Genomic DNA, 71,421 nt, shown 5'->3' on the forward strand with positions numbered 1-71,421 from the left:
GGCAACAAGACAGCAAGAAACAAACAGGAAACAGGGAGTTCAGGAGAGAAAGGTTTCACCTGATGTTCTTGTCACAGAATTCTCTGTCATGGGAGAGGTCATCGCAGATCCTACAGAAATAAACGACTCATTAATATCAGACAAAGAATTCGAATAAAATGGAGACCAGATAGGTGAAAGCGTTCAGTCTGTCATAAGAAGTGAAATAGTCAAGCAATGTTGTTACAGGAGAGTAAAAGCAAAATACTGCGGATGCTGGAAATCTGAAACAAAAACAAGAAAACAAGAACCCTAGTTCCGAAGAAGGGTCACTGACCCGAAACGTTAACTCTGCTTCTCTTTCCACAGATGCTGTCAGAACTGCTGAGTGATTCCAGCATTTCTTGTTTTTGTTACAGGAGAGGCCCGGCCTCCATCTGACTCCACTCAGATGGATGGATGAATGGATGGATGGATGGATATTATTAGAAATAAAGATATACATTTGTCTCGGTTGGAGATGGAATCATTTTTGGTCGTTCAAATACCTTCAGTCTTGTTACTAGCTGTCAACAGCTGTGTACAATTTCTAATTGCTCTGGTTTGATGTGGGTAATATTTATGTTTGAAAGGATTGTCTTATAACAATCCCCCGAGATGAAGTGGGATTGAGGGACTGGATTAAAGGTCAGTAATAGTGTAATGCACTTTACACGACTGAATAACAAACTCTGCTGTGTTAGTGTTTAATAAATCATACTAGTGTTGCACTGTCACAATAGTTAGCAGTTTTTTTTTAACAATAGGGATTGTTTTCCTCGCAGGGCTTTCGATAGTATTTTCCTTCATTGGCTGATGTATGGAATCTAAGAGCAGGAGGTTATGCTGGAACTGTATAAAACGCTAGTTAGACAACAGCTGGAGTACTGTGTACAGTTCTGGTCAGCACATTAAAGGACGGATGTGATTGCAGGAGAGAGGATAGAGAGGAGATTTATAGAGGATGTTGTCAGGAATGGAGAATTTTAGGTATGAGGAAAGATTGGACAGGCTAGAGTTATTTTTTTGTAACAGAGGAGGCTGAGGGGAGATTTAATGGAGGTGCATAAAATTATAAGGGGCGTAGAGAGATTGCATAGGAAAGACCAAAGAAGAATAACCCAAGCTCTCCAATCTATCCATATATCTGAAAGAACTGAAATAAAGACAGAGAGAGAGAGAGAAAGAGTGACAGAGAGAGAGTGAGAAAGATAGGGAGGGGGAGATGAGAGAGCGAGTGGCAGGGAGAGAGGGAGGACAAGTGATAGAGTGGGAGGGAGGGAGAGAGAGATGGGTTGAGGGAGAGATAGAGAGAATGGCTGAGGGGCAGAGAGAAAGACAGGTTGATGTAGAGGGTGAGAATTAAATGTCCCAAACTGGTGGAAGAAGTTTGATGGGGCCTAACGGCCTCCTCCGATCTTCCGAAGGGCTTTACTAATATTAAATCCTGAAATATACAGGGTCGCAATGCTAATTTTGAATAAATAAATAAACAAACTAATTGATAATAGTTTCTCCTTTAAGATTACTGATCGTATCGCCTCCGAATGTGTTAAAGTACTCGATGATTCTATTGTCCTTCTCGAGAGAGAGAGAGGGAGAGAGAGAACGAGAGAGCGAGAAGGAGAGAGAGAGAGAGAGAGTTTATTATTATCACTGAATGAATAAATATTGGAGGATTCAATATCACGTTGTTCCCATCCTTGATCAAACTCCTCCAGACTCACTCGAAGGTTTAAACCTAAGGAGCAGTTCTGGTGGTACGGGGTCCCTGCCAGAGGTTGGGACTGACCCTCTCCCTTTCGCCCCTCCCCTCCCCCCCCACACCTCGGTATCACAGTGCTGGGTGAGGGGATTGACCCATGATCCCCTGACCCCAAATACAAGAAAAGGAGAGCAAAAATTATCTTGATCCATGTGAAATCATATTGACAATAAATTGAAACCCCGAGAGTGAAATATAAAAGGAGAAAAGAGAGATTTTAATGTTTCTAAAAACATTCTTTCCACAGAGGGAAGAGGTTGTGTTTAGCTGCCTAAGTTGGTCAATGTGAATATATGTGCCTCTGTGGGGGTTTTTCTCTCTCTCTCTCTCTCGGTCAGTGGGAATGGATGTGTCTGGCTGTTGATTTCTATGTGTGTGTGTGTGTTTATCTGGACATGTCATTCTGCCTGTGTTTATTTGACTGTCATTGTGTCTGTGTGTGGCTTTGTCTCTCTGTGTTTGTGTTTCCAATGCTGGATGTGAGGGTGGGAGAGAACACCGAAGGACACTCTCTCATCCAGTGGACACCTTATGAGTGGAACTGAAGAACAGAAAAGTATAGAAAACTAGAAGAACTTTTGTGTATAGACCCCCTGGCAGCAGTTCTGAGGTGTTAGATTGTATAAATGTACAAATTAGACAAGTGTGGAACAAAGGCAGAGTAGTATTAATGGGGGATTTTAAATTACACATAGATTGGGAGAGGCAGACTAGCACCTGTCAGAAAGGTCGTGATTTTCTGGAATGTGTCCGGGATAGTTTCCGACAGCAATATGTCCTAGATGTAACGAGGGGACAGGTAATATTTGATTTAGTTATGAGTACTGTGCTAAATTTAATTAGCAGCCTAACTATGCGTGAACATTTATCAAACAGTGATCACAACATGATCGAGTTCAAGGTAACGTTTGAAAGTGAAAAGCACGAATCAGCTACGAGAATTTTAGACTTGGGTAAGGCTGACTTTACCGGGATGAGGCAGAGACTGTCCACGGTAAACTGGGGAGATCTGTTAATGGGTCAAACGACTGAAGAACAATGGAGAATATTTAAAGAAACATTTAACACAATGCAGAGCGAGTATATACCCCTGAGAGGAAAAAGCTCCACTTCACGGAAAAAAAACAGCCATGGACTACCAAAGAGATTAGGGACAGCATCAAAGTGAAAGCAAGGGATTACAAAAATGCAAAACACAGCACAGATCCGGCCGAATGGCATCGCTACAAAGACCAGCAAATGGTCACAAAGCAGCTTAAAAGAGCTACTAAAAGGGATTATGAAAAGAAACTTGCAAGGAACATCAAAATCAATAAGAAGAAATGTTATAATTATATAAAGGGAAAGCGGGTGGTCAAGAGCAATGTCGGCCCACTGAAAGCTGAAAATTGAGATATTGTCATTGATAATGGGGAAATGGCAGACATGTTGAACAATTACTTTGCCTCAGTATTTACAGTTGAAAAGGAGGATAACTTACCGGAAGTCCCGAAAAATTAATAGCCGATAGGGGACAGGGACTTAATACAATTAACGTTAAGTAAAACATCAGAAATTAATGCAATTAAATTGTGAGAAATCCCCTGGAGCTGACGGTTTCCATCCGAGCGTGTTAAAGGAAGTAGGAGACCACATTGTGGATGCCCTAACTATAGTCTTTCAGAGTTCCCTAGATTCAGGAGTGGTCCTTCTGGACTGGAAAGTTGCACATGTCACTCCATTTTTAAAGAAGGGTGAAAGGGGGAACCAAGGAAATTACAGACGAGTTAGCCTGGCATCTGTGGTGAGCAAGTTGCTGGAGTCTATAAACAAGGACACAGTGACTAAACACCTCGAAAATTTCAGTTAATCAGGGACAGCCAGCATGGATTCATGATGGGAGGTCACGCCGGACAAATCTCATTGAATTTTTTTGAAGAGGTCAATAAGATACTGGACAGGTGAATGTCGATGGATGTTATTTATATCAACTTCCAGAAGGCATTTGATAAAGCCCCACATCAGAGACTGTTAACTAAGGTAGAATCCCAGGGAGTTGAGGACAAATTATTGACATGCTTAGGAAGTTGGTTGAGTGGGAGGTGACAGAGAGACGGGATATTGGGTAAGTACTCTTATTGGCAGGATGTAACTAGTGGCGTACCACAGGAAACTGTGTTGGGGCTTTAATTATTCACACTATTTATTAACGACTTGGATGATGGCATAGTAAGTCATATATCCAAATTTGCTGATGATGCAAAGTTAGGCGGCATTGTCGACCGTCTAGATGATAGCATAAAGTTACACGGAGATATAGACAGACTAGGTGAATGGACAAAACTGTGGCAGATGGATTTCAATGTGGGCAAGTGTGAGGTTGTCCATTTTGGACCAATAAAGTATAGAGAAGGGTACTTCCTAAATGGGAAGAGGTTAAGCACAGTGGATGTCCAAAGAGACTTGGGGGTTCAGGTGCATAGATCTTTAAAATACCACAAGCAAGTGCAGAAAATGATAAAACAGGCTAATGGAATGCCAGCATTTATATCTAGAGGAATGAAGTATAAAGACACAGAGGTTATGCTGCAGCTGTACAAATCCCTGTTTAGACCCCACTTGGAGTACTGTGAGCAGTACTGCGCACCACACCTTAGGAAGGCTATATTGGCCTTGGATGGAGTGCAACGTAGGTTTACAAGAATGACACCTGGACTACAGGGGTGAAGTTACGAGGCGAGATTGCACAAATTAGACCTGTTATCGCTAGAATTTAGAAGGTTCAGGGGTGATCTGATCGAAGTCTTCAAGATGTTCCAGTGAAAGACAGGCTAGATAAAGATAAATTAATTCCACTGTTCGAAGATTCTAAACCTCGGGTACATAGTCTACAAATTAGGGCCAGACCATTCAGGGGAGATGTTCGGAAACACTTCTTCACGCAAAGAGTGGTATAGGATTGGAACTCTCTCCCACAAACAGCGGTTGAAGCTAGAACAGTTGTTAGCTTTAAATCTGAGATAGACTTTTGATAATAAGAGATATGGGCCAAAGGCAGGTATATGAAGTTAGGCTGCGGATCAGTCATGATCGAATTGAATGGTGAGACAGGCTAGAGGGGCTGAATGGCCTATTCCTGTTGCTATCTTCCTATGTTCCTATAATCTCTTATTAAGGATCTTTCATCTTAACAACTCCGATGAATATACCGAAATATCCTGCACAAAATATCAACCAGTTGTATCATAATACTTGTCAGAACAGAAGCGCCTCTCTCAAATTCTGCATATGTTGGGTTCATATGGGCTGATGATGCAAGTTTAGGTGGGACAGTAAGCTGTGAGGAGGGCACAAAGAGACTTCAAAGAGATTGACAGGTTAAGTGAGTGGGCAAGAAATTGGCAGCTGGAATATCATGTGGAAAAATGTGAGGTTCTTCACTTCGGCAGGAAAAATAGAAACGCAGAACATTTTTCAAATGGTGAGAAACTGTCAAATGTTGGTGTTCAGGAAGGATATACTTTTCTTCGAGGCGAGGAGAGAGAGAGAGAGAGAGAGAGAGAGATAGAGATGGTGTGAGGGAGAAGGCGAGTATTAAATGTCCCAAAGATACTACACAGGGTGCATTATAAAACAAAAAATCTGACATCAAACACACATAAGGAGAGATTAAGGCTGATGCCCAAAAGCTAGGTCAAAACGATTAGTTTTAAGGAATGTCTTTAAGCAGGTATGAGAGGTAGAGAGGCAGAGAAGTTGAGAAAAGGAATTCCCCAGTGTTAACAGCATTAATTCCTGATTATTGGTAGAGATTTGTTAGGAAAGGGTATCAACATTTACGGTGCCGAGACAGTTGATTTGGATAAGAAGCAAATCAGCTATAATCTGAGTGAATGGGTGGGACATGCTCGAGGGGCCGAATGGCCTCCTTCTGTCTTCCTCAGGGTTTTATTAATATCACTGCCAATGCAATGTTGGTTTTCTGTTTGAAAAGAGCTGAAAAGGTCGGGGTTCTCTCTGGTCTCCCTGAACCCTCCCGCCAGCCTTGGAACGACTCATTGATTCATGTCGAACGGAACCAGTCAAGGGTCCTGGTCTATATTTGCTGAGCCTTCCAGTCTCACTCAGTTTCTCTTCTATATTCGACTGTACATCACCCTTAGTGTGCATCCACTCTGTATCCCATCCACCTGCCAAATTAGTTTAACCACCCTCCAACCCCAGACAGCACCAGCAAACCTCCCAGCAAGGCTGTTGGTCCCATTGCAGTTCAGGTGCAACCCGTCTAACTTGTACAGGTCCCACCTTTGCCAGAAACAAACCAGTGATCCAGGAAACTAACGCCCTCCCGCTTGCCATGCATGCATATGCTCGATCCTCTTATTCCTATACTCACTAGCACGTGGCACTGGGAGTAATTCAGAGATTAGAACGTTTGAGGTCCTGCTTTTTAATTTGCTACCTAGCACCCTAAATACTTGTTGCATCAGCTCATCCCTCTTTCTGCTTATGTCGCTGGTACCAATGTGTACCACAACCTCTGACTGTTCACCCTCCCCCTGCAGAATGTCTTGCAGCCGTTCCGTGAGATCCTTGGCCCGAGCGCCAGGCAAGCAACATACCATCCTGGAGTCACTTATGTGGACAAATGAACGCGTGTCTGTACCCCTTACGATAGAATCCCAGATCACAATAGTTCCCCACTCTTTTTCCTACTCTGATGTGCAGCTGAGCCACCGGTGGTGCCACTGACCTGGCTTTTGCCGCGTTCCCCTGCGAAGCTCTCTTCCCCCGACAGTATCCAAAGTGGGACATCTGTTAGAATTGGAAATGGACCAAGGGGACACCTGCACTATCTGCCTAGTTCTTCTACTCTGCATGTGGGGGTCACCCAATTCCCTTTCTACATGAGCAGTCTTTACCTGCAGTGTGACCACCTCGCTTTACGTGCTATCCACGATGATATCAACCTCGCAGATGTTCCACAGTGTCCCCAACCGCCGCTCAAGATCCGAAACGCGGATTTCGAGTCGCTGCATCTGGAGACACCTCCTGCACACGTGTTCGCCCTGGACACTGGAAGTGTCCCTGACTTCCCAGATCTCTCAAGAGGAGCATTCCAGGTTTCCGAGCTGCCCTGCCATAACTTACCTTTAATTTATACCCTTAAATTACCCAACAATTAGATTATTGACACAAAGGACCTTGGGTCCCGAAAAGAAACGACCTACTATATTAAAAAAAAAACTGTAGACCTTTCCCTTTCCCTTTACTTTCCAAACCAGCTACTTGGAGTTGTTCTCTAACAACTGTTATGCACCAACTGTTGAGCTTTGAAGAAATTTTATTATCCAATACAATATTTAAAATGCTTATTTTTTCTTTCAAGAATCAACATTCCATTTTATTCCAGGCTTCACCATGTTTTGTTTGTCTATTCATTTGATTCCTCCAAAAATCATTCCTTTGTCTTTGTCTCAGCTGTTGTTGCACTTCTAAATCCCAGTGGTCATACTCAAATATTTTCTCTCTTATTTGCATGATGTAAGTTTGGTTAAAACAGAAACTGGATTATCTTATAACTCAAATGACTTATTGCAAGTTGCAACAAAATAGTTGCCTATTTAAAGATAAATGCAGCTCAACTGATTTTACCCCACATTAACACATTTATATTGTTGATGGATGTTTCATTGTGAATCCAAGGAAAAGTTACAAACCAGTTACTAATCATGTTATCATACACAAAGTATGAAATTGACTAATTCCTTTCTTAATGAGTTCACTGATTAATTATTATGAGGATTAATTAACGTTTGTCATTTCAAAACACCATTCCAAGAACCTCCAATTCCCCACAGGACAAAATCTGCCTCCTCCTTAATCTGATTATTGTTGTTGACCACTCTTTCTGTTCTCTAGCTCATGAGTGCTGTGATCTGCACAAATTTTGCATGTTCTTACCTTCTAAAATATCACAACCCGAAGTGACTACTCACGATGAAGAATGTTATTATCTGTTAAAACTTCATTGACACCCCTCAGATTGAAGACTGTCACCCCACCTGCTGATCACCTCACTCGATGACAGTCAGTATTCTTTCACAGTTGTGCTGTTAATTCCTAAACTATTATCATGTAAGTACATACAATTAAAACAATAGATTATGCACGCTGGCTTATTATTTACCTCAGATACCCCTTTCCTGTTGATAGGAAATGTACCGAATCATACTGATTATTTTTTCATCTAAGTTTCCCAAATTCAAATAATGCTGTCATCAATTGATAATATCTTTCATTTAATTATCTGAAAAGGAGGTTTTCCTTAATATTCAGCAACAACCTCGACAGTATTCACATTAACTTTTTTGAAAATTACGGATGTTTATATCCCTTTAAACTAAGGTACATTTCCTTTTGAGTACTTGGAATAGCAACTCACATTAATTTATTTATTATTGATTTAAATGTCTTAAACAATCATTTCCATGTTTCGTGGTTTCAGATGAATTTGTCAGAGACACTACTGTCCACAGTTGTTATGCGAGCTATCTGCAAATAATTACAAAGACTTTCTCCAGAAAGATAACAAATGGAAACAAATGTATGAATGAATTAATGCCAATTCCTGACTTTTTATAAAAATAAGGCCAAACCTTCAGATCAAAATATTACCATGCTGTCATAAATGTTGCAGAAGTCTTAAACTGCTGGTGTTGATTGATCTCTGTGACCATATGGTCCAATAATTTAGAGAAACAAAGAACACAAGGTCCATTTGGCTTGGAGCCAGATAAGTTCCTTCTGTCCAGATACACGTGGTAATTCAGGAATGGTAATTATCACAAAATCCGAGGTGGGTTCAAAATTGGCTTTGTGGCAGGAAACAAAGGGTAATTGTTGATTTGTGTCTTAATGACAGGAGGACTATTTCCAGTGGTATTCCGGGGAGCTCAATACTGCTCCACTGCTTTTTGTGGTATATCTTAACGATTTGGATGTAAATGTAGACCTCATGATCAAGAAGTTTGCAGACCAGACGAAGATTGGCTGTTTTGTGGATAGCAAGGAGGATAGCTGTAGACTGCAGGAAGATATTGATGGTCTGGTCAGATGGGCACAAAAGTTACAAATGGAAGTCCAGCCGGAGAAATACGAGGTGATGCATTTTGGGAGGTCAACCAAGACAAAGGAGTACACTTTAAATGATAAATCACTGAGAAGTGTAGAGGGAGTGAGGGGCCTTGGCGTCAATGTCCACAGATCCCTGAAAGTAGCAGGACAGGTCGATAAGGTGTTTCAGAAGGCATATGGAATCTTTTCCTTTATTCGCTGTGGTGTAGAATATAAGAGCAGGGAGGTTATGCTGGAACTGTATAACTCATTGGTTAGTCCACAACTTGAGTACTGTGTGCAGTTCTGGTCACCTCATTACAGAAAGGATGTAATTGCACTTGAGAGGGTACAGAAGAGATTTACGAGGATGTTGCCAGGACTGGAAAAATGCAAGTAGGAGGAAATATTGGATAGGCTGGGGTTATTCTCCTTTGAACAGAGAAGGGTGAGGGGAGATCTGATTGAAATGTACAACATCTTGAGAAGCCTAGATCGAGTGGAGGTGAAGAATCTATTCGCCATATCAGAGAGCTCAGTGACGAGGGGGCACAGTTTCAAACTGATTGCTGGAAAAATAGAGGGGAGATGACGAAAAACGTTTTTCACCCAGAGGGTGGTAGTGATCTGGACCTCACTGCCTGAAAGAGTAGTTGAGGCAGAGACTCTCGACTCATTGAAAAGGAGTCTTGATATGCACCTCAGATGCCATAATCTGCAGGGCTAAGAACTAAATGTTGGAAGTTGGGATTGGAATAGGTGGATCCTTTTTTCGGCTGGCACAGAAACGATGCGTCAAAGTGGCCTCTTTCTGTGCCTTAAACATTTTATTTTTCTGTGATTCCATGGTTCTTGGAAGGTTAAAATAGTAAGTTATTCATCTTTTCTACTGATATTCGTTCCATGTTTTTGGCCAATCTTTTACCTCGTAATTCATCTTATTCTCCGGTCTTGCGGATCTATGTCTGGTTGTTCCCCTAATGGATTCCCTTCCTTGAATGAAAAAAGTTGGTCAGACTAATCAGAGCAAGATTCCACTCAACTTCACAGCCAATCATTTCGGTTTAGCCTTTTTCAACGTCTGGCCCCAGGTTACACCATTGTATGTTTTGGGGTTTTGAGGCTTAAACACTTTTATTTAAAAATTCTCGGTTCTGAATTTTCAATTTATTACAATGGTGTCCTCAGTTGTGCCTGACCTAACAAGTTACAAATAACGGCTACTTATGAATCCAGTATAATTTATTAAGCAAGATGTTATAAATACTTAACAAAAGAGCACTGAAGACAACATGCAAGTTTCTTATCCTTCAAGGCCAGGATTCATTGAATGTTGCCAGCACAGGCGATCCCTTTGTTCTCCAGTCTCTGAATTGACATTACGTGGAACTGTGTTTCAGAATAATTAATCCACAGCCACCATTGTAAACTGTACCAGCAAAGACTCCGAGTTTCCATCTTTTGGGCTTCCGATTCATCATTATGATATCCTTTGAATTAACGCTTCCATTAGTTTAACATGAGGTTCATCTGCTGACACCGCACCTCTGTAATTAGACTGAAGATGCGAAATGCATGTCCATCTCTTATTTCCTCGGCTCCAAGAGTTAATATTTCATTGTTTGAACAAACAACACATCCTTGAGGATACAAAGCAATTGTACATCAATCTTTCCTCTTCTTATCAACAATGCCAACTGCCGTAAACAATTGGCCTCAACCTTCCCAGGGTGCCAGCGTTGTGTCTAACGCAATATCAGGAAAAAACAACGTTGTTTTTCATTATAAATGTTTTCCACTGCAGATATATTTAATTGATCAAGTCAGTTAGCAATCTTATTAAACTGCATGGTTCTTGTTTAATGATCGGTGTCATATCCAGTTTAAGCTTCTTTCACATCAGTTCCTTAATGGATTGCAATCACTCTCCTCCTGACCGCTTTACGATGGTCATCTCTTTCCCTTTGCTCTATGCTCATTATCTTTTTTTGACTTCTGCTAATTTACGACCGATCCTCTTGCTCTGGACCCCCGCTACCCGCCACTAACAGCTCTAGTTTTTGTCTTTACTCCTGCAGGCCATTTTCTTCTTGATCTCCAGCGGTCACCTCTTGTCCATTAACCACTTGATCTTTAAGCTGGTCTCAGTTGCTTTGTTTATGAATTAATTTAATAATTGATGTAACTGTATATTTCACCGAGCTCTTTAACTGCTCTCTGAACTCGGACTGAGTGGCCACATATATAAATATGTTTGTACAGCAACTTAAATTCCGCAGCATATATGCGAAATCTTCAAAGGTATAGTAAGAATCATCATCTAAGAAATAACCAGCATCAGATATATATAAAATATAGACCAGCCACAGAAATATGAAACTGCCAGATATGGTGAAGAGTAAAATCATAGACTTCCTTCTTCTCTCCATTTCAGAGTCACTGTGATTATCTTTCTTTCTCTGACGTCTCAGTCTCTGACGAACACGATTGGTCACTAAAATGTGTCTGAACGTCAGAGCGTTCAGCAACAGAATTAAAATGAATGGCAATAACGGTGTTAAAACTTTTTCAAACATTGCAAATCCAATCCATCGAGGGTCAGTAAAATAGCTTGGCTTGTTAGAGCAGCCCCATTGTACATCGTCGATGACCCCTCTAGGGTTAAATCTAAAGTAGAGGGGAATATTTTTTGGACAGAGGAGAATGCCGGTAGTTGTTAGAACCACAGTCGCAGTTTTCCTGGCACAATATTTTGATTTCAGCTTCTGGCAACAAATGGCGACAAATCGATCAAATGTGAAAGTGATGGTGAACCAGACGGAACAGTCGATGGCTGCACGGATCAGGACAGAGAGAGTGCGACAAACAGAGGTGAGGTCCAAGAAATGTAATGGGAAATAAAGGTTAGTGATTCTCCGGAGTGTGATCTCAGTGATAATGACCAGTAGATCCGCCGTTGACATGGCGACCAGGTAGCGGGTGGTGCAGGTGGAGAGTCAACAATTTCCCTTGGACAGGATTACAATTGACACTAAATTAACTGTAATGGAGAGAAAGGAGAAGTGGTTGCGAACTACTGAAAAAACTGAAAAACATTCTCCACTTCTCAACACAAGCTGGAAGGATTTTCGCACAAAAAACCGTGTGGGTTGGGATCAGGTCAGATCGGGTCCATGACACCAACCTGCACTTCCAGATTTAACAAATCCAGGAAGGGACGAACAACTGCTCACTGGACGCTGGTCATCCAGTTCATTATAGTGACGAAGAGACAAAAAACGGGTAGATTGGTGAACATTACCCAGTCTTCAACAACTCCCACTGTCGGAACCCATCCCGGGCTCGAATCACTCCCTGGCATTGAAGTAATTTCAGCCTGATTCGAATCACTCCCTCGGATAGGAGGCACTCATACGTCTTTGCCCATTCCTTCTGATGTATAAATGATTGAAATTGAACAGGGATTTGCATGAGATAGTGCAAATATGATCAACGCACAGGCTTTCATTTCTACAGGAATATCATTAACATGTTAGAAAGGCGGTGATTGAACACATAAATAATAATGTACTCTTCTGGGCTACACATGATAAAAGTATCCAGGGTAACCAACAGGTGCACACATTCTTTACGAAAAATACAATAACTGAGAGATTATAATGATTGGGATATGTTGTGGCTCGATTCTTTTCATAAGAGAAGTATGTGTGTCCAACTAATAGAGGCCTTTGAAATTATATAGGGATTAGAGAAGGAAAACGTGGAACTGATATGTCCACCTTTGCTGGTGACCAGTTCAGTATTTCCTCAAAATAAGATGATCATCAATAAATGCACGATGGAATTCAAGAGAGACCTATTTACTTGGAGTGCTGAGAACGTGGAAGTTGCAATGGAAAAAAAAAGAAGAAGCGAGGTGAGAAAATGAGGGAGACAGGATTGGAAGGATATACAGATGGAATTAGATGAGCGGGAATGAAGAGAGCATCGTGCAGAGAGGGAATACAGTCGTGATCTAGTTGTGCCAAATGTCCTGTTTCTGTGCTGTAAAATCGGTAACTTGTCGATTAACAAGTCATAGTCATCAGTATTATTCATAATATTGAAGAGGATTATTTTTTTTTTAGAATTAGAATTAGAATATTACAGCGCAGGATTATTTATTATTGCAGTGCACTCATGACCAAACGCTTCTCAGGACCGTGTTCGGGAAGTCAATTAATCAGCATCTAATGTCAACAACACTACTTCGAGTAAGAGTAAGATGGGGACCAGCAATGAATACAATGACAGATACTCCAGAAAATACACGGTACCTAGTGTTACTTTGTCCACACCAGTTAGTCAGACACAAGCAGTGTAATTCTCGAGTGACAGAGACTCCCAGTTAGACATGATCACTGAGGTCAGGGGCTCCACACCAGTTAGTGCACACACACTGTATAATTCTACATTAACAGATAATTGCAGTAATCCTTACCCTCTGATATTCTCCTGCTTTGAGCTGTGATTCGACAGAACACAACATTCCACATAATTCAATAACTTTACAATGCAGTGTGCCTTGAGCTAGGAACAGTTGAGACAACAGATTCAAACTGCACAGATAATTCAGGAAATTAATGCAATTATATTATTGAATATGTGTCTGTCTAACTGTAACCATTCGATCTCATGTAGTATTATTATTCCCATGGTAATGGAAGAAACCAGCTCATACACAGATTTGCAAAACTTCATTGGTTAGAGGTACTTACCAGGAACGCCAATGATAGCAAGGATCAGACAGAATATTTTCCCCACCCATTGAATTGGTCGGTGCATTTTCTGCTAGGAATGATCGGTCTGTTCGTGCTGCAGGTTATACCTCTGAAATACATTCTGAGGTGACACATTCCCAGTGCATTAACTTTATACCCTCCCGGATCTCCATGGGGATACTGATGTTGCAAAATTGTTCAAACAGTTTTTCTTAATCTTTGAACAAACAGATTAGGACAGTTGTGTTAATTCCCTGTAGATGGAATATATTTTTCACTGAAATTGAATTGGACCAATCCCCATCCCCACCCCCCAAGACTGGGCAAATCTGATCACAACAAGCAACTAATCATAAGTGGAAGCTGCGTTAAAGAGAAATCAAGGAAGTCCTGGAAAAATCATGAGTCCCATCTGTAGATTTCATGTTGTTTCAGTGAAGACCTTCACTCTGCATGACAATTCAAAAATTTAATTCCTAACGTCAGAGTAGCCCCTCAGGGATGTTCGTCTACACTTTGGGTGCCCTCATTAGCTGTACAATTCTGTTCAACAATTCATAAATTCAAATAAAAGAGGAACATAGAATGGTTGCAACACTGCATTTGGCCATTTGGTCTGTCTTCTCCGTGTCTGTTCTCTGCACGGGCACCTCAGCTAATCTGACTTCCACATCTCCTCCTCACTGACCTGCATTGCTTTTCTCTTCAGTTGATTATTCAGTTTGCTTCTGATTCAATCGGTATTCACCACACTATTTGGCAGTTCATTTCATATCCTCAACACGTGCTGTGGAAACATACGTTTTCCCTTATGTCGCCATTGATTCTATGTATGTGTCCTTTGGTTTTCGCTACGTCTGCCAATGAGAGCAGTTTCTCTGTGCCCATTCTGTTTAATCCGTCCGTGCTTTTTAACCACTCGATCAACCTTTCTCTCAATTTGATTCTCTAATCTGTCGGCATAAAACAACTGTCACACTTGGAAATTTTCTCTTGATCATTTTCTACACCCACTCTAAAGCCGACACATTGTTCCGCAAGTTTTGTGCCTGGAACTGGGCACAATGTCAGGATTTTCAATATTGTTCCATCCCTCACACGCTCTTAGCTAGTGTGGTTCTCTTTTCCACCTCTTTATCCAATACATTGATGATTGGATTTGTGTCAAAACCTTCTTTCACATTGAGCTCGAAAATTTAATCACAATTGCATTGAAATATCTGTCCCTCCCTCGCCTGAAAACGGTCCATCTGTGACCCTTCACTTCTCTTTCACGAACTCCCTCTCTCCATTTAAATGGACAGGCTCTGCATCAACAGTTACTGTGATCCACCAACTCCCACAGATATATTCTCCAACTCTGCTTTGTGTAAATAATAACTTCCATTCTTTCAGTATCCTCATCGCCTTCTGTTTGTCCCAACGCTGCCATCTTCCATGGCAGAGCTTTTGCAGTCTCTTCATTTCACGTTAACCGTGCATTCCTCACATTAGTTTTGCAGAGGCCTCAGCGGTATCTGTTCCATCACCCGAGTGACTGTTCTCACCTCCTTCCCTACCTTACAGAACCAGGATATTAATTCACTTAATCTCAATTTCCAGTCCAATGCCTCCACCTTCAATACATCATCCTCCTCCATTTCCACCATGACAAACTAAAATCGCGAACAAAATATCTTTGTTCATTCTTAAATCACACCCAAGATCTAATCTCCTTGCCTGCGGCTTCTTTCTATTCAAGTGCAAGAGATGCACCTATGATGATAAGGTCTTTAGAAATAAAAGCGGGAGTAGGCCATTCAGCCCATAGATCATGTTCTGCCATTCAATACCACAATGGCTGATCTGAACATGGCTGTAATTTCAATTTCCTGCCAGACAACAATAAGTCTTCACTCCCTCGCAAATGAAAAGTTAGTCTCAACCAACCTTGAATATATTCAATGACGCAGACTCCACTGCCTTCTGGGTAAGAGAATTCTAAATGTGATGGAACTTTTAAGAGAAGAAATTCCTCCTCATTACCATTTTAATTGGGAGACCACTTATTCATAAACGGTGGAGAATGTGCACAGAGATCTATGGCTGTGGTTGATCACTGAGCTGGCCGGGAAGTGGACCACGAAATTAATGTTAGGAATTGACAAAGTTCTTCAAATTGTTTCACTGGAACCACTGCAAAAATGTGGAATTTGGCAAGAAGGCAGAGTTCAAGGGTATGCGTCCTTGACCAGATTAGGACCTGAGCTGTGGCATTCGGTATGCCTGTAGGTTGCGGTGGAGGGAAATGGGTTACTTGGTAAGGGGAGCAGTATGGAGATTGAGAGTCGAGGTGAGGAAGGCTGGATTACGGTTGTGGAAGCAAAGTGTGAGAGCAGCCAATATTTCAGAGGTGATCAATAGCAGGTTTCTGATGGCTTGGATACAAGGGGAGGATGCTGATTTCCGGGCTGGCTGGGGCACCAATGTGGGCTTAGCCTGAGGTCGCAAGTTGAAGGCGCTTCTTTCTTGTAACTTGGACGAGGGCATTTCTGGCGAGGCTGGGATTTGTGATCCATCTTTTGTTTGCCTTGAGAACATGATGGAGAGCCACCTTCTTGAAACCCTAGGCTCCATCTGCTTTTGGCACACCGGCAGTGCAATTAGAAAGAAAGTTCTCGTATTTTTACCCAGCAATAGTGAAGAAATGGTGACGTCGTTCCAACTCAGGATGTGTATGGCTTGAGGGAACTTGCAGGTGTCCATGTTTCCATGCGTACGCCCCCTTATCCTTTAAGGTGTTAGAGGTCGCGTGCTAGAAAGGAGCTGTCGAAGTAAAATTAGTCACTTCCTGCGTTGTGAAATTGAGTATTCTGCACACCCACACTTTTTGGGATTTTCTTCTCCCTGCTGCTTTCACATGCGTTAAAGTCCTCTGAAGAAGGAATTTTCCTCCACACAAGATCAGGGGGCAGGTTGTTCAACCTTGCCAGTCCAAGAGCGAAGTCCAAAGTCTGGAAAGTCCTCATCAGGGAAGTCCTCTTTGCTGCCGATGCTGCTTTAACATCTCACACTGAAGAGTGCCTGCAGAGTCTCATCGACAGGTTTGCGGCTGCCTGCAATGAATTTGGCATAACCATCAGCCTCAAGAAAACGAACATCATGGGGCAGGACGTCAGAAATGCTCCATCCATCAATATTGGCGACCACACTCTGGAAGTGGTTCAAGAGTTCAACTACCTGGGCTCAACTATCACCAGTAACCTGTCTCTCGATGCAGAAATCAACAAGCGCATGGGAAAGGCTTCCGCTGCTATGTCTAAACTGGCCAAGAGAGTGTGGGAAAATGGCGCACTGACACGGAACACAAAAGTACGAGTGTATCAAGCCTGCGTCCTTAGTACCTTGCTCAATAGCAGCGAGGCCTGGACAACGTATGTCAGCCAAGAGCGACGTCTCAATTCATTCCTTGTTCGCTGCCTCCGGAGAATACTTGGCATCAGGTGGCAGGACCGTATCTCCAACACAAAAGTCCTCGAGGCGGCCAACATCCCCAGCTTATACACACTACAGAGTCAGCGACGCTTGAGATGGCTTGGCCATGTGAGCCGCATGGAAGATGGCAGGATCCCCAAAGACACATTGTACAGCGAGTTCGCCACTGGTATCAGACCCACCGGCCGTCCAGGTCTCTGTTTTAAATTTCGTCTGCAAACGCGACATGAAATCCTGTGACATTGATCACAAGTCGTCAGAGTCAGTTGCCAGCGTTCGCCAGAGCTGGCAGGCAGCCATAAAGGCGGGGCTAAAGTGTGGCGAGTCGAAGAGACTTAGTAGTTGGCAGGAAAAACGACAGAGGCGCAAGGGGAGAGCCAACTGTGTAACAGCCCCGACAAATACATTTTTCTGCAAGACCTGTGCAAGAGCCTGTCACTCTAGAATTGGTCTTTATAGCCACTCCAGGCGCTGCTCCATACACCACTGACCACGTCCAGGCGGTTACACATTGTCTCTCGAGATAAGGAGGCCAAAGACAACACACAGCAGCCACTGTGTGCAGTGGTGGAAGGAGTTCAGTGTTAACGTGGTGCATCAGGTGCACATCAAGTGCGTTCACTTACCTGGATCTTACTGAGGCGCTTGAGTTTTGTTGGAGGCGGCACAGATCCAGGAAAATGGAGAGCATTCCATTATTTCTGACTTATGCCTCGGTAGATTGCGAACCTAAGAGGCAGTGGATGAGTTATTTGTTGCATAAATTCCAGCGCCTGATCTTTTCTAGGAGCAACAATATTTATCTGGCTGGCCCAGTTAAATTTCTGATCAAAGGGAATGCCTAGGATGCTGATAATGTGGGAACTGGAAATTGACCACGATGATGAATATCAAGGGGAGGTCGTTAGTTTCTCACTTGCTGCACTTGGCAATTTCCTGGCAAATGTGTGATGTGATTTTCAATGTCCTTTTATGAGCACAAGCCTGATGCAAACAATGCATAATCTATGGTGTGTTTAGTTGGCAGTGAATGAAGACAGGTTCAGCTTGTTTGTCATTCATCCAAATTTCGTCAATACTGGCTTCAATGTTTGACCGAATAATTGAAAGTGGAAAATTACAGGGTAGACGAAGGAAGTACAAACTGTCGTTGATCCATTTGTTGAAACAAGCCACGAGCTTCATGGTTGGCTGTGATAATTTCGAATAGATACATTGCAATGAACAGGAAAACAAGGACAATACGCAGGGTTGTATCATATATGGACAAGAGGAGGGGTCATTGGATCTGATACAGGCTCGTTCATTCCCCTTCAAAACTTAGTTACATGTTGTAAAGGGAAGGACACAATAGGGAGAGTTCTGCTGCTGTCCGTAGAACCATGGGGCTTGCAAAGCTTCCTCTGGGGAGTTCAATGAACCATCTCTTCCCACTATTTGGCAGAACGTCATAGTATCGGGGGAATTGCGGTGGTGCATGTCGGGGCAATGGGAGGGGATCATTACCTTCTTCTTGATGGATCTGTCGTTTGAGGGTCCAGTTGGTAGGTGATTGAGAAAGCTGTTAACAGCTCAGCTCTGGCACAGAGTTCTGGAAGTGACTGACAACAGATTGGAGGAGTTCAACGGAAAGTAAGTAATACAATTCCCGCCCCAGTAATTCATTGCATTTTCTGGGTTACTTAAAAACAGCAACAAGAAACCTCGAACCCCGACTATGCCAGTTGGCTGTAAAGACAAAGCTGCCACAGATTTCACATTCATGTCAGTGTATGCCTTCATGACTTTGTGTCAGTGTATGTCTTTGTTACTTGGTGTCAGTGTTTCTCTTTGTGACTGGGTGTCAGTGTGTATCTGTATTCCTGGGTGTCAGTGTGCGTCTCTGACACTAGGTGTCACTATTTAGTTTAGTTCAGAGATACAGCACTGAAACAGGCCCTTCGGCCCACCGATTGTGTGCCGACCATCAACCAACCATTTATACTAATCCGACACCAATCCCATAATCCTATCACATCCCCACGTGTCCCTATATTTTTCCCGACCACCTACCTATACTAGGGGCAATTTATCATGGCCAATTAACCTATCAACCTGCAAGTCTTTGGCATGTGGGAGGAAACCGGATCACCCGGAGGAAACCCAAGCAGACACAGGCAAAACTTGCAAACTCCGCACAGGCAGTACCCAGAATCGAACCCGGGTCCCTGGAGCTGTGAGGCTGCGGTGCCAACCAATGCGCCAATGTGAAGCCCAGTGTTTGTCTGTGTTACTGGGTATCAGTGTCTGTCTTTGTTACTTGGTGTCAGTGCTTGTCTGCATTACTGGTTATCAGTGTATGTCTTTGTTACTTGATGTCAGTGTATGTCTTTGTGACTTGGTGTCAGTGTATGTCTTTGTTACTGGGTGTCAGTGCGGGTCTGTGTTACTGGGTGTCAGTGTATGTCATTGTTACTGGGTGTCAGTGCGTGTCTGTGTTACTGGGTATCAATGTCTGTCTTTGTTAAAGGGTATCAAAGTATGCCTTGTTACTTGGTGCAAGTGGATGTCTTTGTGACTTGGTGTCAGTGTATGTCTTTGTTACTGGGTGTCAGTGTGTGTCTGTGTTACTGGGTATCAGTGTATGTCTTTGTTACTTGGTGTAAGTGTGTGTCTGTGTTACTGGGTATCAGTGTATTTCTTTGTTACTTGGTGTCAGTGTATTTCTTTGATACTTGGTGTAAGTGTATGTCTTTGTTACTTTGTGTCAGGGTATGTCTTTATTACTTAGTGTAAGTGTGTGTCTGTGTTAATGGGTATCAGTGTCTGTCTTTGTTACTTGGTGTCAGAGTATGTCTTTGTGACTTGGTGTCAGGGTATGTCTTTGTTAAGGGGTGTCAGTGCGTGTCTGTGTTACTGGGTATCAGTGTATGTCTTTGTTACTGGGTGTCAGTGCGTGTCTGTGTTACTGGATATCAATGTATGTCTTTGTTACTGGGTATCAATGCATGTCTTTGTTACTTGGTGTAAGTGGATGTCTTTGTTACTTGGTGTCAGCGTATGTCTGTGTTACTTGGTATAAGTGTATGTCTTGGTTACTGGGTATCTTTGGATGTCTTTGTTACTTGGTGTAAGTGTGTGTCTGTGTTACTGGGTATCAGTGTATGCCTTTGTTACTTGGTGTCAGTGTATGTCTTTGTTACTTGGTGTAAGTGTATGTCTTTGTTACTTGGTGTCAGTGTTTCTCTTTGTTACTTGGTGTAAGTTTGTGTCTGTGTTACTGGGTATCAGTGTATGTCTTTGATACTTGGTGTCTGTGTGTGTCTGTGTTACTTGGTGTAAGTGTGTGTCAGTGTAACTGGGTATCTGTGTATGTCTTTGTTACTTGGTGTAAGTGTGTGTCTGTGTTGCTGGGTATCAGTGTATGTCTTTGTTACTTGGTTTCAGTGTATGTCTTTTTTACTTGGTGTAAGTGTATTTCTTTGTTACTTGGTGTCAGTGTATGTCTTTGTTACTTGGTGTCAGTGTATGTCTTTTTTACTTGGTGTAAGTGTATGTCTTTGTTACTTGGTGTCAGTGTATGACTTTGTTACTTGATGTAAGTGTGTGTCTGTGTTACTGGTTATCAGTGTATGTCTTTGTTACTTGGTGTCAGTGTGTGTCTGTGTTACTGGGTGTCAGTGCTTGTCTGTGTTACTGGGTAACAGTGTATGTCTTTGTTGCTGGTTGTCAGAGTATGTCTTTGTGACTTGGTTTAAGGGTGTGTCTGTGTTACTAGGTATCAGTGTCTGTCTTTGTTACTTGGTGTAAGTGTGTGTCTGTGTTACTGGGTGTCAGTGTATGTCTGTGTTACCTGGTGTCAGTGTATGTCTTTGTGACTTGGTGTCAGTGTATGTCTTTGTTACTGGGTGTCAGTGTGTTTCTGTGTTACTGGGTATCAGTGTCTGTCTTTGTTACTTGGTGTAAGTGTGTGTCTGTGTTACTGGGTATCAGTGTATGTCTGTGTTACCTGGTGTCAGTGTATGTCTTTGTGACTTGGTGTCAGTGTATGTCTTTGTTACTTGGTGTCAGTGTGTGCCTGTGTTACTGGGTATCAGTGTATGTCTTTGTTAGTTGGTGTCAGTGTATGTCTGTGTTACTTGGTGTAAGTGTGAGTCTGTGTTACTGGGTATCAGTGTATGTCTTTGTTACTTGGTGTGAATGTGTGTATGTGTTACTGGGAATCAGTGTATGTCTTTGTTACTTGGTGTCAGTGTATGTCTGTGTTACATGGTGTAAGTGTGTGTCTTTGTTACTTGGTGTAATCGTATGCCTTTGATACTTGGTGTCAGTGTATGTCTTTGTTACTTGGTGTCAGTGTGTGTCGTTGTTACTGGGTATCAGTGTATGTCTTTGCGACTTGGTATCAGTGCATGTCTTTGTGACTTGGTGTCATTGTATGTCTTTATTACTGGGTGTCAGTGTGTCTCTGTGTACTTCATGTCAGTGAATGTCTTTGTTACTGTGTATCAGTGGTTCTCTGTGTTACTGGGTGTCAGTGTGTGTTTGTTTGTGTTACTGGGTGTCAGTGTGTGTCTGTGTTACTGGGTATCAGTGTATGACTTTGTTGCTGGGTGTCAGTGCGTGTCTGTGTTACTGGGTATCAGTGTATGTCTTTGTTACTTGGTGTAAGTGTATTTATTTGTTACTTGGTGTCAGTGTATGTCTTTGTACTTGATGTAAGTGGATGTCTTTGTTACTTGGTGTCAGTGTATGTCTGTGTTACTTGGTGTAAGTGTATGTCTTTGTTACTGGGTATCATTGTATGTCTGTGTTACGTGGTGTAAGTGTATGTCTTTGTTACTTGGTGTAAGTGTGTGTCTGTGTTGCTGGGTATCAGTGTATGTCTTTGTTACTTGGTGTCAGTGTATGTCTTTTTTACTTGGTGTAAGTGTATTTCTTTGTTACTTGGTGTCAGTGTATGTCTTTGTTACTTGGTGTCAGTGTATGTCTTTTTTACTTGGTGTAAGTGTATGTCTTTGTTACTTGGTGTCAGTGTATGACTTTGTTACTTGATGTAAGTGTGTGTCTGTGTTACTTGTTATCAGTGTATGTCTTTGTTACTTGGTGTCAGTGTGTGTCTGTGCTACTGGGTATCAGTGTATGTCTTTTGACTTGGTGTCAGTGTATGTCTTTGTTACTGTGTGTCAGTGTGTGTCTGTGTTACTGGGTATCAGTGTAGGTCTTTGTTAATTGGTGTCACTGTATGTCTTTGTTACTTGATGTAAGTGTGTGTCTGTGTTACTAGTTATCAGTGTATGTCTTTGTTACTTGGTGTCAGTGTGTGTCTGTGTTACTGGGTGTCAGTGCTTGTCTGTGTTACTGGGTAACAGTGTATGTCTTTGTTGCTGGTTGTCAGAGTATGTCTTTGTGACTTGGTTTAAGGGTGTGTCTGTGTTACTAGGTATCAGTGTCTGTCTTTGTTACTTGGTGTAAGTGTGTGTCTGTGTTACTGGGTATCAGTGTATGTCTGTGTTACCTGGTGTCAGTGTATGTCTTTGTGACTTGGTGTCAGTGTATGTCTTTGTTACTGGGTGTCAGTGTGTTTCTGTGTTACTGGGTATCAGTGTCTGTCTTTGTTACTTGGTGTAAGTGTGTGTCTGTGTTACTGGGTATCAGTGTATGTCTGTGTTACCTGGTGTCAGTGTATGTCTTTGTGACTTGGTGTCAGTGTATGTCTTTGTTACTTGGTGTCAGTGTGTGCCTGTGTTACTGGGTATCAGTGTATGTCTTTGTTAGTTGGTGTCAGTGTATGTCTGTGTTACTTGGTGTAAGTGTGAGTCTGTGTTACTGGGTATCAGTGTATGTCTTTGTTACTTGGTGTGAATGTGTGTATGTGTTACTGAGAATCAGTGCATGTCTTTGTTACTTGGTGTCAGTGTATGTCTGTGTTACATGGTGTAAGTGTGTGTCTTTGTTACTTGGTGTAATCGTATGCCTTTGATACTTGGTGTCAGTGTATGTCTTTGTTACTTGGTGTCAGTGTGTGTCGTTGTTACTGGGTATCAGTGTATGTCTTTGCGACTTGGTATCAGTGCATGTCTTTGTGACTTGGTGTCATTGTATGTCTTTATTACTGGGTGTCAGTGTGTCTCTGTGTACTTCATGTCAGTGAATGTCTTTGTTACTGTGTATCAGTGGTTCTCTGTGTTACTGGGTGTCAGTGTGTGTTTGTTTGTGTTACTGGGTGTCAGTGTGTGTCTGTGTTACTGGGTATCAGTGTATGACTTTGTTGCTGGGTGTCAGTGCGTGTCTGTGTTACTGGGTATCAGTGTATGTCTTTGTTACTTGGTGTAAGTGTATTTATTTGTTACTTGGTGTCAGTGTATGTCTTTGTACTTGATGTAAGTGGATGTCTTTGTTACTTGGTGTCAGTGTATGTCTGTGTTACTTGGTGTAAGTGTATGTCTTTGTTACTGGGTATCATTGTATGTCTGTGTTACGTGGTGGAAGTGTATGTCTTTGTTACTTGGTGTAAGTGTGTGTCTGTGTTGCTGGGTATCAGTGTATGTCTTTGTTACTTGGTGTCAGTGTATGTCTTTTTTACTTGGTGTAAGTGTATTTCTTTGTTACTTGGTGTCAGTGTATGTCTTTTTTACTTGGTGTAAGTGTATGTCTTTGTTACTTGGTGTCAGTGTATGACTTTGTTACTTGATGTAAGTGTGTGTCTGTGTTACTGGTTATCAGTGTATGTCTTTGTTACTTGGTCTCAGTGTGTGTCTGTGCTACTGGGTATCAGTGTATGTCTTTTGACTTGGTGTCAGTGTATGTCTTTGTTACTGTGTGTCAGTGTGTGTCTGTGTTACTGGGTATCAGTGTCGGTCTTTGTTAATTGGTGTCACTGTATGTCTTTGTTACTTGATGTAAGTGTGTGTCTGTGTTACTAGTTATCAGTGTATGTCTTTGTTACTTGGTGTCAGTGTGTGTCTGTGTTACTGGGTGTCAGTGCTTGTCTGTGTTACTGGGTAACAGTGTATGTCTTTGTTGCTGGTTGTCAGAGTATGTCTTTGTGACTTGGTTTAAGGGTGTGTCTGTGTTACTAGGTATCAGTGTCTGTCTTTGTTACTTGGTGTAAGTGTGTGTCTGTGTTACTGGGTATCAGTGTATGTCGGTGTTACCTGGTGTCAGTGTATGCCTTTGTGACTTGGTGTCAGTGTGTGTCTTTGTTACTGGGTGTCAGTGTGTTTCTGTGTTACTGGGTATCAGTGTCTGTCTTTGTTACTTGGTGTAATTGTGTGTCTGTGTTACTGGGTATCAGTGTATGTCTGTGTTACCTGGTGTCAGTGTATGTCTTTGTGACTTGGTGTCAGTGTATGTCTTTGTTACTTGGTGTCAGTGTGTGCCTGTGTTACTGGGTATCAGTGTATGTCTTTGTTAGTTGGTGTCAGTGTATGTCTGTGTTACTTGGTGTAAGTGTGAGTCTGTGTTACTGGGTATCAGTGTATGTCTTTGTTACTTGGTGTGAATGTGTGTATGTGTTACTGGGAATCAGTGTATGTCTTTGTTACTTGGTGTCAGTGTATGTCTGTGTTACATGGTGTAAGTGTGTGTCTTTGTTACTTGGTGTAATCGTATGCCTTTGATACTTGGTGTCAGTGTATGTCTTTGTTACTTGGTGTCAGTGTGTGTCGTTGTTACTGGGTATCAGTGTATGTCTTTGCGACTTGTTATCAGTGCATTTCTTTGTGACTTGGTGTCATTGTATGTCTTTATTACTGGGTGTCAGTGTGTCTCTGTGTACTTCATGTCAGTGAATGTCTTTGTTACTGTGTATCAGTGGTTCTCTGTGTTACTGGGTGTCAGTGTGTATTTGTTTGTGTTACTGGGTGTCAGTGTGTGTCTGTGTTACTGGGTATCAGTGTATGACTTTGTTGCTGGGTGTCAGTGCGTGTCTGTGTTACTGGGTATCAGTGTATGTCTTTGTTACTTGGTGTAAGTGTATTTATTTGTTACTTGGTGTCAGTGTGTGTCTTTGTACTTGATGTAAGTGGATGTCTTTGTTACTTGGTGTCAGTGTATGTCTGTGATACTTGGTGTAAGTGTATGTCTTTGTTACTGGGTATCATTGTATGTCTGTGTTACGTGGTGTAAGTGTATGTCTTTGTTACTTGGTGTAAGTGTGTGTCTGTGTTACTGGGTATCAGTGTATGTCTTTGTTACTTGGTGTCAGTGTATGTCTTTGTTACTTGGCTTAAGTGTGTGTCTATGTTATTGGTATCAGTGTATGTCTTTATGACTTGGTGTCAGTGTATGTCTGAGCTACCTGCTGTAAGTGTGTGTCTGTGTTATTGGTATCTGTGCATGTCTTTGTTACTTGGTGTAAGTGTTTGTCTGTGTTACTGGGTATCAGTGTATGTCTTTGTTACTTGGTGTCAGTGTATGTCTTTGTTACTTGGTTTAAGTGTGCGTCTGTGTTACTGGGAATCAGTGTCTGACTTCGTTACTTGGTGTCAGTGTATGTCTTTGTTACTTGGTGTAAGTGTATGTCTTTGTTACTTGGTGTCAGTGTATGTCTGTGTTACTTGGTATCAGTATCTGTCTTTGTTCATTGGTCTAAGTATGTGTCTGTGTTACTGGGTATCAGTGTATGTCTTTGCTACTTGGTGTCAGTGTATGTCATTGTTACTTTGTGTAAGTGGATGTTTTGTTACTTGGTGTCAGTGTATCTCTGTGTTACTTGGTGTCAGTGTACGTCTTTGTGACTTGGTGTCAGTGTATGTCTTTGTTACTGGGTATCAGTGTGTGTCTGTGTTACTGGGTATCAGTGTATGTCTTTGTTAATTGTTGTAAGTGTGTGTCTGTGTTACTGGGTATCAGTGTATGTCTTTGTTACTTGGTGTCAGTGTATGTCTTTGTTACTTGGTGACAGTGTCTGTCTTTTTTACTGGGTGTCATTGTATGTCTTTGTTACTGGGTGTCAGTGGATGTCTTTGTGACTTTGTGTAAGTGTGTGTCTGTGTTACTGGGTATCAGTGTCTGTCTTTGTTAGTTGGTGTAAGTGTGTGTCTGTGTTCCTGGGTATCAGTGTATGTCTTTGTTACTTTGTGTAAGTGTGTGTCTGTGTCACTGGGTATCAGTGTATGTCTTTGTTACTTGGTGTAAGTGTGTGTCTGTGTTACTGGGTATCAGTGTATGTCTTTGTTACTTGGTGTAAGTGCATGTCTTTGTTACTTTGTGTCAGTGTATGTCTTTGTTTCTTGGTGTAAGTGTGAGTCTGTGTTACAGGCTATCACTGTATGTCTTTGTTACTTGGTGTAAGTGTGTGTCTGTGTTACTGTGTATCAGTGTCTGTCTTTGTTACTTGGTGTCAGTGTATGTCTTTGTGACTTGGTGTCAGTGTATGTCTTTGTTACTGGGTGTCAGTGCGTGTCTGTGTTCCTGGGTATCAGTGTATGTCTTTGTTATTTGGTGTAAGTGTGTGTCTGTGTTACTGGGTATCAGTGTATGTCTTTGTTACTTGGTGTCAGTGTATCTCTTTGTTACTTGGTGTAAGTGTATGTCTTTGTTACTTTGTGTCAGTGTATGTCTTTCTTACTTAGTGTAAGTTTGTGTCTGTGTTACTGGGTATCAGTGTATGTCTTTGTTACTTGGTGTAAGTGTATGCCTTTGTGACTAGTTGTCAGTGTATGTCTTTGTTACTGGGTGTCAGTGCGTCTCTGTGTTACTGGTTATCAGTGTATGTCATTGTTACTGGGTGTCAGTGCGTGTCTGTGTTCCAGGGTACTAATGTATGTCTTTGTTAGTGGGTATCAATGTGTGTCTTTGTTACTTGGTGTAAGTGGATGTCTTTGTTACTTGGAGTCAGTGTATGTCTTTGTGACTTGGTGTCAGTGTATGTCTTTGTTACTGGTTGTCAGTGTGTGTCTGTGTTACTGGGTATCAGTGTCTGTCTTTGTTAGTTGGTGTAAGTGTGTGTCTGTGTTCCTGGGTATCAGTGTATGTCTTTCTTACTTTGTGTAAGTGTGTGTCTGTGTCACTGGGTATCAGTGTATGTCTTTGTTACTTGGTGTAAGTGTGTGTCTGTGTTACTGGGTATCAGTGTATGTCTTTGTTACTTGGTGTAAGTGCATGTCTTTGTTACTTTGTGTCAGTGTATGTCTTTGTTTCTTGGTGTAAGTGTGAGTCTGTGTTACAGGCTATCACTGTATGTCTTTGTTACTTGGTGTAAGTGTGTGTCTGTGTTACTGGGTATCAGTGTCTGTCTTTGTTACTTGGTGTCAGTGTATGTCTTTGTGACTTGGTGTCAGTGTATGTCTTTGTTACTGGGTGTCAGTGCGTGTTTGTGTTCCTGGGTATCAGTGTATGTCTTTGTTATTTGGTGTAAGTGTGTGTCTGTGTTACTGGGTATCAGTGTATGTCTTTGTTACTTGGTGTCAGTGTATCTCTTTGTTACTTGGTGTAAGTGTATGTCTTTGTTACTTTGTGTCAGTGTATGTCTTTCTTACTTAGTGTAAGTTTGTGTCTGTGTTACTGGGTATCAGTGTATGTCTTTGTTACTTGGTGTAAGTGTAAGCCTTTGTGACTAGTTGTCAGTGTATGTCTTTGCTACTGGGTGTCAGTGCGTCTCTGTGTTACTGCTTATCAGTGTATGTCATTGTTACTGGGTGTCAGTGCGTGTCTGTGTTCCTGGGTACTAATGTATGTCTTTGTTAGTGGGTATCAATGTGTGTCTTTGTTACTTGGTGTAAGTGGATGTCTTTGTTACTTGGAGTCAGTGTATGTCTTTGTTACTGGTTGTCAGTGTTTGTCTGTGTTACTGGGTATCAGTGTATGTCTTTGTTACTTGGTGTAAGTGTATGTCTTTGTTACTTTGTGTCAGTGTATGTCTTTCTTACTCAGTGTAAGTGTGTGTCTGTGTTACTGGGTATCAGTGTATGTCTCTGTTACTTGGTGTAAGTGTGTGTCTGTGTTACTGGGTATCAGTGTCTGTCTTTGCTACTTGGTGTCAGTGTTTGCCTTCATGACTTTGTGTCAGTGTATGTCTTTGTTACTTGGTGTCAGTGTGGATCTGTTTTCCTGGGTGTCAGTGTGCGTCACTGACACTAGGTGTCACTATTTAGTTTAGTTCAGAGATACAGCACTGAAACAGGCCCTTCGGCCCACCGATTGTGTGCCGACCATCAACCAACCATTTATACTAATCCGACACCAATCCCATAATCCTATCACATCCCCACGTGTCCCTATATTTTTCCCTACCACCTACCTATACTAGGGGCAATTTATCATGGCCAATTAACCTATCAACCTGCAAGTCTTTGGCATGTGGGAGGAAACAGGATCACCAGGAGGTAACCCACGCAGACACAGGCAAAACTTGCAAACTCCGCACAGGCAGTACCCAGAATCGAACCCGGGTCCCTGGAGCTGTGAGGCTGCGGTGCCAACCAATGCGCCAATGTGTAGCCCAGTGTGTGTCTGTGTTACTGGGTATCAGTGTCTGTCTTTGTAACTTGGTGTCAGTGCATGTCTGTATTACTGGTTATCAGTGTATGTCTTTGTTACTTGATGTCAGTGTATGTCTTTGTGACTTGGTGTCAGTGTATGTCTTTGTTACTGGGTGTCAGTGCGGTTCTGTGTTACTTGGTGTCAGTGTATGTCATTGTTACTGGGTGTCAGTGCGTGTCTGAGTTACTGGGTATCAATGTATGTCTTTGTTAATGGGTATCAAAGTATGTCTTTGTTACTTGGTGTAAGTGGACGTCTTTGTTACTTGGTGTCAGTGTATGTCTGTGTTACTTGGTGTCAGTGTATGTCTTTGTGACTTGGTGTCAGTGTATGTCTTTGCTACTGGGTGTCAGTGTGTTTCTGTGTTACTGGGTATCAGTGTATGTCTTTGTTACTTGGTGTAAGTGTGTGTCTGTGTTACTGGGTATCAGTGTATTTCTTTGTTACTTGGTGTCAGTGTATTTCTTTGATACTTGGTGTCAGTGTATGTCTTTGTTACTTTGTGTCAGGATATGTCTTTATTACTTAGTGTAAGTGTGTGTCTGTGTTAATGGGTATCAGTGTATGTCTTTGTTACTTGGTGTAAGTGTGCGTCTGTGTTACTGGGTATCAGTGTATGTCTTTGTTACTTGGTGTCAGTGCATTTCTTTGTGACTTGGTGTCAGTGTAAGTCTTTGTTACTGGGTGTCAGGGCTTGTCTGTGTTACTGGGTATCATTGTATGTCTTTGTTAATGGGTGTCAGTGTATGTCTTTGTGACTAGGTGTAAGGGTGTGTCTGTGTTGCTGGGTATCAGTGTCTGTCTTTGTTACTTGGTGTAAGTGTGTGTCTTTGTTCCTGGGTATCAGTGTATGTCCGTGTTACTTGGTGTCAGTGTATGTCTTTGTGACTTGCTGGCAATGTATGTCTTTGTTACTGGGTATCAATGTATGTCTTTTTTTACTTGGTGTAAGTGGATGTCTTTGTTACTTGGTGTCAGCGTATGTCTGTGTCACTTGCTGTAAGTGTCTGTCTTGGTTACTGGGAATCTTTGTATGTCTTTGTTACTTGGTGTAAGTGCATGTCTGTGTTACTGGGTATCAGTGTATGCCTTTGTTACTTGGTGTCAGTGTATGTCTTTGTTACTTGGTGTAAGTGTATGTCTTTGTTACTTGGTGTCAGTGTATGTCTTTGTTACTTGGTGTAAGTGTGTGTCTGTGTTACTGGGTATCAGTGTATGTCTTTGTCACTTGATGTCTGTGTGTGTCTTTGTTACTTGGTGTAAGTGTGTGTCAGTGTAACTGGGTATCAGTGTATGTCTTTGTTACTTGGTGTAAGTGTGTGTCTGTGTTCCTCGGTATCAGTGTATGTCTTTGTTACTTGGTGTAAGTGTCTGTCTGTGTTGCTGGGTATCAGTGTATGTCTTTGTTACTTGGTGTCAGTGTGTGTCTTTGTTACTGGTTGTCAGTGCATGTCTTTGTGACTTGGTGTCAGTGTATGTCTTTGTTACTTGGTGACAGTGTGTGTCTGTGTTACTGGGTATCAGTGTTTGTCTTTGTTACTTGGTGTCAGTGTATGTCTTTTTACTTGGTGTAAGGGTATGTCTTTGTTACTTGGTGTCAGTGTATCTCTTTGTTACTTGGTGTATGCGTGTGTCTGTGCTACTGGGTATCAGTGTATGTCTTTTTTAATTGGTGTCAGTGTGTGTCTGTGTTACTGGGTATCAGTGTTTGTCTTTGTTACTTGGTGTCAGTGTATGTCTTTTTACTTGGTGTAAGGGTATGTCTTTGTTACTTGGTGTCAGTGTATGTCTTTGTTACTTGGTGTATGCGTGTGTCTGTGTTACTGGGTATCAGTGTATGTCTTTTTTAATTGGTGTCAGTGCATGTCTTTGTTACTTGGTGTAAGTGTGTGTCTGTGTTACTGGGTATCAGTGTATGTCTTTGTTACTTGGTGGAAGTGTGTGTCTGTGTTACTGGGTATCAGTGTCTGTCATTGTTACTTGGTGTAAGTGTATGTCTTTGTTACTTTGTGTCAGTGTATGTCTTTGTTACTTGGTGTAAGTGTGACTCTGTGTTACTGGCTATCAGTGTATGTCTTTGTTACTTGGTGTAAGTGTGTGTCTGTGTTACTGGGTATCAGTGTCTGTCTTTGTTACTTGGTGTCAGTGTATGTCTTTGTGACTTGGTGTCAGTGTGTGTCTTTGTTACTGGGTGTCAGTGCGTGTCTGTGTTACTGGGTATCAGTGTATGTCTTTATTATTTGGTGTAAGTGTGTGTCTGTGTTACTGGGTATCAGTGTATGTCTTTGTTACTTGGTGTCAGTGTATGTCTTTGTTACTTTGTGTCAGTGTATGTCTTTATTACTTAGTGTAAGTTTGCGTCTGTGTTACTGGGTATCAGTGTATGCCTTTGTTACTTGGTGTAAGTGTATGTCTTTGTGACTTGGTGTCAGTGTATGTCATTGTTACTGGGTGTCAGTGCGTGTCTGTGTTACTGTGTACTAATGTATGTCTTTATTATTTGGTGTAAGTGTGTGTCTGTGTTACTGGGTATCAGTGTATGTCTTTGTTACTTGGTGTCAGTGTATGTCTTTGTTACTGTGTACTAATGTATGTCTTTATTATTTGGTGTAAGTGTGTGTCTGTGTTACTGGGTATCAGTGTCTGTCTTTGTTACTTGGTGTCAGTGTATGTCTTTGTGACTTGGTGTCAGTGTGTGTCTTTGTTACTGGGTGTCAGTGCGTGTCTGTGTTACTGGGTATCAGTGTATGTCTTTATTATTTGGTGTAAGTGTGTGTCTGTGTTACTGGGTATCAGTGTATGTCTTTGTTACTTGGTGTCAGTGTATGTCTTTGTTACTTTGTGTCAGTGTATGTCTTTATTACTTAGTGTAAGTTTGCGTCTGTGTTACTGGGTATCAGTGTATGCCTTTGTTACTTGGTGTAAGTGTATGTCTTTGTGACTTGGTGTCAGTGTGTGTCTTTGTTACTGGGTGTCAGTGCGTGTCTGTGTTACTGGGTATCAGTGTATGTCTTTATTATTTGGTGTAAGTGTGTGTCTGTGTTACTGGGTATCAGTGTATGTCTTTGTTACTTGGTGTCAGTGTATGTCTTTGTTACTTTGTGTCAGTGTATGTCTTTATTACTTAGTGTAAGTTTGCGTCTGTGTTACTGGGTATCAGTGTATGCCTTTGTTACTTGGTGTAAGTGTATGTCTTTGTGACTTGGTGTAAGTGTATGTCTTTGTGACTTGGTGTCAATGTATGTCATTGTTACTTGGTGTAAGTGGATGTCTTTGTTACTTGGAGTCAGCGTATGTCTTTGTTACTGGGTGTCAGTGCGGTTCTGTGTTACTTGGTGTCAGTGTATGTCATTGTTACTGGGTGTCAGTGCGTGTCTGAGTTACTGGGTATCAATGTATGTCTTTGTTAATGGGTATCAAAGTATGTCTTTGTTACTTGGTGTAAGTGGACGTCTTTGTTACTTGGTGTCAGTGTATGTCTGTGTTACTTGGTGTCAGTGTATGTCTTTGTGACTTGGTGTCAGTGTATGTCTTTGTTACTGGGTGTCAGTGTGTGTCTGTGTTACTGGGTATCAGTGTATGTCTTTGTTACTTGGTGTAAGTGTGTGTCTGTGTTACTGGGTATCATTGTATTTCTTTGTTACTTGGTGTCAGTGTATTTCTTTGATACTTGGTGTAAGTGTATGTCTTTGTTACTTTGTGTCAGGATATGTCTTTATTACTTAGTGTAAGTGTGTGTCTGTGTTAATGGGTATCAGTGCATGTCTTTGTTACTTGGTGTAAGTGTGCGTCTGTGTTACTGGGTATCAGTGTATGTCTTTGTTACTTGGTGTCAGTGCATTTCTTTGTGACTTGGTGTCAGTGTAAGTCTTTGTTACTTGGTGTCTGTGTGTGTCTGTGTTAATTGGTGTAAGTGTGTGTCAGCGTAACTGGGTATCAGTGTATGTCTTTGTTACTTAGAGTAAGTGTGTGTCTGAGTTACTGGGTATCAGTGTATGTCTTTGTTACTTGGTTTCAGTGTTTGTATTTTTTCTTGGTGCAAGTGTATGTCTTTGTTACTTGGTGTCAGTGGATGACTTTGTTACTTGGTGTAAGTGTGTGTCTGTGTTACTGGGCATCAGTGTATGTCTTTGTTAATTGGTGTCAGTGTATGTCTTTGTTACTTGGTGTAAGTGTGTGTCTGTGTTACTGGTTATCAGTGTATGTCTTTGTTACTTGGTATCAGTGTATGTCTTTGTGACTTGGTGTCAGTGTATGTCTGTGTTACTGGGTGTCTGTGTATGTCATTGTTACTTGGTATCAGTGTATGTCTTTGTTACTTGGTGTCAGTGTATGTCTTTGTGACTTGGTGTCAGTGTATGTCTGTGTTACTGGGTGTCTGTGTATGTCATTGTTACTTGGTGTAAGTGTGTGTCTGTGTTGCTGGGTATCAGTGTATGTCTTTGTTACTTGGTGTAAGCGTATGTCTTTGTTACTTGGTGACAGTGTCTGTCTTTTTTACTGGGTGTCATTGTATGTCTTTGTTACTGGGTGTCAGTGGATGTCTTTGTGACTTTGTGTAAGTCTGTGTCTGTGTTACTGGGTATCAGTGTCTGTCTTTGTTAGTTGGTGTAAGTGTGTGTCTGTGTTCCTGGGTGTCAGTGCATGTCTTTGTGACTTGGTGTAAGTTTGTGTCTGTGTTACTCGGTATCAGTGCCTGTCTTTGTTACTTGGTGTAAGTGTTTCTCTGTGTTACTGGGTGTCAGTGTGTATCTGTGTTCCTGGGTATCAGTGTATGTCTTTGTTACTTTGTGTAAGTGTATGTCTTTGTGACTTGGTGTCAGTGCATGTCTTTGTTACTGGGCGTCAGTGCGTTTCTGTGTTACTGGGTATCAATGTATGTCTTTGTTACTGGGTGTCAGTGCGTGTCTGTGTTACTGGGTATGAATGTATGCCTTTGTTAACGGGTATCAATGTATGTCTTTGTTCCTTGGTGTAAGTGGATGTCTTTGTTACTTGGTGTCAGCGTATGTCTGTGTTACTTGCTGTAAGTGTGTGTCTGTGTTACTGGGTATCAGTGTATGCCTTTGTTACTTGGTGTCAGTGTATGTCTTTGTTACTTGGTGTAATTGTGTGTCTGTGTTACTGGGTATCAGTGTATGTCTTTGTTACTTGGTGTCTGTGTGTGTCTGTGTTAATTGGTGTAAGTGTGTGTCAGCGTAACTGGGTATCAGTGTATGTCTTTGTTACTTAGAGTAAGTGTGTGTCTGAGTTACTGGGTATCAGTGTATGTCTTTGTTACTTGGTTTCAGTGTTTGTATTTTTTCTTGGTGCAAGTGTATGTCTTTGTTACTTGGTGTCAGTGGATGACTTTGTTACTTGGTGTAAGTGTGTGTCTGTGTTACTGGGCATCAGTGTATGTCTTTGTTAATTGGTGTCAGTGTATGTCTTTGTTACTGGGTGTAAGTGTGTGTCTGTGTTACTGGTTATCAGTGTATGTCTTTGTTACTTGGTATCAGTGTATGTCTTTGTGACTTGGTGTCAGTGTATGTCTGTGTTACTGGGTGTCTGTGTATGTCATTGTTACTTGGTATCAGTGTATGTCTTTGTTACTTGGTGTCAGTGTATGTCTTTGTGACTTGGTGTCAGTGTATGTCTGTGTTACTGGGTGTCTGTGTATGTCATTGTTACTTGGTGTAAGTGTGTGTCTGTGTTGCTGGGTATCAGTGTATGTCTTTGTTACTTGGTGTAAGTGTATGTCTTTGTTACTTAGTGTAAGTTTGTGTCTGTGTTACTGGGTATCAGTGTATGTCTTTGTTACGGGTGCAAGTGTGTGTCTGTGTTACTGGGTATCAGTGTATGTCTTTGTTACTTGGTGTCATTGTATTTCTTTGTTATTTGGTCTCAGTGTATGTCTTTGTTACTTAGAGTAAGTGTGTGTCTGAGTTACTGGGTATCAGTGTATGTCTTTGTTACTTGGTTTCAGTGTTTGTATTTTTTCTTGGTGCAAGTGTATGTCTTTGTTACTTGGTGTCAGTGGATGACTTTGTTACTTGGTGTAAGTGTGTGTCTGTGTTACTGGGCATCAGTGTATGTCTTTGTTAATTGGTGTCAGTGTATGTCTTTGTTACTTGGTGTAAGTGTGTGTCTGTGTTACTGGTTATCAGTGTATGTCTTTGTTACTTGGTATCAGTGTATGTCTTTGTGACTTGGTGTCAGTGTATGTCTGTGTTACTGGGTGTCTGTGTATGTCATTGTTACTTGGTATCAGTGTATGTCTTTGTTACTTGGTGTCAGTGTATGTCTTTGTGACTTGGTGTCAGTGTATGTCTGTGTTACTGGGTGTCTGTGTATGTCATTGTTACTTGGTGTAAGTGTGTGTCTGTGTTGCTGGGTATCAGTGTATGTCTTTGTTACTTGGTGTAAGTGTATGTCTTTGTTACTTGGTGACAGTGTCTGTCTTTTTTACTGGGTGTCATTGTTTGTCTTTGTTACTGGGTGTCAGTGGATGTCTTTGTGACTTTGTGTAAGTCTGTGTCTGTGTTACTGGGTATCAGTGTCTGTCTTTGTTAGTTGGTGTAAGTGTTTGTCTGTGTTCCTGGGTGTCAGTGCATGTCTTTGTGACTTGGTGTAAGTTTGTGTCTGTGTTACTCGGTATCAGTGACTGTCTTTGTTACTTGGTGTAAGTGTTTCTCTGTGTTACTGGGTGTCAGTGTGTATCTGTGTTCCTGGGTATCAGTGTATGTCTTTGTTACTTTGTGTAAGTGTATGTCTTTGTGACTTGGTGTCAGTGCATGTCTTTGTTACTGGGCGTCAGTGCGTTTCTGTGTTACTGGGTATCAATGTATGTCTTTGTTACTGGGTGTCAGTGCGTGTCTGTGTTACTGGGTATGAATGTATGCCTTTGTTAACGGGTATCAATGTATGTCTTTGTTCCTTGGTGTAAGTGGATGTCTTTGTTACTTGGTGTCAGCGTATGTCTGTGTTACTTGCTGTAAGTGTGTGTCTGTGTTACTGGGTATCAGTGTATGCCTTTGTTACTTGGTGTCAGTGTATGTCTTTGTTACTTGGTGTAATTGTGTGTCTGTGTTACTGGGTATCAGTGTATGTCTTTGTTACTTGGTGTCTGTGTGTGTCTGTGTTAATTGGTGTAAGTGTGTGTCAGCGTAACTGGGTATCAGTGTATGTCTTTGTTACTTAGAGTAAGTGTGTGTCTGAGTTACTGGGTATCAGTGTATGTCTTTGTTACTTGGTTTCAGTGTTTGTATTTTTTCTTGGTGCAAGTGTATGTCTTTGTTACTTGGTGTCAGTGGATGACTTTGTTACTTGGTGTAAGTGTGTGTCTGTGTTACTGGGCATCAGTGTATGTCTTTGTTAATTGGTGTCAGTGTATGTCTTTGTTACTGGGTGTAAGTGTGTGTCTGTGTTACTGGTTATCAGTGTATGTCTTTGTTACTTGGTATCAGTGTATGTCTTTGTGACTTGGTGTCAGTGTATGTCTGTGTTACTGGGTGTCTGTGTATGTCATTGTTACTTGGTATCAGTGTATGTCTTTGTTACTTGGTGTCAGTGTATGTCTTTGTGACTTGGTGTCAGTGTATGTCTGTGTTACTGGGTGTCTGTGTATGTCATTGTTACTTGGTGTAAGTGTGTGTCTGTGTTGCTGGGTATCAGTGTATGTCTTTGTTACTTGGTGTAAGTGTATGTCTTTGTTACTTAGTGTAAGTTTGTGTCTGTGTTACTGGGTATCAGTGTATGTCTTTGTTACGGGTGCAAGTGTGTGTCTGTGTTACTGGGTATCAGTGTATGTCTTTGTTACTTGGTGTCATTGTATTTCTTTGTTATTTGGTCTCAGTGTATGTCTTTGTGACTTGGTGTCAGTGTATGTCTTTGTTACTGAGTGTCAGTGCGTGTCTGCGTTACTGGGTATCAGTGTATGTCTTTCTTACTGGGTGTCAGTGTATGTCTTTGTGACTTGGTTTAAGGGTGTGTCTGTGTTACTGTGTATCAGTGTATGTCTTTGTGACTTGGTGTCAGAGTATGTCTTTGTTAATTGGTGTATGCGTGTGTCTGTGTTACTGGGTGTCAGTGTGTGTCTGTGTTACTTGGTGTAAGTGTGTGTCTGTGTTACTGGATATCAGTGTATGTCTTTGTTACTTGGTGTAAGTGTGTGTCTGTGTTACTGGGTATCAGTGTCTGTCTTTGTTACTTGGTGTAAGTGTATGTCTTTGTTACTTTGTGTCAGTGTATGTCTTTGTTACTTGGTGTAAGTGTGACTCTGTGTTACTGGCTATCAGTGTATGTCTTTGTTACTTGGTGTAAGTGTGTGTCTGTGTTACTGGGTATCAGTGTCTGTCTTTGTTACTTGGTGTCAGTGTATGTCTTTGTGAAATGGTGTCAGTGTATGTCTTTGTTACTGGGTGTCAGTGCGTGTCTGTGTTACTGGGTATCAGTGTATGTCTTTGTTATTTGGTGTAGGTGTGTGTCTGTGTTACTGGGTATCAGTGTCTGTCTTTGTTACTTGGTGTCAGTGTATGTCTTTGTTACTTGGTGTCAGTGTATGTCTTTGTGACTTGGTGTAAGTGTATGTCTTTGTTACTTTGTGTCAGTGTATGTCTTTATTACTTAGTGTAAGTTTGTGTCTGTGTTACTGGGTATCAGTGTATGTCTTTGTTACTTGGTGTAAGTGTATGTCTTTGTGACTTGGTGTCAGTGTATGTCTTTGTTACTGTGTGTCAGTGCGTGTCTGTGTTACTGGGTATGAATGTATGTCTTTGTTTCTGGGTATCAATGTATGTCTTTGTTACTTGGTGTAAGTGGATGTCTTTGTTACTTGGAGTCAGTGTATTTCTTTGTGACTTGGTGTCAGTGTATGTCTTTGTTACTGGTTGTCAGTGTGTGTCTGTGTTACTGGGTATAAGTGTATGTCTTTGTTACTTGGTGTAAGTGTGTGTCTGTGTTACTGGGTATCATTGTATGTCTCTGTTACTTGGTGTAATTGTGTGTCTGTGTTACTGGGTATCAGTGTCTGTCTTTGTTACTTGGTGGCAGTGTATGTCATCATGACTTTGTGTCAGTGTATGTCTTTGTTACTGGGTTTCAGTGTATGTCTGTGTTACTTGGTGTAAGTGTATGTCTTGGTTACTGGGTATCAGTGTATGTCTTTGTTACTTGGTGTCAGTGTATGTCTTTTTTACTTGGTATCAGTGTATGTCCTTGTTACTTGGTGCAATTGTGTGTCTGTGTTACTGGGTATCAGTGTCTGTCTTTGTTACTTGATGTAAGTGTGTGTCTGTGTTCCTCGGTATCAGTGTATGTCTTTGTTACATGGTGTAAGTCTGTGTCTGTGTTACTGGGTATCAGTGTATGTCTTTGTTACTTGGTGTCAGTGTGTATCTTTGTTACTGGGTGTCAGTGCATGTCTTTGTGACTTGGTGTCAGTGTATGTCTTTGTTACTGGGTGTCAGTGTATGTCTTTGTTACTTCGTGACAGTGTGTGTATGTGTTAGACTTTGTTACTTGGTGTCAGTGTGTGTCAGTGTAACTGGTTATCAGTGTATGTCTTTGTTACTTGGTGTAAGTGTGTGTCTGTGTTACTGGGTATCAGTGTTTGTCTTTGTTACTTGGTGTAAGTGTATGTCTTTGTGACTTGGTGTCAGTGTATGTCTTTGTGACTGGGTGTCAGTGCGTCTCTGTGCTACTGGTTATCAGTGTATGTCATTGTTACTGGGTGTCAGTGCGTGTCTGTGTTACTGTGTACTAATGTATGTCTTTGTTAATTGGTGGAAGTGGATGTCTTTGTTACTTGGAGTCAGTGTTTGTCTTTGTGACTTGGTGTCAGTGTATGTCTTTGTTGCTGGTTGTCAGTGTGTGTCTGTGTTACTGGGTATCAGTGTATGTCTTTGTTACTTGGTGTAAGTGTGTGTCTGTGTCATTGGGTATCATTGTAAGTCTCTGTTACTTGGTGTAAGTGTGTGTCTGTGTTACTGGGTACCAGTGTCTGTCTTTGTTACTTGGTGGCAGTGTGTGTCTTTGTTACTGGGTGTCAGTGCATGTCTTTGTGACTTGGTGTCAGTGTATGTCTTTGTTACTGGGTGTCAGTGTATGTCTTTGTTACTTGGCGACAGTGTGTGTATGTGTTAGACTTTGTTACTTGGTGTCAGTGTGTGTCAGTGTAACTGGGTATCAGTGTATGTCTTTGTTACTTGGTGTAAGTGTTTGTCTGTGTTACTGGGTATCAGTGTTTGTCTTTGTTACTTGGTGTCAGTGTATGTCTTTTTTAATTGGTGTAAATGTATGTCTTTGTTACTTGGTGTCAGTGTATGTCTTTGTTAATTGGTGCATGCGTGTGTCTGTGTTACTGGGTATCTTGTGTATGTCTTTTTTATTTGGTGTCAGTGTATGTCTTTGTTACTTGGTGTAAGTGTGTGTCTGTGTTACTGGGTATCAGTGTATGTCTTTGTTACTTGGTGTCAGTGTGTGTCTGTGTAACTGGGTATCAGTGTATGTCTTTGTTACTTGGTGTCAGTGTGTGTCTTTGTTACTGGGTGTCAGTGCATGTCTTTGTGACTTGGTGTAAGTTTGTGTCTGTGTTACTCGGTATCAGTGCCTGTCTTTGTTACTTGGTGTAATTGTTTCTCTGTGTTACTGGGTGTCAGTGTGTATCTGTGTTCCTGGGTGTCAGTGTATGTCTTTGTTACTTGGTGTCAGTGTATGTCTGTGTTAGTTGGTGTAAGTTTGTGTCTGTGTTATTGGGTATCAGTGTATGTCTTTGTTACTTTGTGTAAGTGTATGTCTTTGTGACTTGGTGTCAGTGTATGTCTTTGTTACTGGGTGTCAGTGCGTGTCTGTGTTACTGGGTATCAATGTATGTCTTTGTTAATGGGTATCAATGTATGTCTTTGTTACTTGGTGTAAGTGGATGTCTTTGTTACTTGGTGTCATAGTATGTCTGTGTTACTTGGTGTAAGTGTGTGTCTGTGTTACTGGGTATCAGTTTATGCCTTTGTTACTTGGTGTCAGTGTATGTCTTTGTTACTTGGTGTAAAGTGTATGTCTTTGTTACTTGGTGTCAGTGTATGTCTTTGTTACTTGGTGTAATTGTGTGTCTGTGTTACTGGGTATCTGTGTATGTCTTTGTTACTTGGTGTCTGTGTGTGTCTGTGTTAATTGGTGTAAGTGTGTGTCAGCGTAACTGGGTATCAGTGTATGTCTTTGTTACTTAGAGTAAGTGTGTGCCTGTGTTACTGGGTATCAGTGTATGACTTCGTTACTTGGTTTCAGTGTTGGTATTTTTTCTTGGTGCAAGTGTATGTCTTTGTTACTTGGTGTCAGTGGATGCCTTTGTTAATTGGTGTAAGTGTGTGTCTGTGTTACTGGGCATCAGTGTATGTCTTTGTTAATTGGTGTCAGTGTATGTCTTTGTTACTTGGTGTAAGTGTGTGTCTGTGTTACTGGTTATCAGTGTATGTCTTTGTTACTTGGTGTCATTGTGTGTCTGTGCTACTGGGTATCAGTGTATGTCTTTGTTACTTGGAATCAGTGTATGTCTTTGTTACTTGGTGTCAGTGTATGTCTTTGTGACTTGGTGTCAGTGTATGTCTGTGTTACTGGGTGTCTGTGTATGTCATTGTTACTTGGTGTAAGTGTGTGTCTGTGTTGCTGGGTATCAGTGTTTGTCTTTGTTACTTGGTGTAAGTGTATGTCTTTGTTACTTTGTGTCAGTGTATGTCTTTATTACTTAGTGTAAGTTTGTGTCTGTGTTACTGGGTATCAGTGTATGTCTTTGTTACTTGGTGTCATTGTATTTCTTTGTTACTTGGTCTCAGTGTATGTCTTTGTGACTTGGTGTCAGTGTATGTCTTTGTTACTGAGTGTCAGTGCGTGTCTGCGTTACTGGGAATCAGTGTATGTCTTTCTTACTGGGTGTCAGTGTATGTCTTTGTGACTTGGTTTAAGGGTGTGTCTGTGTTACTGTGTATCAGTGTCTGTCTTTGTTACTTGGTGTCAGTGTATGTCTTTGTTACTGGGTGTCAGTGCGTTTCTGTGTTACTGGATATCAATGTTTGTCTTTGTTACTGGGTATCAATGTATGTCTTTGTTACTTGGTGTAAGTGGATGTCTTTGTTACTTGGTGTCAGCGTATGTCTGTGTTACGTGGTATAAGTGTATGTCTTGGTTGCTGGGTATCTTTGGATGTCTTTGTTACTTGGTTTAAGTGTGTGTCTGTGTTACTGGGTATCAGTGTATGCCTTTGTTACTTGGTGTCAGTGTATGTCTTTGTTACTTGGTGTAAGTGTATGTCTTTGTTACTTGGTGTCAGTGTTTGTCTTTGTTACTTGGTGTCAGTGTATGTCTTTTTTACTTGGTGTAAGTGTATTTATTTGTTACTTGGTGTCAGTGTATGTCTTTGTTACTTGGTGTCAGTGTATGTCTGTGTTACTTGGTGTAAGTGTGTGTCAGTGTAACTGGGTATCTGTGTATCTCTTTGTTACTTGGTGTAAGAGTGTGTCTGTGTTGCTGGGTATCAGTGTATGTCTTTGTTACTTGGTGTCAGTGGATGTCTTTTTTACTTGGTGTAAGTGTATTTATTTGTTACTTGGTGTCAGTGTATGTCTTTGTTACTTGGTGTCAGTGTATGTCTTTTTTACGTGGTGTAAGTGCATGTCTTTGTTACTTGGTGTCAGTGTATGACTTTGTTACTTGATGTAAATGTGTGTCTGTGTTACTGGTTATCTGTGTATGTCTTTGTTACTTGGTGTCAGTGTGTGTCTGTGTTACTGGTTATTAGTGTATGTCTTTTGACTTGGTGTCAGTGTATGTCTTTGTTACTGGGTGTCAGTGCGTGTCTGTGTTACTGGGTGTCTGTGTATGTCATTGTTACTTGGTGTAAGTGTGTGTCTGTGTTACTGGGTATCAGTGTATGTCTTTGTTACTTTGTGTCAGTGTATGTCTTTATTACTTAGTGTAAGTGTGTGTCTGTGTTACTGGGTATCAGTGTATGTCTTTGTTACTTGGTGTAAGTGTGTGTCGGTGTTACTGGGTATCAGTGTATGTCTTTGTTACTTGATGTCAGTGTATTTCTTTGTTACTTGGTGTCAATGTATGTCTTTGTTACTGGGTGTCAGTGCGTGTCTGTGTTACTGGGTATCAGTGTATGTCTTTCTTACTGGGTGTCAGTGCGTGTCTGTGTTACTGGATATCAATGTATGTCTTTGTTACTGGGTATCAATGTATGTCTTTGTTACTTGGTGTAAGTGGATGTTTTTGTTACTTGGTGTCAGCGTATGTCTGTGTTACTTGGTATAAGTGTATGTCTTGGTTACTGGGTATCTTTGGATGTCTTTGTTACTTGGTGTAAGTGTGTGTCTGTGTTACTGGGTATCAGTGTATGCCTTTGTTACTTGGTGTCAGTGTATGTCTTTGTTACTTGGTGTAAGTGTATGTCTTTGTTACTTGGTGTCAGTGTTTGTCTTTGTAACTTGGTGTAAGTTTGTGTCTGTGTTACTGGGTATCAGTGTATGTCTTTGATACTTGGTGTAAGTGTGTGACTGTGTTACTGGGTATCAGTGTATGCCTTTGTTACTTGGTGTCAGTGTATGTCTTTGTTACTTGGTGTAAGTGTATGTCTTTGTTAGTTGGTGTCAGTGTTTGTCTTTGTTACTTGGTGTAAGTTTGTGTCTGTGTTACTGGGTATCAGTGTATGTCTTTGGTACTTGGTGTCAGTGTGTGTCTGTGTTACTTGGTGTAAGTGTGTGTCAGTGTAACTGGGTATCTGTGTATGTCTTTGTTACTTGGTGTAAGTGTGTGTCTGTGTTGCTGGGTATCATTGTATGTCTTTGTTACTTAGTGTCAGTGTCTGTCTTTTTTACTTGGTGTAAGTGTATTTCTTTGTTACTTGGTGTCAGTGTATGTCTTTGTTACTTGGTGTCAGTGTATGTCTTTTTTACTTGGTGTAAGTGTATGTCTTTGTTACTTGGTGTCAGTGTATGACTTTGTTACTTGATGTAAGTGTGTGTCTGTGTTACTGGTTATCAGTGTATGTCTTTGTTACTTGGTGTCAGTGTGTGTCTGTGTTACTGGGTATGTGTATGTCTTTGTTACTTGATGTCAGTGTATTTCTTTGTTACTTGGTGTCAATGTATGTCTTTGTTACTGGGTGTCAGTGCGTGTCTGTGTGACTGGGTATCAGTGTATGTCTTTGTTACTGGGTGTCAGTGTATGTCTTTGTGAATTGGTTTCAGGGTGGGTCTGTGTTACTGGGTATCAGTGTCTGTCTTTGTTAGTTGGTGTAAGTGTGTGTCTGTGTTACTGGGTATCAGTGTATGTCTGTGTTACCTGGTGTCAGTGTATGTCTTTGTGACTTGGTGTCAGTGTATGTCTTTGTTACTGGGTGTCAGTGTATGTCTTTGTTACTTGGTGTAAGTGTGTGTTTGTGTTACATAGTATCAGTGTATGTCTTTGTTACTGGGTGTCAGTGCGTGTCTGTGTTACTGGGTATCAGTGTATGTCTTTGTTACTGGGTGTCAGTGCGTGTCTGTGTTACTGGGTATCAATGTATGTCTTTGTTACTGGTGTAAGTGGATGTCTTTGTTACTTGGTGTCAGCGTATGTCTGTGTTACTTGGTGTAAGTGTATGTCTTGGTTTCTGGGTATCTTTGTATGTCTTTGTTACTTGGTGTAAGTGTGTGTCTGTGTTACTGGGTATCAGTGTAGGCCTTTGTTACTTGGTGTCTGTGTATGTCTTTGTTACTTGGTGTAAGTGTATGTCTTTGTTACTTAGTGTAAGTGTGTGTCTGTGTTAATGGGTATCAGTGTATGTCTTTGTTACTTGATGTCTGTGTGTGTCTGTGTAACTTGGTGTACGTTTGTGTCAGTGTAACTGGGTATAAGTGTATGTCTTTGTTTCTTGGTGTAAGTGTGTGTCTGTGTTACTGGGTATCAGTGTATGTCTTTGTTACTTGGTGTCAGTGTGTGTCTGTGTTCCTGCGTATCAGTGTACGTCTTTGTTACTTGGTGCAAGTGTGTGTCTGTGTTCCTGGGTATCAGTGTATGTCTTTGTTACTTGGTGTCAGTGTGTGTCTTTGTTACTGGGTGTCAGTGCATGTCTTTGTAACTTGGTTTCAGTGTATGTCTTTATTACTTGGTGACTGTGTGTGTATGTGTTCGACTTTGTTATTTGGTGTCAGTGTGTGTCAGTGTAACTGGGTATCAGTGTATGTCTTTGTTACTTGGTGCTAGTGTGTGTCTGTGTTACTGGGTATCAGTGTTTGTCTTTGTTACTTGGTGTCAGTGTGTGTCTTTTTTACTTGGTGTAAGTGCATGTCTTTGTTACTTGGTGTCAGTGTATGTCTTTGTAACTTGGTGTATGTGTGTGTCTGTGTTACTGGGTATCAGTGTATGTCTTTGTTACTTGGTGTCAGTGCGTGTCTTTGTTACTGGGTGTCAGTGCTTGTCTTTGTGACTTGGTGTAAGTTTGTGTCTGTGTTACTGGGTATCAGTGCCAGTCTTTGTTACTTGGTGTAAGTGTTTCTCTGTGTTCCTGGGTGTCTGTGTGCATCTGTGTTCCTGGGTGTCAGTGTTTGTCTTTGTTACTTGGTGTCAGTGTATGTCTGTGTTTGTTGGTGTAAGTGTGTGTCTGTGTTATTGGGTATCAGTGTATGTCTTTGTTACTTGGTGTATGTGTATGTCTTTGTGACTTGGAGACAGTGTATGTCTTTGTTACTGGGTGTCAGTGCGTGTCTGTGTTACTGGGTATCAGTGTATGTCTTTGTTATTGGGTGTCAGTCCCTGTATGTGTTACTTGGTGTAAGTGTATGACTTGGTTACTGGGTATCTTTGTATGTCTTTGTTACTTGGTGTAAGTGTGTGTCTGTGTTACTGGGTATCAGTGTATGCATTTGTTACTTGGTGTCAGTGTATGTCTTTGTTACTTGGTGTAAGTGTATGTCTTTGTTACTTGGTGTCAGTGTATGTCTTTGTTACTTGGTGTCTGTGTGTGTCTGTGTTAATTGGTGTAAGTGTGTGTCAGTGTCACTGGGTATCAGTGTATGTCTTTGTTACTTGACGTAAGTGTGTGTCTGTGTTACTGGGTATCAGTGTATGTCTTTGTTACTTGGTGTCAGTGTTTGTATTTTTTACTTGGTGTAAGTGTATGTCTTTGTTACTTGGTGTCATTGTATGTCTTTGTTACTTGGTGTAAGGGTGTGTCTGTGTTACTGGTTATCAGTGTTTGTCTTTGTTACTTGGTGTCAGTGTATGTCTTTTTTACTTGGTGTAAGTGCATGTCTGTGTTACTGGGTATCAGTGTATGCCTTTGTTACTTGGTGTCAGTGTATGTCTTTGTTACTTGGTGTAAGTGTATGTCTTTGTTTCTTGGTGTCAGTGTTTGTCTTTGTTACTTCTTGTAAGTGTATGTCTTGGTTTCTGGGTATCTTTGTATGTCTTTGTTACTTGGTGTAAGTGTGTGTCTGTGTTACTGGGTATCAGTGTAGGCCTTTGTTACTTGGTGTCTGTGTATGTCTTTGTTACTTGGTGTAAGTGTATGTCTTTGTTACTTGGTGTAAGTGTGTGTCTGTGTTAATGGGTATCAGTGTATGTCTTTGTTACTTGATGTCTGTGTGTGTCTGTGTAACTTGGTGTACGTTTGTGTCAGTGTAACTGGGTATCAGGGTATGTCTTTGTTTCTTGGTGTAAGTGTGTGTCTGTGTTACTGGGTATCAGTGTATGTCTTTGTTACTTGGTGTCAGTGTGTGTCTGTGTTCCTGCGTATCAGTGTACGTCTTTGTTACTTGGTGCAAGTGTGTGTCTGTGTTCCTGGGTTTCAGTGTATGTCTTTGTTACTTGGTGTCAGTGTGTGTCTTTGTTACTGGGTGTCAGTGCATGTCTTTGTAACTTGGTTTCAGTGTATGTCTTTATTACTTGGTGACTGTGTGTGTATGTGTTCGACTTTGTTATTTGGTGTCAGTGTGTGTCAGTGTAACTGGGTATCAGTGTATGTCTTTGTTACTTGGTGTAAGTGTGTGTCTGTGTTACTGGGTATCAGTGTTTGTCTTTGTTACTTGGTGTCAGTGTGTGTCTTTTTTACTTGGTGTAAGTGCATGTCTTTGTTACTTGGTGTCAGTGTATGTCTTTGTAACTTGGTGTATGTGTGTGTCTGTGTTACTGGGTATCAGTGTATGTCTTTGTTACTTGGTGTAAGTGTATGTCTTTGTTACTTGGTGTCAGTGTATGTCTTTGTTACTTGGTGTGTATGTGTGTCTGTGTTACTGGGTATCAGTGTATGTCTTTGTTACTTGGTGTCTGTGTGTGTCTGTGTTAATTGGTGTAAGTGTGTGTCAGTGTCACTGGGTATCAGTGTATGTCTTTGTTACTTGGTGTAAGTGTGTGTCTGTGTTACTGGGTATCAGTGCATGTCTTTGTTACTTGGTGTCAGTGTTTGTATGTTTTACTTGGTGTAAGTGTATGTCTTTGTTACTTGGTGTCATTGTATGTCTTTGTTACTTGGTGTAAGGGTGTGTCTGTGTTACTGGGTATCAGTGTTTGTCTTTGTTACTTGGTGTCAGTGTATGTCTTTTTTACTTGGTGTAAGTGCATGTCTGTGTTACTGGGTATCAGTGTATGCCTTTGTTACTTGGTGTCAGTGTATGTCTTTGTTACTTGGTGTAAGTGTATGTCTTTGTTACTTGGTGTCAGTGTTTGTCTTTGTTACTTGGTTTAAGTGTGTGTCTGTGTTACTGGGTATCAGTGTATGTCTTTGATACTTGGTGTCTGTGTGTGTCTGTGTTACTTGGTGTAAGTGTGTGTCAGTGTAACTGGGTATCTGTGTATGTCCTTGTTACTTGGTGTAAGTGTGTGTCTGTGTTACTGGGTATCAGTGTATGTCTTTGTTACTTGGTGTCAGTGTGTGTCTTTTTTACTTGGTTTCAGTGTATTTCTTTTTTACTTGGTGTCAGTGTATGTCTTTGTTACTTGGTGTCAGTGTATGTCTTTTTTACTTGGTGTATGTGTATGTCTTTGTTACTTGGTGTCAGTGCATGACTTTGTTACTTGATGTAAGTGTGTGTCTGTGTTACTGGTTATCAGTGTATGTCTTTGTTACTTGGTGTCAGTGTGTGTCTGTGTTACTGGGTATCAGTGTATGTCTTTTGACTTGGTGTTAGTGTATGTCTTTGTTACTGGGTGTCAGTGTGTGTCTGTGTTACTGGGTATCAGTGTAGGTCTTTGTTAATTGGTGTCACTGTATGTCTTTGTTACTTGATGTAAGTGTGTGTTTGTGTTACTTGTTATCAGTGTATGTCTTTGTTACTTGGTGTCAGTGTGTGTCTGTGTTACTGGGTATCAGAGTATGTCTTTTGACTTGGTGTCAGTGTATGTCTTTGTTACTGGGTGTCAGTGCGTGTCTGTGTTACTGGGTGTCTGTGTATGTCATTGTTACTTGGTGTAAGTGTGTGTCTGTGTTACTGGGTATCAATGTATGTCTTTGTTACTTGGGGTCAGTGTATGTCTTTCTTACTTGGTGTCAGTGTATGTCTCTGTTACTTTGTGTCAGTGTATGTCTTTATTACTTTGTGTAAGTGTGTGTCTGTGTTACTGGGTATCAGTGTATGTCTTTGTTACTTGGTGTAAATTTGTGTCTGTGTTACTGGGTATCAGTGTATGTCTTTGTTACTTGATGTCAGTGTATTTCTTTGTTACTTGGTGTCAATGTATCTCTTTGCTACTGGGTGTCAGTGTATGTCTTTGTTACTGGGTGTCAGTGTATGTCTTTGTGACTTGGTTTAAGGGTGTGTCTGTATTACTGGGTATGAGTGTCTGTCTTTGTTACTTGGTGTAAGTGTGTGTCTGTGTTACTGGGTATCAGTGTATGTCTATGTTACCTGGTGACAGTGTATGTCTTTGTGACTTGGTGTCAGTGTATGTCTTTGTTACTGGGTGTCAGTGTATGTCTTTGTTACTTGGTGTAAGTGTGTGTTTGTGTTGCTTAGTATCAGTGTATGTCTTTGTTACTTGGTGTCAGTGTATGTCTTTGTGACTTGGTGTCAGTGTATGTCTTTGTTACTGGGTGTCAGTGCGTGTCTGTGTTACTGGGTATCAGTGAATGTCTTTGTTACTGGGTGTCAGTGCGTGTCTGTGTTACTGGGTATCAGTGTATGTCTTTGTTACTTGGTGTCAGTGTGTGTTTTTTTACTTGGTTTCAGTGTATTTCTTTTTTACTTGGTGTCAGTGTATGTCTTTGTTACTTGGTGTCAGTGTATGTCTTTTTTACTTGGTGTATGTGTATGTCTTTGTTACTTGGTGTCAGTGCATGACTTTGTTACTTGATGTAAGTGTGTGTCTGTGTTACTGGTTATCAGTGTATGTCTTTGTTACTTGGTGTCAGTGTGTGTCTGTGTTACTGGGTATCAGTGTATGTCTTTTGACTTGGTGTCAGTGTATGTCTTTGTTACTGGGTGTCAGTGCGTGTCTGTCTTACTGGGTATCAGTGTAGGTCTTTGTTAATTGGTGTCACTGTATGTCTTTGTTACTTGATGTAAGTGTGTGTTTGTGTTACTTGTTATCAGTGTATGTCTTTGTTACTTGGTGTCAGTGTGTGTCTGTGTTACTGGGTATCAGAGTATGTCTTTTGACTTGGTGTCAGTGTATGTCTTTGTTACTGGGTGTCAGTGCGTGTCTGTGTTACTGGGTGTCTGTGTATGTCATTGTTACTTGGTGTAAGTGTGTGTCTGTGTTACTGGGTATCAATGTATGTCTTTGTTACTTGGGGTCAGAGTATGTCTTTCTTACTTGGTGTCAGTGTATGTTTCTGTTACTTTGTGTCAGTGTATGTCTTTATTACTTTGTGTAAGTGTGTGTCTGTGTTACTGGGTATCAGTGTATGTCTTTGTTACTTGGTGTAAGTTTGTGTCTGTGTTACTGGGTATCAGTGTATGTCTTTGTTACTTGATGTCAGTGTATTTCTTTGTTACTTGGTGTCAATGTATCTCTTTGCTACTGGGTGTCAGTGTATGTCTTTGTTACTGGGTGTCAGTGTATGTCTTTGTGACTTGGTTTAAGGGTGTGTCTGTGTTACTGGGTATGAGTGTCTGTCTTTGTTACTTGGTGTAAGTGTGTGTCTGTGTTACTGGGTATCAGTGTATGTCTATGTTACCTGGTGTCAGTGTATGTCTTTGTGACTTGGTGTCAGTGTATGTCTTTGTTACTGGGTGTCAGTGTATGTCTTTGTTACTTGGTGTAAGTGTGTGTTTGTGTTGCTTAGTATCAGTGTATGTCTTTGTTACTGGGTGTCAGTGCGTGTCTGTGTTACTGGGTATCAATGCATGTCTTTGTTACTGGGTATCAATGTATGTCTTTGTTACTTGGTGTCAGTGGATGTCTTTGTTACTTGGTGTCAGCTTATGTCTGTGTTGCTTGGTGTAAGTTTAAGTCTCGGTTACTGGGTATCTTTGTATGTCTTTGTAACTTGGTGTATGTGTGTGTCTGTGTTACTGGGTATCAGTGCATGTCTTTGTTACTTGGTGTCAGTGCGTGTCTTTGTTACTGGGTGTCAGTGCTTGTCTTTGTGACTTGGTGTAAGTTTGTGTCTGTGTTACTGGGTATCAGTGCCAGTCTTTGTTACTTGGTGTAAATGTTTCTCTGTGTTCCTGGGTGTCAGTGTGCATCTGTGTTTCTGGGTGTCAGTGTTTGTCTTTGTTACTTGGTGTCAGTGTATGTCTGTGTTTGTTGGTGTAAGTGTGTGTCTGTGTTATAGGGTATCAGTGTATGTCTTTGTTACTTGGTGTCTGTGTATATCTTTGTGACTTGGAGACAGTGTATGTCTTTGTTACTGGGTGTCACTGCGTGTCTGTGTTACTGGGTATCAGTGTATGTCTTTGTTACTGGGTGTCAGTCCCTGTATGTGTTACTTGGTGTAAGTGTATGTCTTGGTTACTGGGTATCTTTGTATGTCTTTGTTACTTGGTGTAAGTGTGTGTCTGTGTTACTGGGTATCAGTGTATGCCTTTGTTACTTGGTGTCAGTGTATGTCTTTGTTACTTGGTGTAAGTGTATGTCTTTGTTACTTGGTGTCAGTGTATGTCTTTGTTACTTGGTGTATATGTGTGTCTGTGTTACTGGGTATCAGTGTATGTCTTTGTTACTTGGTGTCTGTGTGTGTCTGTGTTAATTGGTGTAAGTGTGTGTCAGTGTCACTGGGTATCAGTGTATGTCTTTGTTACTTGCTCTAAGTGTGTGTCTGTGTTACTGGGTATCAGTGTATGTCTTTTTTACTTGGTGTCAGTGTATTTCTGTGTTACTGGGTATCAGTGTATGCCTTTGTTACTTGGTGTCAGTGTATGTCTTTGTTACTTGGTGTAAGGGTGTGTCTGTGTTACTGGGTATCAGTGTTTGTCTTTGTTACTTGGTGTCAGTGTATGTCTTTTTTACTTGGTGTAAGTGTATGTCTGTGTTACTGGGTATCAGTGTATGCCTTTGTTACTTGGTGTCAGTGTATGTCTTTGTTACTTCGTGTAAGTGTATGTCTTTGTTACTTGGTGTCAGTGTTTGTCTTTGTTACTTGGTGTAAGTGTGTGTCTGTGTTACTGGGTATCAGTGTATGTCTTTGATACTTGGTGTAAGAGTATGTCTGTGTTACTGGGTATCAGTGTATGCCTTTGTTACTTGGTGTCAGTGTATGTCTTTGTTACTTCGTGTAAGTGTATGTCTTTGTTACTTGGTGTCAGTGTTTGTCTTTGTTACTTGGTGTAAGTGTGTGTCAGTGTAACTGGGTATCTGTGTATGTCTTTGTTACTTGCTGTAAGTGTGTGTCTGTGTTACTGGGTATCAGTGTATGTCTTTGTTACTTGGTGTCAGTGTGTGTCTTTTTTACTTGGTTTCAGTGTATTTCTTTTTTACTTGGTGTCAGTGTATGTCTTTGTTACTGGGTGTCAGTGCGTGTCTGTGTTACTGGGTGTCTGTGTATGTCATTGTTACTTGGTGTAAGTGTGTGTCTGTGTTACTGGGTATCAGTGTATGTCTTTGTTACTTGGTGTCAGTGTATGTCTTTCTTACTTGGTGTCAGTGGATGTCTCTGTTACTTTGTGTCAGTGTATGTCTTTATTACTTTGTGGAAGTGTTTGTCTGTGTTACTGGGTATCAGTGTATGTCTTTGTTACTTGGTGTAAGTGTGTGTCTGTGTTACTGGGTATCAGTGTATGTCTTTGTTACTTAATGTCAGTGTATTTCTTTGTTACTTGATGTCAATGTATGTCTTTGTTACTGGGTGTCAGTGCGTGTCTGTGTTACTGGGTATCAGTGTATGTCTTTGTTACTGGGTGTCAGTGTATGTCTTTGTGACTTGGTTTAAGGGTGTGTCTGTGTTACTGGGTATGAGTGTCTGTCTTTGTTACTTGGTGTAAGTGTGTGTCTGTGTTACTGGGTATCAGTGTATGTCTATGTTACCTGGTGTCAGTGTATGTCTTTCTTACTTGGTGTCAGTGGATGTCTCTGTTACTGGGTGTCAGTGTATGTCTTTGTTACTTGGTGTAAGTGTGTGTTTGTGTTGCTTAGTATCAGTGTAGGTCTTTGTTACTTGGTGTCAGTGTATGTCTTTGTGACTTGGTGTCAGTGTATGTCTTTGTTACTGGGTGTCAGTGCGTGTCTGTGTTACTGGGTATCAGTGTATGTCTTTGTTACTGGGTCTCAGTGCGTGTCTGTGTTACTGGGTATCAATGTATGTCTTTGTTACATAGAACATAGAACATAGAACATAGAACATACAGCACAGAACAGGCCCTTCGGCCCACAATGTTGTGCCGATCCTTTGTCCTCTGTCAAGGACAATTTAATCTATACCCCATCATTCTCCTTTATCCATATACCTATCCAAAAGCCTTTTGAAAGTCCCTAAAGTTTCTGACTCAACAACTTCCCCGGGCAAGGCATTCCATGCCTCGACCACTCTCTGGGTAAAGAACCTTCCCCTGACATCCCCCTTATATCTCCCACCCTTCACCTTAAATTTATGACCCCTTGTAACGCTTTGCTCCACCCGGGGAAAAAGTTTCTGACTGTCTACCCTATCTATTCCCCTGATCATCTTATAAACCTCTATCATGTCACCCCTCATCCTTCTCCGTTCTAATGAGAAGAGGCCTAGAATGTTCAGCCTTTCCTCGTAAGACTTATTCTCCATTCCAGGCAACATCCTGGTAAATCTCCTCTGCACCCTCTCCAAGGCTTCCACATCCTTCCTAAAATGAGGCGACCAGAACTGCACACAGTACTCCAAATGAGGCCTTACCAAGGTCCTGTACAGCTGCATCATCACCTCACGGCTCTTAAATTCAATCCCTCTGCTAATGAACGCTAACACCCCATATGCCTTCTTCACAGCCCTATCCACTTGAGTTGCAACTTTCAACGATCTATGCACATAGACCCCAAGGTCTCTCTGCTCCTCCACATGCCCAAGAACCCTACCGTTAACCCAGTATTTTGCATTCATGTTTGTCCTTCCAAAATGGACGACCTCACACTTTTCAGGGTTAAACTCCATCTGCCACTTTTCAGCCCAGCACTGCAACCTATCCAAGTCCCTTTGCAGACGACAATAGCCCTCCTCGGTATCCACAACTCCACCAACCTTTGTATCATCTGCAAATTTACTGACCCACCCTTCGACTTCCTCATCCAAGTCGTTAATAAAAATCACAAACAGGAGAGGACCCAGAACTGATCCCTGCGGCACGCCACTGGTAACTGGGCTCCAGGCTGAGTATTTACCATCTAAGACCACTCTCTGCCTTCTATCAGTTAGCCAATTCTTAATCCAACTGGCCACATTCCCCACTATCCCATGCCTCCTGACTTTCTCCATAAGTCTACCATGGGGGACCTTATCAAATGCCTTACTAAAATCCATGTACACCACATCCACTGGTTTACCCTCATCCACTTGCTTGGTCACCTGCTCAAAGAATTCAATCAGGCTTGTGAGGCAAGACCTACCCCTCACAAAACCGTGCTGACTGTCCCGAATCAAGCAGTGTCTTTCCAGATGCTCAGAAATCCTATCCCTCAGCACCTTTTCCATCAACTTGCCTACCACCGAAGTAAGACTAACTGGCCTGTAATTCCCAGGGTTGTTCCTATTCCCTTTCTTGAACAGGGGCACAACATTTGCCACCCTCCAATCACCTGGTACCACCCCCGTCAGCAGAGAAGATGAAAAGATCATTGCCAGCGGCTCTGCAATTTCATCCCTTGCTTCCCATAACATCCTTGGATATACCCCGTCAGGCCCGGGAGACTTGTCTATCTTCAAGTTATTCAAAAACCCCAACACATCTTCCCTCCTAACGAGCACTTCCTCGAGCTTACCAGTCTGCTTCCCACCGTCCTCTTCAGTAATACACCCCTTCTCATTCGTAAATACCGAAGAGAAGTACTCATTCAAAACCTCACTTATCTCTTCCGGCTCAACACACAGTCTCCCGCTATTGTCCTTGACCGGACCTACGGTCCCCCTAGTCATCCTCATATTTCTGACATACGCGTAAAAGGCCTTGGGGTTTTCTTTTATCCTACCCGCCAAGCATTTTTCATGCCCTCTCTTAGCTCTCCTAATCCCTTTCTTCAGATCCTTCCTGGCCATCTTGTATCCCTCCAGAGCTATGCCTGTGCCCTTTTTCCTCAACTTTATATACGCATCCTTCTTCTTCCTAACAAGACTCTCAACCTCTCTTGTCAACCACGGTTCCCTCACATGACCATCCCTTCCCTGTCTGACAGGGACATGCTTATCAATGGCCCCTACTATCTGCTCCTTGAAAAAGTTCCACATTTCGACCGTGCCCTTCCCTGCCAGCATATGCTCCCAACTTATGCTCCTCAGTTCCTGCCTGACAGCATCATATCTACCCTTCCCCCAATTGTAAACCTTGCCCTGTTGCACATACCTATCCCTCTCCATTACCACAGTGAATGCTACAGAATTGTGATCACTATCTCCAAAGTGCTCGCCCACCAACAGCTCTATCACTTGCCCTGGTTCATTACCTAGTACCAAATCCAATATTGCCTCCCTGGGTATCTATGTATGTCTTTGTTACTTGGTGTCAGTGGATGTCTTTGTTACTTGGTGTCAGCGTATGTCTGTGTTGCTTGGTGTAAGTGTATGTCTCGGTTACAGGGTATCTTTGTATGTCTTTGTTACTTGGTGCAAGTGTGTGTCTGTGTTACTGGGTATCAGTGTATGCCTTTGTTACTTGGTGTCTGTGTATGTCTTTGTTACTTGGTGTCAGTGTTTGTCTTTGTTACTTGGTGGAAGTGTGTGTCTGTGTTAATGGGTATCAGTGTATGTCTTTGTTACTTGATGTCTGTGTGTGTCTGTGTTACTTGGTGTAAGTTTGTGTCAGTGTAACTGGGTATCAGTGTATGTCTTTGTTACTTGGTGTAAGTGTGTGTCTGTGTTACTGGGTATCAGTGTATGTCTTTGTTACTTGGTGTCAGTGTGTGACTTATTTACATGGTGTAAGTGTATGTCTTTGTTACTCGGTTTCAGTGTATGTCTTTGTTACTGGTGTCAGTGTGTATCTGTGTTCCTGGGTGTCAGTGTATGTCTTTGTTACTTGGTGTCAGTGTATGTCTGTGTAACTTGGTGTAAGTGTATGTCTTTTTTAATTGGTATCAGTGTATGTCCTTGTTACTTGGTGCAACTGTGTGTCTGTGTTACTGGGCATCAGTGTCTGTCTTTGTTACTTGGTGTCAGTGTGTGTCTGTGTTCCTGGGTATCAGTGTATGTCTTTGTTACTTGGTTCAAGTGTGTGTCTGTGTTACTGGGTATTAGTGTATGTCTTTGTTCCTTGGTGTCAGTGTGTGTCTTTGTTACTGGGTGTCAGTGCATGTCTTTGTGACTTGGTGTCAGTGTATGTCTTTGTTACTTGGTGACAGTGTGTGTATGTGTTCGACTTTGTTACTTGGTGTCAGTGTGTGTCAGTGTAACTGGGTATCAGTGTATGTCTTTGTTACTTGGTGTAAGTGTGTGTCTGTGTTACTGGGTATCAGTGTTTGTCTTTGTTTCTTGGTGTCAGTGTGTGTCTTTTTTACTTGGTGTAAGTGCATGTCTATGTTACTTGGTGTCAGTGTATGTCTTTGTATCTTGGTGTATGTGTGTGTCTGTGTTACAGGGTATCAGTGCATGTCTTTGTTACTTGGTGTCAGTGTGTGTCTTTGTTACTGGGTGTCAGTGCATGTCTTTGTGACTTGGTGTAAGTTTGTGTCTGTGTTACTGGGAATCAGTGCCTGTCTTTGTTAATTGGTGTAAGTGTTTCTCTGTGTCCCTGGGTGTCAGTGTGCATCTGTGTTCCTGGGTGTCAGTGTATGTCTTTGTTACTTGGTGTCAGTGTATGTCTGTGTTAGTTGGTGTAAGTGTGTGTCTGTGTTATTGGGTATCAGTGTATGTCTTTGTTACTTGGTGTATGTGTATGTCTTTGTGACTTGGTGTCAGTGTATGTCTTTGTTACTGGTTGTCAGTGCGTGTCTGTGTTACTGGGTATCAGTGTATGTCTTTGTTACTGGGTGTCAGTCCCTGTCTGTGTTACTGGGTATCAATTTATGTCTTTGTTAATCGGTATCAATGTATGTCTTTGTTACTTGGTGCAAGTGGATGTCTTTGTTACTTGGTGTCAGCGTATGTCTGTATAACTTGGTGTAAGTGTATGTCTTGGTTACTGGGTATCTTTGTATGTCTTTGTTACTTGGTGTAAGTGTGTGCCTTTGTTACTTGGTTTCAGTGTATGTCTTTGTTACTTGGTGTAAGTGTATGTCTTTGTTACTTGGTGTCAGTGTATGTCTTTGTTACTTGGGGTATATGTGTGTCTGTGTTACGGGGTATCAGTGTATGTCATTGTTACTTGGTGTCTGTGTGTGTCTGTGTTAATTGGTGTAAGTGTGTGTCAGTGTCACCGGGTATCAGTGTATGTCTTTGTTACTTGATGTAAGTGTGTGTCTGTGTTACTGGGTATCAGTGTATGTCTTTGTTACTTGGTGTCAGTGTTTGTACTTTTTACTTGGTGTAAGTGTATGTGTTTGTTACTTGGTGTCAGTGTATGTCTTTGTTACTTGGTGTAAGTGTGTGTCTGTGTTACTGGGTATCAGTGTTTGTCTTTGTTACTTGGTGTCAGAGTATGTCTTTTTTACTTGGTGTAAGTGTATGTCTTTGTTACTTGGTGTCAGTGTATGTCTTTGTTACTTGGAGTATGCGTGTCTCTGTGTTACTGGGTATCAGTGTATGTCTTTTTTAATTGGTGTCAGTGTATGTCTTTGTTACTTGGTGAAAGTGTGAGTCTGTGTTACTGGCTATCAGTGTATGTCTTTGTTACTTGGTGTAAGTGTGTGTCTGTGTTATTGGGTACCAGTGTTTGTCTTTGTTACTTGGTGTCAGTGTGTGTCTTTTTTACTTGGTGTAAGTGCATTTCTATGTTACTTGGTGTCAGTGTATGTCTTTGTAACTTGGTGTATGTGTGTGTCTGTGTTACTGGGTATCAGTGCATGTCTTTGTTACTTGGTGTCAGTGTGTGTCTTTGTTACTGGGTGTCAGTGCATGTCTTTGTTACTTGGTGTAAGTGTTTCTCTGTGTTCCTGGGTGTCAGTGTGCATCTGTGTTCCTGGGTGTCAGTGTATGTCTTTGTTACTTGGTGTCAGTGTATGTCTGTGTTAGTTGGTGTAAGTGTGTGTCTGTGTTATTGGGTATCAGTGTATGTCTTTGTTACTTGGTGTATGTGTATGCCTTTGTGACTTGGTGTCAGTGTATGTCTTTGTTACTGGGTGTCAGTGCGTGTCTGTGTTACTGGGTATCAGTGTATGTCTTTGTTACTGGGTGTCAGTCCCTGTCTGTGTTACTGGGTATCAATTTATGTCTTTGTTAATCGGTATCAATGCATGTCTTTGTTACTTGGTGTAAGTGGATGTCTTTGTTACTTGGTGTCAGCGAATGTCTGTGTTCCTTGGTGTAAGTGTATGTCTTGGTTACTGGGTATCTTTGCATGTCTCTGTTACTTGGTGTAAGTGTGTGTCTGTGTTACTGGGTATCAGTGTATGTCTTTGTTTCTTGGTGTCAGTGTTTGTATTTTTTACTTGGTGTCAGTGTATGTCTTTTTTACTTGGTGTAAGTGTATGTCTTTGTTACTTGGTGTCATTGTATGTCTTTGTTACTTGGTGTATGCGTGCGTCTGTGTTACTGGGTATCAGTGTATGTCTTTTTTAATTGGTGTCAGTGTCTGTCTTTGTTACTTGGGGTAAATGTGTGTCTGTGTTACTGGGTATCAGTGTATTTCATTGTTACTTGGTGTCTGTGTGTGTCTGTGTTAATTGGTGTGAGTGTGTGTCAGTGTCACTGGGTATCAGTGTATGTCTTTGTTACTTGATGTAAGTGTGTGTCTGTGTTACTGGGTATCAGTGTATGGCTTTGTTACTTGGTGTTAGTGTTTGTATTTTTTACTTGGTGTAAGTGTATGTCTTTGTTACTTGGTGTCAGTGTATGTCTTTGTTACTTGGTGAAAGTGTGTGTCTGTGTTACTGGGTATCAGTGATTGTCTTTGTTACTTGGTGTCAGAGTATGTCTTTTTTACTTGGTGTAAGTGTATGTCTTTGTTACTTTGTGTCAGTGTATGTCTTTGTTACTTGGTGTATGCGTCTGTCTGTGTTACTGGTTATCAGTGTCTGTCTTTTTTAATTGGTGTCAGTGTATGTCTTTGTTACTTGGTGAAAGTGTGAGTCTGTGTTACTGGCTATCAGTGTATGTCTTTGTTACTTGGTGTAAGTTTGTGTCTGTATTACTGGGTATCAGTGTTTGTCTTTGTTACTTGGTGTCAGTGTGTGTCTTTTTTACTTGGTGTAAGTGCATGTCTATGTTACTTGGTGTCAGTGTATGTCTTTGTAACTTGGTGTATGTGTGTGTCTGTGTTACTGGGTATCAGTGCATGTCTTTGTTACTTGGTGTCAGTGTGTGTCTTTGTTACTGGGTGTCAGTGCATGTCTTTGTGACTTGGTGTAAGTTTGTGTCTGTGTTCCTGGGTATCAGTGCCTGTCTTTGTTACTTGGTGTAAGTGTTTCTCTGTGTTCCTGGGTGTCAGTGTGCATCTGTGTTCCTGGGTGTCAGTGTATGTCTTTGTTACTTGGTGTCAGTGTATGTCTGTGTTAGTTGGTGGAAGTGTGTGTCTGTGTTATTGGGTATCAGTGTATGTCTTTGTTACTTGGTGTATGTGTATGTCTTTGTGACTTTGTGTCAGTGTATGTCTTTGTTACTGGGTGTCAGTGCGTGTCTGTGTTACTGGGTATCAGTGTATGTCTTTGTTACTGGGTGTCAGTCCCTGTCTGTGTTACTGGGTATCAATTTATGTCTTTGTTAATCGGTGTCAATGTATGTCTTTGTTACTTGGTGTAAGTGGATGTCTTTGTTACTTGGTGTCAGCGAATGTCTGTGTTCCTTGGTGTAAGTGTATGTCTTGGTTACTGGGTATCTTTGTATGTCTCTGTTACTTGGTGTAAGTGTGTGTCTGTGTTACTGGGTATCAGTGTATCTCTTTGTTTCTTGGTGTCAGTGTTTGTATTTTTTACTTGGTGTCAGTGTATGTCTTTTTTACTTGGTGTAAGTGTATGTCTTTGTTACTTGGTGTCATTGTATGTCTTTGTTACTTGGTGTATGCGTGCGTCTGTGTTACTGGGTATCAGTGTATGTCTTTTTTAATTGGTGTCAGTGTCTGTCTTTGTTACTTGGGGTAAATGTGTGTCTGTGTTACTGGGTATCAGTGTATTTCATTGTTACTTGGTGTCTGTGTGTGTCTGTGTTAATTGGTGTGAGTGTGTGTCAGTGTCACTGGGTATCAGTGTATGTCTTTGTTACTTGATGTAAGTGTGTGTCTGTGTTACTGGGTATCAGTGTATGGCTTTGTTACTTGGTGTTAGTGTTTGTATTTTTTACTTGGTGTAAGTGTATGTCTTTGTTACTTGGTGTCAGTGTATGTCTTTGTTACTTGGTGAAAGTGTGTGTCTGTGTTACTGGGTATCAGTGATTGTCTTTGTTACTTGGTGTCAGAGTATGTCTTTTTTACTTGGTGTAAGTGTATGTCTTTGTTACTTTGTGTCAGTGTATGTCTTTGTTACTTGGTGTATGCGTGTGTCTGTGTTACTGGTTATCAGTGTCTGTCTTTTTTAATTGGTGTCAGTGTATGTCTTTGTTACTTGGTGAAAGTGTGAGTCTGTGTTACTGGCTATCAGTGTATGTCTTTGTTACTTGGTGTAAGTTTGTGTCTGTGTTACTGGGTATCAGTGTTTGTCTTTGTTACTTGGTGTCAGTGTGTGTCTTTTTTACTTGGTGTAAGTGCATGTCTATGTTACTTGGTGTCAGTGTATGTCTTTGTAACTTGGTGTATGTGTGTGTCTGTGTTACTGGGTATCAGTGCATGTCTTTGTTACTTGGTGTAAGTTTGTGTCTGTGTTCCTGGGTATCAGTGCCTGTCTTTGTTACTTGGTGTAAGTGTTTCTCTGTGTTCCTGGGTGTCAGTGTGCATCTGTGTTCCTGGGTGTCAGTGTATGTCTTTGTTACTTGGTGTCAGTGTATGTCTGTGTTAGTTGGTGGAAGTGTGTGTCTGTGTTATTGGGTATCAGTGTATGTCTTTGTTACTTGGTGTATGTGTATGTCTTTGTGACTTGGTGTCAGTGTATGTCTTTGTTACTGGGTGTCAGTGCGTGTCTGTGTTACTGGGTATCAGTGTATGTCTTTGTTACTGGGTGTCAGTCCCTGTCTGTGTTACTGGGTATCAATTTATGTCTTTGTTAATCGGTATCAATGTATGTCTTTGTTACTTGGTGTAAGTGGATGTCTTTGTTACTTGGTGTCAGCGAATGTCTGTGTTCCTTGGTGTAAGTGTATGTCTTGGTTACTGGGTATCTTTGTATGTCTCTGTTACTTGGTGTAAGTGTGTGTCTGTGTTACTGGGTATCAGTGTATCTCTTTGTTTCTTGGTGTCAGTGTTTGTATTTTTTACTTGGTGTCAGTGTATGTCTTTTTTACTTGGTGTAAGTGTATGTCTTTGTTACTTGGTGTCATTGTATGTCTTTGTTACTTGGTGTATGCGTGCGTCTGTGTTACTGGGTATCAGTGTATGTCTTTTTTAATTGGTGTCAGTGTCTGTCTTTGTTACTTGGGGTAAATGTGTGTCTGTGTTCCTGGGTGTCAGTGTATGTCTTTGATACTTGGTGTCAGTGTATGTCTGTGTTAGTTGGTGTAAGTGTGTGTCTGTGTTATTAGGTATCAGTGTATGTCTTTGTTACCTGGTGTATGTGTATGTCTTTGTGACTTGGTGTCAGTGTATGTCTTTGTTACTGGGTGTCAGTGCGTGTCTGTGTTACTGGGTATCAGTGTATGTCTTTGTTACTGGGTGTCAGTCCCTGTCTGTGTTACTGGGTATCAATTTATGTCTTTGTGAATCGTTATCAATGTATGTCTTTGTTACTTGGTGTAAGTGGATGTCTTTGTTACTTGGTGTCAGCGTATGTCTGTGTTACTTGGTGTAAGTGTATGTCTTGGTTACTGGGTATCTTTCTATGTCTTTGTTACTTGGTGTAAGTGTGTGTCTGTGTTACTGGGTATCAGTGTATGCCTTTGTTACTTGGTGTCAGTGTATGTCTTTGTTACTTGGTGTAAGTGTATGTCTTTGTTACTTGGTGTCAGTGTATGTCTTTGTTACTTGTGTGTATATGTGTGTCTGTGTTACTGGGTATCAGTGTATGTCATTGTTACTTGGTGTCTGTGTGTGTCTGTGTTAATTGGTGTAAGTGTGTGTCAGTGTCACTGGGTATCAGTGTATGTCTTTGTTACTTGATGTAAGTGTGTGTCTGTGTTACTGGGTATCAGTGTATGCCTTTGTTACTTGGTGTCAGTGTTTGTATTTTTTACTTGATGAAAGTGTATGTCTTTGTTACTTGGTGACAGTGTATGTCTTTGTTACTTGGTGTAAGTGTGTGTCTGTGTTACTGGGTATCAGTGTTTGTCTTTGTGACTTGGTGTGAGTGTATGCCTTTTTTACTTGGTGTAAGTGTATGTCTTTGTTACTTGGTGTCAGTGTATGTCTTTGTTACTTGGTGCATGCGTGTGTCTGTGTTACTGGGTATCAGTGTATGTCTTTTTTAATTGGTGTCAGTGTATGTCTTTGTTAGTTGGTGTAAGTGTGAGTCTGTGTTACTGGCTATCAGTGTATGTCTTTGTTACTTGGTGTAATTGTGTGTCTGTGTTAATGGGTATCAGTGTCTGTCTTTGTGACTTGGTGTCATTGTATGTCTTTGTTACTGGGTGTCAGTGCGCGTCTGTGTTACTGGGTATCAGTGTATGTCTTTGTTATTTGGTGCAAGTGTATGTCTTTGTTACTTGGTGTAAGTGTATGTCTTTGTTACTTTGTGTCAGTGTCTGTCTTTATTACTTAGTGTAAGTTTGTGTCTGTGTTACTGGGTTTCAGTGTATGTCTTTGTTACTTGGTGTAAGTGTATGTCTTTGTGACTTGGTGTCAGTGTATGTCTTTGTTACTGGGTGTCAGTGCGTCTCTGTTTTACTGGTTATCAGTGTATGTCATTGTTACTGGGTGTCAGTGCGTGTCTGTGTTACTGGGTACTAATGTATGTCTTTGTTACTGGGAATCAATGTATGTCTTCGTTACTTGGTGTAAGTGGATGTCTTTGTTACTTGGAGTCAGTGTATGTCTTTGTTACTTGGTGTAAGTGTGTGTCTGTGTTACTGGGTATCAGTGTTTGTCTTTGTTACTTGGTGTCAGTGTATGTCTTTGTTACTTGGTGTAAGTGTATGTCTTTGTTACTTGGTGTCAGTGTATGTCTTTGTTACTTGGTGTATGCGTGCGTCTGTGTTACTATGTATCAGTGTATGTCTTTTTTAATTGGTGTCAGTGTATGCCTTTGTTACTTGGGGTATATGTGTGTCTGCGTTACTGGGTATCAGTGTATGTCATTGTTACTTGGTGTCTGTGTGTGTCTGTGTTAATTGGTGTAAGTGTGTGTCAGTGTCACTGGGTATCAGTGTATGACTTTGTGACTTGATGTAAGTGTGTGTCTGTGTTACTGGGTATCAGTGTATGTCTTTGTACTTGGTGTCAGTGTTTGTATTTTTTACTTGGTGTAAGTGTATGTCTATGTTACTTGGTGTAAGTGTGTGTCTGTGTTACTGGGTGTCAGTGTTTGTCTTTGTTACTTGGTGTCAGTGTATGTCTTTTTTACTTGGTGTAAGTGTATGTCTTTGTTACTTGGTGTCAGTGTATGTCTTTGTTACTTGGTGTATGCGTGTGTCTTTGTTACTGGGTATCAGTGTATGGCTTTTTTAATTGGTGTCAGTGTATGTCTTTGTTACTTGCTGAAAGTGTGAGTCTGTGTTACTGGCTATCTGTGTATGTCTTTGTTACTTGTTGTAAGTGTGTGTCTGTGTTACTGGGTATCAGTGTCTGTCTTTGTTACTTGGTGTCAGTGTATGTCTTTGTGACTTGGTGTCAGTGTATGTCTTTGTTACTGGGTGTCAGTGCGTGTCTGTGTTACTGGGTATCAGTGTATGTCTTTGCTATTTGGTGTAAGTGTGTGTCTGTGTTACTGGGTATCAGTGTATGTCTTTGTTACTTGGTGTCAGTGTATGTCTTTGTTACTTGGTGTAAGTGTATGTCTTTGTTACTTTGTGTCAGTGTATGTCTTTATTACTTAGTGTAAGTTTGTGTCTGTGTTACTGGGTTTCAGTGTATGTCTTTGTTACTTGGTGTAAGTGTATGTGTTTGTGACTTGGTGTCAGTGTATGTCTTTGTTACTGGGTGTCAGTGCGTCTCTGTGTTACTGGTTATCAGTGTATGTCATTGTTACTGGGTGTCAGTGCTTGTCTGTGTTACTGGGTACTAATGTATGTCTTTGTTACTGGGTATCAATGTATGTCTTTGTTACTTGGTGTAAGTGGATGTCTTTGTTACTTGGAGTCAGTGTATGTCTTTGTGACTTGGTGTCAGTGTATTTCTTTGTTACTGGTTGTCAGTGTGTGTCTGTGTTACTGGGTATCAGTGTATGTCTTGGTTACTTGGTGTAAGTGTGTGTCTGTGTTACTGGGTATCAGTGTATGTCTATGTTACTTGGTGTAAGTGTGTGTCTGTGTTACTGGGTATCAGTGTCTGTCTTTGTTACTTGGTGGCAGTGTATGTCATCATGACTTTGTGTCAGTGCATGTCTTTGTTACTGGGTGTCAGTGTATGGCTGTGTTACTTGATGTAAGTGTATGTCTTGGTTACTGGGTATCAGTGTATGTCTTTGTTACTTGGTGTCAGTGTATGTCTTTTTTACTTGGTATCATTGTATGTCCTTGTTACTTGGTGCAATTGTGTGTCTGTGTTACTGGGTATCAGTGTCTGTCTTTGTTACTTTATGTAAGTGTGTGTCTGTGTTCCTCCATATCAGTGTATGTCTTTGTTACTTGGTGTAAGTGTGTGTCTGTGTTACTGGGTATCAGTGTATGTCTTTGTTACTTGGTGTCAGTGTGTGTCTTTGTTACTGGGTGTCAGTGCATGTCTTTGTGACTTGGTGTCAGTGTATGTCTTTGTTACTGGGTGTCAGTGTATGTCTTTGTTACTTGGTGACAGTGTGTGTATGTGTTAGACTTTGTTACTTGGTGTCAGTGTGTGTCAGTGTAACTGGGTATCAGTGTATGTCTTTGTTACTTGGTGTAATTGTGTTTCTGTGTTACTGGGTATCCGTGTTTGTCTTTGTTACTTGGTGTCAGTGTATGTCATTTTTACTTGGTGTAAGTGTATGTCTTTGTTACTTGGTGTCAGTGTATGTCTGTGTTACTTGGTGCATGCGTGTGTCTGTGTTCCTGGGTATCAGTGTATGTCTTTTTTAATTGGTGTCAGTGTATGTCTTTGTTACTTGGTGTCAGTGTGTGTCTTTGTTACTGGGTGTCAGTGCATGTCTTTGTGACTTGGTGTAAGTTTGTGTCTGTGCTACTCGGTATCAGTGCCTGTCTTTGTTACTTGGTGTAAGTGTTTCTCTGTGTTACTTGGTGTCAGTGTATGTCTTTGTTACTTGGTGTCAGTGCATGTCTGTGTTAGTTGGTGTAAGTTTGTGTCTGTGTTATTGGGTATCAGTGTATGTCTTTGTTACTTGGTGTAAGTGTATGTCTTTGTGACTTGGTGTCAGTGTATGTCTTTGTTACTGGGTGTCAGTGCGTGTCTGTGTTACTGGGTATCAGTGTATGTCTTTGTTACTGGGTGTCAGTGCGTGTCTGTGCTACTGGGTATCAATGTATGTCTTTGTTAATGGGTATCAATGTATGTCTTTGTTACTTGGTGTAAGTGTATGTCTTTGTTACTTGGTGTCAGTGTATGTCTTTGTTACTTGGTGTAAGTGTGTGTCTGTGTTCCTGGGTATCAGTGTATGTCTTTGTTACTTGGTGTCTGTGTGTGTCTGTGTTAATTGGTGTAAGTGTGTGTCAGCGTAACTGGGTATCTGTGTATGTCTTTGTTACTTGGAGTCAGTGTGTGTCTGTGTTACTGGGTATCAGTGTATGTCTTCGTTACTTGGTGTCAGTGTTTGTATTTTTTACTTGGTGTAAGTGTATGTCTTTGTTACTTGGTGTCAGTGTTTGCCTTTGTTACTTGGTGTAAGTGTGTGCCTGTGTTACTGGGCATCAGTGTATGTCTTTGTTAATTGGTGTCAGTGTATGTCTTTGTTACTTGGTGTAAGTGGGTGTCTGTGTTACTGGTTTTCAGTGTATGTCTTTGTTACTTGGTGTCATTGTGTGTCTGTGTTACTGGGTATCAGTGGATGTCTTTGTTACTTGGTATCAGTGTATGTCTTTGTTACTTGGTGTAAGTGTATGTCTTTGTTACTTGGTGTCAGTGTTTGCCTTTGTTACTTGGTGTAAGTTTGTGTCTGTGTTCCTGGGCATCAGTGTATGTCTTTGTTAATTGGTGTCATTGTATGTCTTTGTTACTTGGTGTAAGATTGTGTCTGTGTTACTGGGTATCAGTGCATGTCTTTGTTACTTGGTGTCAGAGTGTGTCTGTGTTGCTGTGTATCAGTGTATGTCTTTGTTACTTGGTGTCATTGTATTTCTTTGTTACTTGGTCTCAGTGTATGTCTTTGTGACATGGTGTCAGTGTATGTCTTTGTTACTGAGTGTCAGTGCGTGTCTGCGTTACTGGTTATCAGTGTATGTCTTTCTTACTGGGTGTCAGTGTATCTCTTTGTGACTTGGTTTAAGGGTGTGTCTGTGTTACTGTGTATCAGTGTCTGTCTTTGTTACTTGGTGTCAGTGTATGTCTTTGTGACTTGGTGTCAGGGTATGTCTTTGTTAATGGGTGTCAGTGCGTGTCTGTGTTACTGGGTATCAGTGTATGTCTTTGTTACTGGGTGTCAGTGCGTGTCTGTGTTACTGGATATCAATGTATGTCTTTGTTACTGGGTATCAATGTATGTCTTTGTTACTTGGTGGAAGTGGATGTCTTTGTTACTTGGTGTCAGCGTATGTCTGTGTTACTTGGTATCAGTGTATGTCTTTGTTACTTGGTGTAAGTGTGTGTCTGTGTTACTGGGTATCAGTGTATGCCTTTGTTACTTGGTGTCAGTGTATGTCTTTGTTACTTGGTGTAAGTGTATGTCTGTGTTACTGGGTATCAGTGTATGTCTTTGATACTTGGTGTCTGTGTGTGTCTGTGTTACTTGGTGTAAGTGTGTCTCAGTGCAACTGGGTATCTGTGTATGTCTTTGTTACTTGGTGTAAGTGTGTGTCTGTGTTACTGGGTATCAGTGTATGTCTTTGTTACTTGGTGTCAGAGTATGTCTTTTTTACTTGGTGTAAGTGTATTTCTTTGTTACTTGGTGTCAGTGTATATCTTTTTTACTTGGTGTCAGTGTATGTCTTTTTTACTTGGTGCAAGTGTATGTCTTTGTTACTTGGTGTCAGTGTATGACTTTGTTACTTGATGTAAGTGTGTGTCTGTGTTACTGGGTATCAGTGTAGGTCTTTGTTAATTGGTGTCACTGTATGTCTTTGTTACTTGATGTAAGTGTGTGTCTGTGTTACTGGGTATCAGTCTATGTCTTTTGACTTGGTGTCAGTGTATGTCTTTGTTACTGGGTGTCAGTGCATGTCTGTGTTACTGGGTGTCTGTGTATGTCATTGTTACTTGGTGTAAGTGTGTGTCTGTGTTACTGGGTATCAGTGTATGTCTTTGTTACTTGGTGTCAGTGTGTGTCTGTGTTACTGGGTATCAGTCTATGTCTTTTGACTTGGTGTCAGTGTATGTCTTTGTTACTGGGTGTCATTGCGTGTCTGTGTTACTGGGTGTCTGTGTATGTCATTGTTACTTGGTGCAAGTGTTTGTCTGTGTTACTGGGTATCAGTGTCTGTCTTTGTTACTTGGTGTCAGTGTATGTCTTTCTTACTTGGTGTAAGTGTATGTCTTTGTTACTTTGTGTCAGTGTATGTCTTTATTACTTAGTGTAAGTGTGTGTCCGTGTTACTGGGTATCAGTGTATGTCTTTGTTACTTGGTGGAAGTGTGTGTCTGTGTTACTGGGTATCAGTGTATGTCTTTGTTACTGGGTGTCAGTGTATGTCTTTGTGACTTGGTTTAAGGGTGTGTCTGTGTTACTGGGTATCAGTGTCTGTCTTTGTCACTTGGTGTCAGTGCATGTCTTTGTTACTTGGTGTCAGTGTGTGTCTTTGTTACTGGGTGTCAGTGTATGTCTTTGTTAGTGGGTGTCAGTATATGTCTTTGTCACTTGGAGTAAGTGTGTGTCTGCTTTACTGGGTATCAGTATCTGTCTTTGTTACTTGGTGTAAGTGTGCGTCTGTGTTCCTGGGTATCAGTGTATGTCTTTGTTACTTGGTGTAAGTGTGTGTCTGTGTTACTGGGTATCAGTGTATGTCTTTGGTAGATGGTGTAAGTGTATGTCTTTGTTACTTTGTGTCAGTGTATGTTTTTGTTACTTGGTGTAAGTGTGTGTCTGTGTTACTGGCTTTCAGTGTATGTCTTCGTTACTTGGTGTCAGTGTTTGTATTTTTTACTTGCTGTAAGTGTATGTCTTTGTTACTTGGTGTCAGTGTTTGCCTTTGTTACTTGGTGTAAGTGTGTGTCTGTGTTACTGGGCATCAGTGTATGTCTTTGTTAATTGGTGTCAGTGTATGTCTTTGTTACTTGGTGTAAGTGGGTGTCTGTGTTACTGGTTTTCAGTGTATGTCTTTGTTACTTGGTGTCATTGTGTGTCTGTGTTACTGGGTATCAGTGTATGTCTTTGTTACTTGGTATCAGTGTATGTCTTTGTTACTTGGTGTCAGTGTATGTCTTTGTGACTTGGTGTCAGTGCATGTCTTTGTTACTGGGTGTCAGTGCGTGTCTGTGTTACTGGGTGTCTGTGTATGTCATTGTTACTTGGTGTAAGTGTGTGTCTGTGTTACTGGGTATCATTGTATGTCTTTGTTACTGGGTATCAGTGTATGTCTTTGTTACTTGGTGTAAGTGTATGTCTTTGTTACTTTGTGTCAGTGTATGTCTTTATTACTTAGTGTAAGATTGTGTCTGTGTTACTGGGTATCAGTGCATGTCTTTGTTACTTGGTGTAAGTGTGTGTCTGTGTTGCTGTGTATCAGTGTATGTCTTTGTTACTTGGTGTCATTGTATTTCTTTGTTACTTGGTCTCAGTGTATGTCTATGTGACATGGTGTCAGTGTATGTCTTTCTTACTGAGTGTCAGTGCGTGTCTGCGTTACTGGGTATCAGTGTATGTCTTTCTTACTGGGTGTCAGTGTATCTCTTTGTGACTTGGTTTAAGGGTGTGTCTGTGTTACTGTGTATCAGTGTCTGTCTTTGTTACTTGGTGTCAGTGTATGTCTTTGTGACTTGGTGTCAGGGTATGTCTTTGTTAATGGGTGTCAGTGCGTGTCTGTGTTACTGGGTATCAGTGTATGTCTTTGTTACTGGGTGTCAGTGCGTGTCTGTGTTACTGGATATCAATGTATGTCTTTGTTACTTGGTGGAAGCGGATGTCTTTGTTACTTAGTGTCAGCGTATGTCTGTGTTACTTGGTATAAGTGTATGTCTTGGTTACTGGGTATCCTTGGATGTCTTTGTTACTTGGTGTAAGTGTGTGTCTGTGTTACTGGGTATCAGTGTATGCCTTTGTTACTTGGTGTCAGTGTATGTCTTTGTTACTTGGTGTAAGTGTATGTCTGTGTTACTGGGTATCAGTGTATGTCTTTGATACTTGGTGTCTGTGTGTGTCTGTGTTACTTGGTGTAAGTGTGTCTCAGTGCAACTGGGTATCTGTGTATGTCTTTGTTACTTGGTGTAAGTGTGTGTCTGTGTTACTGGGTATCAGTGTATGTCTTTGTTACTTGGTGTCAGTGTATGTCTTTTTTACTTGGTGTAAGTGTATTTCTTTGTGACTTGGTGTCAGTGTATGTCTTTTTTACTTGGTGTCAGTGTATGTCTTTTTTACTTGGTGCAAGTGTATGTCTTTGATACTTTGTGTCAGTGTATGACTTTGTTACTTGATGTAAGTGTGTGTCTGTGTTAATGGTTATCAGTGTATGTCTTAGTTACTTGGTGTCAGTGCATGTCTTTGTTACTTGGTGTCAGTGTGTGTCTTTGTTACTGGGTGTCAGTGTATGTCTTTGTTACTGGGTGTCAGTATATGTCTTTGTGACTTGGAGTAAGTGTGTGTCTGTTTTACTGGGTATCTGTATCTGTCTTTGTTACTTGGTGTAAGTGTGCGTCTGTGTTCCTGGGTATCAGTGTATGTCTTTGTTACTTGTTGTAAGTGTGTGTCTGTGTTACCGGGTATCAGTGTATGTCTTTGTTACTTGGTGTAAGTGTGTGTCTGTGTTACTGGGTATCAGTGTATGTCTTTGGTAGATGGTGTATGTGTATGTCTTTGTTACTTTGTGTCAGTGTATGTTTTTGTTACTTGGTGTAAGTGTGTGTCTGTGTTACTGGCTTTCAGTGTATGTCTTTGTTACTTGGTCTAACTGTGTATCTGTGTTACTGGGTATCAGTGTATGTCTTTGTTACTTGGTGTTTGTGTATGTCTTTGTTACTGGGTGTCAGTGCGTGTCTGTGTTACTGGGTATCAGTGTATGTCTTTGTTACTGGGTGTCAGTGCGTGTCTTAGTTTCTGGGTATCAATGTATGTCTTTGTGACTGGGTGTCAGTGTATGTCTTTGTTACTTGGTTTAAGTGGATGTCTTTGTGACTTGGTGTCAGTGTATGTCTGTGTTACTTGGTGTCAGTGCATGTCTTTGTGACTTGGTGTCAGTGTGTGTCTTTGTTACTGGGTGTCAGTGTGTGTCTGTGTTATTGGGTTTCAGTGTATGTCTTTGTCACTTGGTGTAAGTGTGTGCCTGTGTTACTGGGTATCAGTGTATGTCTTAGTTACTTGGTGTCAGTGTATGTCTTTGTTACTTGGTGTCAGTGTGTGTCTTTGTTACTGGGTGTCAGTGTATGTCTTTGTTACTGGGTGTCAGTATATGTCTTGTGACTTGGAGTAAGTGTGTGTCTGTGTTACTGGGTATCAGTATCTGTCTTTGTTACTTGGTGTAAGTGTGTGTCTGTGTTCCTGGGTATCAGTGTATGTCTTTGTTACTTGGTGTAAGTGTGTGTCTGTGTTACTGGGTATCAATGTAAGTCTTTGTTACTTGGTGTAAGTGTGTGTCTGTTTTACTGGGTATCAGTGTATGTCTTTGTTACTTGGTTTAAGTGTATGTCTTAGTTACTTTGTGTCAGTGTATGTCTTTGTTACTTGGTGTAAGTGTGTGTCTGTGTTACCGGGTATCAGTGTCTGTCTTTGTTACTTGGTGTCAGTGTATGTCTTTGTGACTTGGTGTCAGTGTATGTCTTTGTTGCTGGGTGTCAGTGCGTGTATGTGTTACAGGGTATCAGTGTCTGTCCTTGTTGCTTGGTGTAAGTGTGTGTCTGTGTTACTGGGTATCAGTGAATGTCTTTGTTACTTGGTGTCAGTGTATGTCTTTGTTACATGGTGTAATTGTATGTCTTTGTTACTTTATGTCAGTGTATGTCTTTATTACTTAGTGTAAGTGTGTGTCTGTGTTACTGGGTATCAGTGTATGTCATTGTTACTGGGTATCAATGTCTGTCTTTGTTACTTGGTGGCAGTGAATGTCCTTGTTACTTGGTGTCAGTTTATGCCTTTGTGACTTGGTGTCAGTGTATGTCTTTAATACTGGGTGTCAGTGCGTGTCTGTATTACTGGGTATCAATGTATGTCTTTGTTACTGGGTATCAATGTCTGTCTTTGTTACTTGGTGGCAGTGAATGTCTTTGTTACTTGGTGTCAGTTTATGCCTTTGTGACTTGGTGTCAGTGTATGTCTTTAATACTGGGTGTCAGTGTGTGTCTGTGTTATTGGGTATCAGTGAATGTCTTTATTACTTGGTTTAAGTGTTGTCTGTGTTACTGGATATCAGTGTTTGTCTTTGTTACTGGGTGTCAGTGTATGTCTTTGTTACTTGGTGTAAGTGTATGTCTCTGTTACTTGGTGTCAGTGTATGTCTTTGTTACTTGGTGTCAGTGGATGTCTGTGTTACTTGGTATCAGTATCTGTCTTTGTTACTTGGTGTAAGTGTGTGTCTGTGTTACTGGGTATCAGTGTATGTCTTTGCTACTTGGTGTCAGTATGTCTTTGTTACTTTGTGTAAGTGTATGTCTTTGTTACTTGGTGTCAGTGCATGTCTTTGTTACTTGGTGAAAGAGTGTGTCTTTGTTAATTGGTGTAAGTGTTTGACTTTGTTACTGGGTATCAGTGTATGTCCTTGTTACTTGGTGTAACTGTGTGTCTGTGTTACTGGGTATCAGTGTATGTCTTTGTTACTGGGTATCAGTGTATGCCTTTGTTCCTTGGTGTAACTGTGTGTCTGTGTTACTGGGTATCAGTGTATGTCTTTGTTACTGGGTATCAATGTATGTCTTTGTTACTGGGTATCAGTGTATGTCTTTGTGACTTGGTGTCAGTGTATGTCTTTGTTACTGGGTGTCAGTGCGTCTCTGTGTTACTGGGTATCAGTGTATGTCATTGTTACTGGGTGTCAGTGCGTGTCTGTGTTACTGGGTATCAAGTATGTCTTTGTCACTGGGTATCAATGTATGTCTTTGTTACTTGGTGTAAGTGAATGTCTATGTTACTTGGTGTCAGTTTATGCCTTTGTGACTTGGTGTCAGTGTATGTCTTTAATACTGGGTGTCAGTGTGTGTCTGTGTTATTGGGTATCAGTGAATGTCTTTGTTACTTGGTTTAAGTGTTGTCTGTGTTACTGGATATCAGTGTATGTCTTTGTTACTTGGTGTCAGTGTATGTCTTTGTTACTTGGTGTAAGTGTATGTCTCTGTTACTTGTTGTCATTGTATGTCTTTGTTACTTGGTGTCAGTGGATGTCTGTGTTACTTGGTATCAGTATCTATCTTTGTTACTTGGTGTAAGTGTGTGTCTGTGTTACTGGGTATCAGTGTATGTCTTTGCTACTTGGTGTCAGTGTATGTCTTTGTTACTTGGTGTAAGTGTGTGTCTGTCTTACTGGGTGTCAGTGTATGTCTTTGTTACTGGGTATCAATGTATGTCTTTGTTACTTGGTGTAAGTGGATGTCTTTGTTACTTGGTGTCAGTGTATGTCTTTGTGACTTGGTGTCAGTGTATGTCTTTGTTACTGGGTATCAGTGTGTGTCTGTGTTACTGGGTATCAGTGTATGTCTTTGTTACTTGGTGTAAGTGTGTTTCTGTGTTACTGGGTATCAGTGAATGTCTTTATTACTTGGTGTAAGTGTATGTCTTTGTTACTTTGTGT

This window comes from Heterodontus francisci, unplaced genomic scaffold (assembly GCF_036365525.1).
Source record: "Heterodontus francisci isolate sHetFra1 unplaced genomic scaffold, sHetFra1.hap1 HAP1_SCAFFOLD_54, whole genome shotgun sequence".
In the NCBI taxonomy this organism is placed as follows: Eukaryota; Metazoa; Chordata; class Chondrichthyes; order Heterodontiformes; family Heterodontidae; genus Heterodontus; species Heterodontus francisci.